This window comes from Schistosoma haematobium, chromosome ZW, assembly GCF_000699445.3.
Source record: "Schistosoma haematobium chromosome ZW, whole genome shotgun sequence".
Taxonomy (NCBI): domain Eukaryota; kingdom Metazoa; phylum Platyhelminthes; class Trematoda; order Strigeidida; family Schistosomatidae; genus Schistosoma; species Schistosoma haematobium.
This window is the reverse complement of record NC_067195.1, coordinates 39,393,165-39,458,359: the sequence shown is the minus strand read 5'-3', so window position 1 is coordinate 39,458,359 and position 65,195 is coordinate 39,393,165. Positions and strand designations below refer to the sequence as shown.

General features: G+C 31.6%; 1 protein-coding gene across 1 annotated transcript; it reads left to right on the top strand.

Annotated features, from left to right (window-relative positions):
* Positions 1-38,535: 38,535 nt before the first annotated feature.
* Positions 38,536-56,977, top strand: SIM1 (putative secreted beta-glucosidase sim1; the record flags this gene model as incomplete). The annotated part of the gene is made up of 11 exons (XM_012938289.1): positions 38,536-38,592; positions 39,627-39,897; positions 40,096-40,539; positions 45,087-45,166; positions 45,788-45,877; positions 46,819-46,933; positions 50,132-50,217; positions 51,314-51,510; positions 53,104-53,210; positions 53,525-53,672; positions 55,867-56,977. 11 exons carry the CDS (start codon positions 38,536-38,538, stop codon positions 56,975-56,977), a joined length of 2,706 nt encoding a protein of 901 aa, XP_012793743.1.
* Positions 56,978-65,195: the final 8,218 nt, after the last annotated feature.

The window sequence follows — 65,195 nt, the reverse complement described above, 5'->3', positions numbered from 1 at the left end:
ACTTCGACCTAACCAGTAGAATCTACATTTTTTTAATCCTAGCCCTCGACGTGTTAGCGCATCATACACTCGAACTCATCAGATTGAGCCCAGATACTTTAAAACTCTGAAAACGCGTCTTTGGTGTGAATTGTACATCACGGACTCTTATTCGCAACTTCTTGAAATACTCCCAATTCACTCTCCAGATCTTGATCCATAAATTACATTCCATTAGCACTTACCTGTAGACCATAAATTATCAGTTTGGAACTAAGCGCCGAAACGCTACTAATCTACCGGGTTTTTATAACAGTTGTTCATATGCTTCTAGACTGGAAGGTTCAACTAATGTAAAAAATATCTGTGATGATGAACAATATTTATTTGTTACCTTTACCTAATTTGTAACTCATATCACCCGGGATATAGTCACAGATGAGTTCTACCACTAAATGAATGAATTCAGACAAGCCCTTTCATCGTAAAGCTAGTTGATAACTTAGATCTTCAGGTTAGCAGTTAGGATACAAGAAAATCATTCGAATGTCCAGTGTTGACTGGTAGATCACAAATAGCAATGGCTGTATTCTGTATAATTTTGGAGTTCCAAATCTATTTTTACTCGATGTCATCTTACTCTTTTGTCATCCCCAATATGCCGCACAAAGTTTTCCTTCTTTAACTTAGGCCTGGACGTAACTAATATGGTCAATAACTGGTAGTATAATTAAATAACGAACTCCTTTCTGTCAATCCTCTTGTATATCACAAATTAATCTTCGTTTCGATGGTTAACAGATTCTCTGCCCTAAATGGTTGATTTATACAAATCGTCTATTGTTACCTCTGCAGTCGAATATCAAATAGAGATAGGTTTAGGATTATCTAATAAACCATCAAAAACTTATAGATGAAGGGAAAATTGGCTTTCTAATTTACTAAACATTAAACTTACAAACACTAATTTTTATGAGCTAGAAACATAATTGACAATCTTCAGGATCATCTAGAACACTGGGTAGAGCACTTCAATAGTCAATCTACGTGGGGTATCACCGTACAATTGTCCCGTTCTCTTTCATTACCTATCCGCCTAAAGCATAGGGGTTTCTGATGGAAATCCGAATGCTCAATCACTGCAAATCAACCTACTCAAGACACCTGAATCAGGATTTTTCGTTAATGGAAGTGGTTATTGTACCAATGCTCTTAAAACCCTAATTTATGCAACGATCGTCAGTTACCACATAAAAACTGGCCTGCAAAAATCAGCCCAGTTTTTATTTAAATCTTCAATGTATTACTCACATCTCCACCGTCTGCCAAATTACTTGGCCACCATCACATGTACCAATAGTTGTGTTTCTTGACATGAGTGCTACTTTCATTTCACTGGAGTGAATACTGTGGAATCGTAGATTTGAGATTGATGCATATGATATGCTTACAGACATCTTGAAAACCTAAACAATTAGTGGAATTTTATATATCCAGATTATAGACTTCTGTGGGCTACTTTCGCGGATGCTTCGATACTATCTTATAGGAAATGCTCGAGCGAGGCAAATAATAAAACCAGATTTTCATAACTAGATTTCCACCTCTATACAACTAATACATTGCTCCGTGATGTATTATAATCCCTCTATAAATTCAGTAGGATTATTTCATCTTATCTAGCGCAATCTTAATCTCATCATAAGGAAATATTTTTTTAATTTCTATAGCAATACGTTCTATTTTCTTTGGGCTGAGACTAATAAATTCATCTTTAGAGTTGAGCTACTTAAATAAATTGTTAGTAGCATGATATGACAGGCAATACGTTTTTGCTGTGTATAAAATGTGATTAGATTTTAAGTATTAAGATTCCATTGTAATTATCTCACATGATTTTGTTGAAAGAAAAGTAAAGTCTGGAGGTGAGCTTTGGGCTAACCTCTCGAGTTTTTGTGAAATTATATGGCTACAAATGTATGCATGATGCCTTGCTTCATGTAATTCATGATGCTTTCTTAATCTATTGAAGCTGATGGTCTTGTTGAGACTCCAGTTTGTTCCATAGATTTTTTCTTAAGAAAATGTTAAAATTTCCCTCTATATTCTTATTTACTTACTTAACCCTGGATTAACCCGTTATATAATCGGATTTATCTACTGAGCTCACAAACCTCAATTGTGTCTCTAACATAAATCCAAATATTTTTTTATGATAGTCAATACAGAAATTAGAGACAACATTTTGTCTTACAATATTTCTATAAATTGTTTCATACTTGTTGAGCAGTCACAAAGTTCTCTTCAAGTTTCCTGTAAAACAACAATCAACTTGACAGTATTACTCACATTTACTAATATTAAATAGTACGATGTTCACATATAGATTTAGTATATACATAAGCCTACCACCTTTATTGGAACACAGGCTGCCGACTAAGGATCTCCAACTAATTCTTTCCTGATTTATCCTTAGCACTTGTTGTCAAGTGGTCTTCACTTGGAATTTATTTGTGAGCTGTCCTCCATGTTACACTGCAATTCAGTCCCTCGTAACATTTCCATATAATGAAGATATTTCCATATGCTCCATAGTATATCAGAAGTCTCTATAAGGTTCTGTATCCACCCCGTTGAATGCCTTTTCATCATCAACGAAGTTGATGTATAACGATGACTTCCATCTAGTTGAATGTGCAAATGATTTGCAGTGTCACAGTTTGGTTATTTCATGATTAGTCCTTATGAAAATCAGTATCTTGGTATCGAAGTGGTGTCTACTGAATTTTCCATTCACTCGAGCAACACTCTGTTGAAAACGTTTTCTGATACTGACAGTGTTGAGAAGCCTAGATAGTTCAAACACTTACTCGAATCTCCTTGCTTCGGTATGTTATTGAGGTATCCTTCCTTCCGGTCTGTCGGTATTTATTCTTCCACCAAAATCCTTCTCATGAGGAGAACATGGACACATGATTGTGACTGTCTGTATGTCTGAATTGAGTGCTTTAGTTGGTATTCAGTCTGGTACTACTGTCTCGCCATTCATGATCCATTTGATGTCTAATCTGATCTCTTCGATTATCAGTGCAGCAACATGTATATTCAGGTCCGTGTGTTTTGCTGATCTGATATGTGGTAGTTTTAGTGAAGCTAGTCTATTGAAGAGCTCTTGGAAGTGTTCTACCCACCAGTTGCACTGTCCGTGATCCTCACTGATTGGATTCCCTTGTTCGTCCCTATCTACACCCTTTGATTTACCATACTTTCATGTTTGCCTCTTATCCTCGTACACAATTCTCTCATATCTCGTTCTCCTGCAGCTTGTTGCACTGTCTCTGTCAGATATTCTGCATATTTCAGCTTGTCAGCCCTAATTTTCTCCTCCACTAGCTCGTTTGCTTCCATAAATTCATTCATCCTGTGGCTTAAACTACTGGGTTCTTGTTTGCCTGTTGTTGACTACTGTCTTCTTGCTTTCCTCTCTTCAATCGTGTCCGAGTTACCCATACAGGTCCATTCGTTATGGTGGTGGTGGTGGTGATTGTGGGGGCTCAAAACCTACTCACATGTCGAAGTTGTTTGTTTCATGACTCTTCGGTTGCTCTCCGTAGTGTTTTCGTCTTCCTCACAATGGTTCTTGTGTGACTTGGAACACGTTGCCATCAGCTATCTTGAATTCTCAGAGGTTGTTACCATCTCGAAGAAGGACTTTATTAGTCTTTTGTAGTTCTGTTTGTTCAACTACCAAATGCTTGTTTAGCTTCAGTTATCGGTCGGTCAACATCAGGTGCTGATCTGAAGCTCCATCAAATCGTACGGGTCATCTGAAATTTTCACTTGTCAACATGTAGTCAGTTTAACTTTCCGTAGTGTGGAAACCCATAGGTGGAACCGATGTAGTTTTATCTATACATTGTGGGATAAAGTTCTACAGCCTGTGACCATGTTGTGGGAATCACACCAATCAACCAGTCTCTCACTATTCTCTTTTCTTTCTCCCAGTTCACGTCACTATAGAATGTGTTCATACCCGATGTTATCTATCCTGATTTTTATGTTGGTGTATCCTATCGGGATGGTCATGTATTTTGCATGACTTTTGTCTAGGATGTACTTGTAGCCTCTCATGGAGTTGTTGTATATCATCTTCTCTGCCATCACTGGTAGGCGTGTAGAACTGGATGACATAGTGATCCCAACTATTCTACTTTACTTTTGCTTGGGGTCGACAGTAACTCGAGAAGAGCCACAAATGTTGTCCATTTGCTCCTTATCACTTTACTATTAACTGTTTGATAATGTATTCTAGTATGACAGTTTATATACTCCGCGTTGGAATTCTACCAAGATTTTTCCTTAAGCAATAAATGAATATTTTACTGATAGTTTATCAATTTTCATCTCGTTACAATTTTGATAGCATATCATTTGTCACCAATTTAAATCATATACAGAATGAATTTCATTTAGAATTCTTAAGTTCCATTACTTTGGGTTAATAGATCAAATTCATTTTGAATATAATAATTTAACCATTTAATGTCTAATTTAAACTAGTCAATACAAACACATTAAAGTATACCTAGAAAGTCGGTAATAATGTTAAAAGAGATAAAAAGAATTAATCTAAATTTTAACATGGCATAAAAATAATTCGTCGCTGCTATCATGCACCTACAGCAAATCCACTTGTACATGTTATGGTCATTTAATAATATTTTCAATCTTAATAAGTAACTACGTGATTTTCCAACTGTTTTAAATTGACTCATTAAAGGACATGTTTAAATTGTATATGAACAAGTTTTCTGTTTCACTCTTCAAAAAAAAAAATTCCCAATTTTTGCAACTGCTATGTTTTACAGTAAGAAGCGGGCTAGAACGAAGGGTGGAGTTCAATGATCTAAATCATATATTTTCTAATGAGTGTGAATAGATTTAAAATCCGTCAAAACAACCAAAACTTAAATTTAACAATATTAAAAGTCAAAACAGTGATAAACACAGGCATCTCGAATGGATCTTCACCTGTGAATCTAGGTAGAATTAAATTTATCTGTTACTAACAGTTAGTCAATTATCAGAAGGGGTTTGTAGAGATTTTAGAAATTTCACAGATTGAAATCATGAGTCAATTGAAGCTAGACCACCATGGAAAACCTGGAAGCACTGAGAATTTAGTTAATTGTTGAAGATATCATTACAGACTTATTCTATTCTTTGTTGAATGATAATATCAAGGCTGTGTAGTGCTGAAACAGAAGTATTTATTCTTTGTAAAATCACTAAAAATCAAGAGTTAGCTTATTATCGAGATTACGGTAGCTCCACCGGCTAACTAATTTATATCACATTAAACTGAAAAGACTACTGGCGCTATAATATAGTGAAGTCCAGTGAAAAACAAATTTTTCTTAAAAAAAAACAAAAGAGTATAAACGTAGAAAAACACCGATCAATTTATACATTATTACCCATTCACTATTTAGAAAATGATAAATGGATGAATTTTCAATACATTGATAGAAATTAGTCATTTTTAAAATTCCGCCTAGATTAAATTAATCAAAATCAGGAGACCTCATAGCATATGCTTGTGGAAATCTAAAATTTCTTTTATGAAACTAATATAGTACAACTAGAATCACAAAATCATAATAACGTGTTTTGCATTCATTCAAAATTTTTAAAAACAGCGTCTTATGGAAACATTTGAAATATTACTTTCAGATCTCGTACTAGGAAGAATACAATAATTCCTTTGTGTCAGTATTGCTGAAATTCATGCAGTTTAGTTTAGAACAAAATGCTATATGTGTTACACTCCACACATGTCAATTTCCCATTGATCAAACCCATGATTTTAAAAAATCTTCATGATAACCCAGGTTAAAGAGTCTAAAAAATAATAGTCAGTTGCAGTAATGGATAGATAGATAGATAGCAAGCTCATTGTTTAATAAATTATAGGTTACAAATTAGTAAATATTTCTATTAGAATAAAGAGATCTATTTAGCTAACACAAATGTTTAAAGATCAAGTGCTGTTTAACTGAATACTCCTGTCTGTTATTCGTAAATTGATTGTAAGTTATATATGAATGCATTCTATACTCCTATTTTTAATAGACATTCAAACAAATTAATTTACAATTCAGGAGCTTTGTTCGAACTAATAATTTCTGCTGTCTAAAGTTTGTCTAAAAAATTTCCCGTTATAGAAAGAAAGAAGAACATCAGCTTTTGATACATATTTTACTCATTTCTTTTCTATGAAATAATACGGAAAAAGATGATCCAATTAAGTCACTTCAATTTTCTCGTTATTCACACTTTAATCATTGTTCATTATAGACTTACTTACCGTTGAAGTTATAGATAGTTGTGTCATTATTTCTTACAAATATATAAACACACACAAACGTGTTTCATTAAAAGTGGACAATACCGTTTAACATGACAGGAAATTTTGTCTATAATGATAGAAAGAGGTTCAAAATGTCACGTGAAGTATCATTTTTTTAAAAAAAAAAGAAGGAAGGTGAGACAAAAATAAGTGCCATTTGTGACCACATTGTCCCACGTGGTCACAGCAGGTAAAAACTGTATGAACAAAAATACTTTTACACCTTAATTGACAGAAGTGTTAAAAGTTTTGAACGTGATTTCACTACTACCCTTTTAGTGAATAAATTAATAAACTGTATATCTAGTTTACAGACAGGTCGACTTAGTACAAGATAGTTTTTTCTTTAAACATCGTATACTGCATAATGAGTACTTGTTATGTTTTAATTTCTGTGTATATGATTTCAGACAAATTACTCTCTTGAACCATCTGCCCTTTTCTAAAAAACGTTGGGTATCATCATTATATTAAATGAGAGTGAACATGTTAATAACCGCATACATAACTGATTTTAATGATGCTGGCAAATAGTGTAATTCATGGCTCAAATTTCATAATACTTAAGACTCGTCGATTGGATTTTGTATGCTGTGTCAATTATCTAGTCGATTTCTGAATCCAGTAGTTAACTACTAAACTATAAAAACGTTATTTACGATATTATTTCCACTAGTTCTTTTTAATAACTCAACGACCACAGAGAATCATATAGATTCTTCGAAGTATTTTATTTTCTGACTTGTAGAAATGTATAGCATATAATAGTCTAGATGATAATCCAAACTAATTCATAGCGTCATTTTGAAAAATGTGATCAATTCAAGTAACGCAACTCTATCAAAATGTTTTTCTAAATTAATCTACAAGGTAAAATTACATGATACTATAATAAAGGCGTATTCTCTATTTAGAAAGGATTTTTTGACTATATAAGTCATAGTAAAACAATATATCCAAGTTTACCAAGGAATTACGAATACAAACGGAAGATATGGCTATTCAAATCTTCAATAGACTTAACTGTCTTATGGTATACTGATAGGCTCTTCTTTATATCAGGTGTGTTTTATTCAACCATGAAAGTGAGCCTTAAATGTTTATGTTATAATAAAGAAGCATATAGTAAACAGAAAATTACACTTGAGCAATGAATCGCTTAGAAATAGTTTAAACAAGCATGAACTCTGAAGGATATTTTTTAAAAGATAACAGTTCATTATAAACATCCTCTATTGTCCTGATCTATTGTTTTGTGTGTGTGTGTGGAATTTTAATCATCCATTTGTTTTTAGTTTAAAAACAAGTAAAAAGTGTAAATTCTGTCTGTATAAAGTTTATTAATGCACAAATTAGCCAAGGACTACTCGTCACTTGATTACTGGAAATATTAAAAGGTGGATAATTTGAACTATATACTGTGGCGACAGAAATTACTCTGAAAAGAAAGTGATTAAAGGATATAAATTCATATTAATATGTCATCTTTCATCGGCGATAAAGTGTTTTGTTATTAAATAAGCGATTACGAAGAACCATGGGATTACTCTGTCTATGAGTTTCAGAATATTGGTGGACAAGATGTAGACCAAATGGTTATTTGAATTAGATTTAACTAATAAAATATATTCTGGATGATTTCATGATATTTTCTGTCTTTACAAGCTCGATACAATTCACTTTACAAAGTAAAATCTTCGAGTGTCACTCTTCGTATTTAAAAGTTTTAACCCCTAAACATATCGAATGTTTACAGTTTACATCTAGCAGATCCTATTAATTTACTCCCAAAGAGACTTGGAATGAAAATTAGAAAAGAAATTTCTTTGGGTCTGCACGCTTTTTTGAGTAAGTTGAATTTTTAGTTTAGTGCTAACGTTAATTAATACTACACAAAATCTCCGTGTATATAATCATAATCTAAACATTATTACAGTGCTGAGAAATTGTAAGATAGATCAACAGTTTATGTTAGATCCATACATACAACACATTGATAAATGCTCGCATTAGCGAACACAGGAATTTCACTCCCTGATAACTACGTCTGACATTTATAAACTCATAATATTGTCAAAAATGTTAATGAAATGCATAAGCTCTAACTATCACTTCCATATTCTTCTCTTTTCTTTATTACAGTTGACTTATACACTTGATGTGTACTTTTAATATAAGTTTATTATTGAAAGATAAGATTCTCCAGTAGATTTATGGATACATTCAACTGTACTCTAGTGTTAATACAAATCACTTGTGTACACAAAACATGTTTCTGGAATAAATAAAAATATTTATTCTAGATGAATTTTTTTAAAAAAAAAAGGAAAAGAAAAAATAAAAGCACAAAGACTCGAAGAATAGCCAATAGAAAGTGGAGAAATAATTATTCTAACACAGTAAATAACTCTACATTACTTCGTCTTGTAGATAAATACGTGGTATTATCTTTAAGATAAATGTTCCTCTTTGATTTCTGTGTGCAAAACAAACTTACTGATACTTTGGCAGTTGGTAAACAAAGTTGTGACTCACTTTTTCGCATTTACATTTCACATTTATTTTTATTAAAAAAAACTTGTTTAAATTTATTCTAACTATTTCACTCTGAGGGTCTGGATAGTAGTATATTAAGCCGTCAGAGAAAATAAATTCAGATTACAGACGAGTACATGAATCTCAACTAATATGATGTTAGTAAATTGCTCTTAACCAAAGTGAAGATGTATGCAAAATCAAAAACGCAGCCACCAGACAGACTAGTTTTAATCTCAATTTCGGATAATATAGTCTTATTGTTCACTTAAGAGAGAATAAATGTATTAAGAACTAATTGCACTTTCATTGAAGTTTTCCATGTTTTCTACCATAAAATTTAAATTTCTCAAGTCTAATAGTGTTAAAACAGAGAATGAAATGTGTATGGGAAGTTTTTGTGTTCGCTAGCTCAGTCATAAAATGTTACTACACTCTAAATAAAAGCATTCAACAATAATCCTTCAGAATATTCCTATATCGTTTCATTTATGATGAATAAATGAAGTGATCACTGTGTCTCATGAATGTCCAGAATATGACCTTATGACGAGCCAAATGTATCTAATGTGAATATTGAGATCTTTAATAACTAAATAACTCAATTGTTTGAGCTGTCTTGTCAGACAAATTCAAACTAGGTAAGTTCCTTGACACATGGCATAGCTAATCCATTTCTAAATCGAACAACTTTTGGTAATATTGCCGTGATTTTGAAGTACCATAACCCCATCGATAACCACAACTTCTTTTTTATGAATCCCCCGCTATACTTGATCATAATATGAATATTATGTTGAGCAATGAATGTTTGAAAATTATTTCCAACCTTGTTTACCTTGGTAACTACTTCGGATTTACTTATTTTCAGTCTCATACTTTGGAGCTAGCGAAATTATTATCAATATAAACCAGTTCGTCTAGCACTAACTGGTAACTTTCATTGTTTAAATCCTTAATCTCTCCTAGTAATATGACATGGAAACAGCTTTGAATCGAATCCTTAAATCTTATGACGCTAAGATAATGAATATCATTTTCAATGAATTACAAGTTTATGCTGAAAACCAGTAACAGTTAGGCATTGATGTTAGTATACATTTGATTTTAAAGACCATGTTTTCTCTCCTAAAAGTGTATTCAAACCGATAGCATTAATAGAACAAGGCAAAAAACTATTTGTACAATTATCCCTGAAACTTGGCAAATCTATGTGACTGTATAAATAATATATATCACACAAAATTAACGATAAAGCTATGCGTTAAGAAAACTGTTTTCTCAACACTGTTGTCTGACAATAAAGCCTTTAAAAAGATAACCATATAAGTAGTATACTAGTGTATTATGTAAACACACTATTCCTTTTTTCGCAGTAAGTAAATTAATTAATCCAGTCAAATCCTTAGTAAGAACTAGTGACATAAATAGCAGATCAACATCCAATCGGCTAATTAACTTTCAAAAAAACTTAGAATGGATGATAAGTTAATCCAGCTGTCAAGTTACTACACAATAAAAATGTTTACATGATATCTCCACAACTTGAAAGATTATGTATGCATTCTGGAAATGATTACGGAATGCACAAAGATTTACACACATGATTGGGTTGATACGAAGGGAGAGGCAACATCTTAGAAAATAAGGGTATATTATTTGGAAATTGACAAATTGTTTTAATTAAGCATTTGTGACAGGCTTGTTAATATTAGGAAACATTCGATCCATGCAAAACGCTTAATTATTAGTGTCGCCATTTTAAAGTACAGTATCATCGAGTGTGTACATACGGTAATGATCATAAATCTTGTAATTGTTGGTTTTTCATTAATGAACAGTGTATGAAAAACATAAATACGTTAAAAAGGTGATATAACTACAACATTATATACGTTTTAAAATAGTAAATATCATATCTTTGTAATAGAAAGCATGGTAAATAGTTCGACCACTGGAATCCAGATTGGTGTTTTATATCACTTTTTATTCAGTATTAAATGGGTGTTATTGTTATTGTTTGGGATTGTAATGTGATGAAAAGTTGTATAATACGGCCAATTTCTAAAATAGAAAGAAATCTGATGAATTCACTTGGTGATGTTTGCTTGTATCTTCCCAATGTTGTTTAGGACTACAACTGACCAGTCTCTTGTTGGCATATGTGCATCTTGTGCTGATTGCCCAGATAATGCCTTAAGTCACAAGCTTTTATAAGCAAAGATGAGTGGTGACTAGCAGTGAAATCCAGGACGCGCGTTTTGTCCTACTCGGGACTCGTCAGGTGGATGTACCTGCTTATGAAGTAGCAATAATAAGAATGAAATGATTCAACCAGTCTATCCCATCATACTCAGTTAAGTAATGGATAATATCCAAAACAGTAAATAACTTTTAGGGGGTCAATATTATCAAATTTTTTATGCCTCAATCTATTTCATTCAGCTGACTGTTCAACAATAAGAGTATTTTACCACCCAACAATATCACAGTAACTCACTTCAAAGTGCTCAACTATAATGTCTACTTAGGATATTTCATTTACTAATTAAAAAGCGGACTAAATGCATCTAAGAAAGTTAGCAAAAATTGCTGTGTTAAAAGTTTCATCCATGTAGCTTCTTCAGAACTTAAAAGATAAAAAGTAATACAAAAGCAGTAAAACAGTATGACTTAATGTGTCTTTTAAGAATAGGTATAAATATATATTATCAATATAAATTGAAATTTAAGATTGATATTTATCCTCCGGTAGTCTACTTATCATTTCATCGACTAAACCTTACAGTTTTATTTCAATGGTAAGTGTGTTTCAGGTATTTTATTGTTTTGTTTCATTTATCAGTTGAAAAGACTTTAGACCACCGAGCCGGCATTCAACGGTGTTAGTGTTTGCGCGTGAGAGTGAAGGTCCTCGGTTCGAATCTCGCGAGGTGGGATAGTGGGCGCGCACTGCTGAAGAGTCCCATACTAGGATGAAACGGCCCTCCAGTGCTTTCAGGTTTTCTATGGTGGTCTAGCTTCAATTGACTCATGATCTGAACTATTAAAATTACTACAATCTCCACAAAACCCTCTCTCATTATAAAAAGACTTTGTTCAGTTGATTCTTAAGTATCCTAATTCGATACTTCAAGAAAAAAGAACCAGTATGAAACAGAAACTTCAATATCAACTGTATTCCGTAAACTACTTATAGTTTAGTCCATTGTCTACCAGAAAGCGGAAGCAAATAGTTCCATTCATCAATTAAGAGATAAACGTATTCCTTTCAAATGTAATAGACGGTTCACGTTAACTTTATTGATAATTATTTGATAAATGTATACTGGTACTGAAATGGTTATTTACATCTCAGTAACCTCATATCAGTCATTTGATAATATATAATTTATAGTGCTTGTATTACTGACAAGAATGGTTATACATCTGGCATAAGCAAGAAATGACACGAAAACTTAATTTAGTCGACACATTATTTAGTTATCATTATCGTCATCATCGTCAGTAACAACACTGTTGCTGAAATGATTTTTCCCTGACTAATTTTAATAGATGGCAGGAACTCATTGAAACAAATTGACCAAAATACGAAGAGTGAAATTTATTATGCTAATGGGAATAGGAATGAAAATAAGATTTATACTTTTTCTAATATTCTAGCAACCGTGTCAATCGATACTTTTATATACAACAATTATCGTACCATATTTAAATTTAAATCCAAAGGTAAGTATTTTGAAAGATATAGCATCTGAATATAAACTGATCTAGGTATAATATCATCAGTATAGAGAGTGACAGGTCACACTGTATAACATGGTGAATGAGTTTTTAAATAATAGGTAATAAAATATTAAGTGCTAGTTTAAAATATAACACACTTAGAACGTGGCCTCAAATATCTATGTTCTAATGCTAAAGAGGTAACTGGTATATTTAGCTTAAGTGTCTTTGTCCAGTACTCCTTAGTAATTCAGTAAACAAGGTATTGCAATGCCGTAAACAACTAGTAGTTTTTGGCATGGATAAAACAAAGAGTTAGTTTACTTAAAAGAAACAAGAATATAATTTTTAAATGCATCAAGTATCAGACTGTTGAGTGAAAAGATGTTGTACATTGATTGTCAGTTAAATAGTGTACATTATTACGTCACTTATTTCAACCCTTAAATTACTACTAGCACTGGATATAATGAAATAAGATTCTCCTTCTATCTTTCGATAATTCTGTCTATTTTATATCTCGTATTCTTAATCAATAGTCGGGTTACTCATGTTAGGTATTCTATTATAATTTTCTAATTAGATGGACACAAAAACAACTATCCTGAATATCTGATCTTCTAGGAACCTGTACCTCCTGAAAAAGTCTAATAATTATTGATAGAATCTTAACCTTTGAAACTAAGACTATAAGAATTAGAGCAGTTTTCTTTTTTTGGAAATCTAACCTGTCTTTTTCTATCTCATCACCTTGGTAAGTACTGTATTATTGTCTTTATTCACAGGTGAATTTCGATTTTCAGTATTCATTGTGACTAAAAAATAATTTTTATCAACTTTGTACATATATCCCATGAATTTTAACTGAAAATAAAAACAGCAGGATTACCGTCTTTGAAAATGAATTGTTTAGGAGAGGGTTTTTAATGAGTCAGTTGTCAATATTCACTGCAAACATACACGTGACTAAATATATATACATACATATATCAGTTGCCAAAGCGATTACTCTGGGATGAATTCAATGGATCATTATTAGACAGGACGATAATATCCAATAAAAACTCAACAAAGTGTTATGGAGACAAAAAGATATTAAAATAATAATAATAAATGAGCACCAAAAAAGTATATTTATTCGACCTAAACATAATTCTCTTTTAAATATAAGTTAATTCCATGCTGAGTGCGCATTGGCTCAAAGGTATTAATTATTTGAGTGAAAACATAATAATTTATTCAACATTATTCATCTCATTATCACAGTGGGTAGGCGATTAATTAATCTTATGAACATCCTTACGATATTATAAAAGGACATTAAAAGTCTAGATATAAAGTGGTCATTATGATTGTGGCTTAAGGATAAAATTAATAATATAGGAATAGCCACCTATTAGTTTGTTCTCAGTTGACCAGTCAAAATAGTAGTATAAAGTAGATGGATACTGCTGGACAAAAAAACGGATAAATAAATACAACCCGGTAACTAAGTTTACAGGTTAATTATTAGATAACGATTTTGGAATTATTTACTTCGTGTGCAGGATTTAAAAGTAACTCTAACTGTGTATCCATCCCACTGTAAATTATTAGGCGTATTATGCTGAGACTGGAAGTAAAACATTAAGATGGTTATGTAACAACACCGGAATAAGAATTATACTGCTCAAATAATCTATAAAATACAAGTTCTATTTTTCGTTTTGTGTCCAATGTTAGGATTTCTGAACAGTTGATATATTTCCAAAATTTCTCAATTAGTCAACAGAAATCCATGTGTCTCAATTTTACAACTTATAATAGTCCCCATCGTAAAGTATCTGGAATTTTGTGAAACATAAGTTTGAACCAGGATTTCTAATCTGAGTTTGAGGTATTTAGGACAAGATTGATACCTGGATCAGACTATATAGATACGAAATTTTGATGGTTTGGTACTATTTCAGTGCCTAAAGTCCAAGAACTTATCGTTATACTTCAACTAACAGTTAAGATGTTACGTTAAGATCCATCACCATACGAAAACATTTTATGGAAAATGTTACAGAAGTTAAAAATGCTGTTAACATAGTCATCACAAAACTGGTTGATACTTTAATTTATTTGCTCTGGCTGCTTGACTCAGTAGTTAAATGGAAAACATGATGGTATTGGAAGCATACGGTAGTGTGCTTGAGTCCACGGAGGTACATTCAGTTGACGAGCCTCAAATAGGACGAAACGCGTGTCCTGGACTCAACTTCCAGCTACTTTCCATCTCTGCTTATAATGACTGGCATTTTATTTAAAATCAATTGGATTCTGACATTAATTGAATTAGTAATTGGTTCTTGTAGAAAACAAATAGATGTGCATGAAAGTAGTAGCAGTACCAGATAACTTAAGTTTATCTTTTAGCATGTAATATCTTTGGAATATAGTTTTCTAGTACGTTTCACTCCACTAAACACCATAACTAGCCCCATCTCTTTCACTACTTACTAGTTCTACTAAAGATTACGTGGAACTTTGATTTTTCGCATAATACTTTGTTACTTTAGTCTATTATTGCCTTTACAAGTATTCTTTACACGAAAAATGAACACTAATTCCTTTTTTGAACGTTCCATTTCTTCACAGTTGTTTTAGAAACTTTCAACACAGTTTATTGAAAAATAGTATCCGGATATAGTAGAAACACATATATTATATTATTTCTCATGTATACCAACACATGTGATTCAATCTTCAAACTTATTACTCTTTGATTCACGTAATTTAGAGCTTTAAGGACAAGTACTCACGTAATTCGAAGCATTTGTTTTTACTGTATACATTTTATGTTCTGATACTTTAATTATCGTTTAAATAAACATAAATTTTGAGATAGTTTTAGCCACGGATTGATATCAGTTACAAAACCAACAAAATCTAGGGAACACTAGGCAGATGTTCCATCATACTTAGAACTTTCTGGCAATAGACACATATGACTTTGTCACAAAAGGATGGAGTACTTACAGATCTCTCAGTAAATGTGTTACCTTAAAACCACCACGCTGGAGTCCATTGATTCTCATTTCTAATTACAGTCAGTTTGTCATGTAATAAACGATCATCTGACCTAGCGATCTAAGGGCATAAAAGCCCACAGAAGGTTCTAGATTCGACCCTTAGTGAAGCTGTAAGAGGAGCAAAGTAAGGTTAGAGAGCTGTCTAATAATATACTGTTATCATCGGTTCTCCAACTGATGACAATCCATGACAAAGGTCGTCTTAAAACTTTTGAATTTAAAGTGACTTATTATTACTAATACATGAAACACTTAGTAATACATAAACACAATATTTTTTAGTTTTAACATAAGTTATTATGTTTCGTCTTAAAGTTCTCTGCTCCCCTCTGATAGGTCTTTTTGATAATCAACACGTAGTGATATCCTTCAAAATTTTAAACGCTCTAATCAATATACACTTTTCTGAAATAAGTATCCAATGAGTAAACATTGGAAATATCTAACTAAAATTATCATATCATGAAGCAGATAATAGAGGTCAAATTATTTTTTTTGCTTTTAATCGCCAACTGGTTATAAAACTCATTAATTTAACTCTATACTTAATCAAAAACGATTACATAATAACTAAGAGAGATTACATTTTTTTGCATAATAATAAACAAAATATAAGTGTATCTAGGACAGATAAGCGCCTTTGATAATATCAACCTGTATAGAATAATTTCGTTGAATTTTTGTTATGTAACCACTGAAATAATGAATCTATGCTCTTGGTTAAATTAATGAGAACATTTACTATCAAGACAGAAATTGTAAAGATAATTTTCTTATTATTAAAATGTTCTCATTTTCCCTGTTGAATGTATCAAGATAAAATTGTTTGGTTCCAAGTGTTTACAAACAGTTTTTGGGTAGGTTCAATTTATCACTTGGGTCTGTAGGTGTGTGTGTGTACACTCATAAATAAGTTGATCCATAATAATTCTACGCATACCTTTCAGTCTATTTACTCCAAATGAGCTTTTTTGATATATAAATAAATAATCCAAGTTGTACTACCGTCAGCATACATTATTTTAAAGGTAGATTAGGAATATTCCTAGAGGATATTTTTAAGTGATGTCGTGCCGCATAAAGTGTCTTCCTTTTACGACTAAACTGATACATTGTCAATTGAAATACAAGTTACACTGTGCATCTGATATTCTATGGCTTTATTTAAAACACTGATTAAATATTAACTGATCTGTCCAATATTATTGGAACCTGATCGTTAAAAAGCATCTACCTCGTATGGATGAGTTTATTTCCAACAGGATTAACAAGCGAATACTCAACAATAAATGCATGTGAGTGAGAAGTAACAAATTTAAATAACATGTATGTACATCATCAGAGTTATGATGTTAACCATCAACAGTTGGAAGCTTAATTATGGCTACATTTCTCAACATAAATATAGTCAGGTGGTACTCCAGAAGAGCTAGTCTATTACTAGAGAAATTTGAGTCGTGTAAAGTCTATAAAAGTTCAACAGCTTGATAATACATAAATCATCTACATCTAATAAGTTTGATATGTTAGATTATATGGGTTAACACTGTTCAGTGGGTTCTGTAAATTTTTCAGTATGGGATTGTTTAGAATGTTGAATTCGATTGATATCATAAACCAGTCAATGTTATAACACCTACGAAAACCTGGAAGCACTGAACGACAGTTTGTTCTTAGTGTGGGACTCCTCAGCGGTGCTCATGCACGATCCAGAACGCTGGACTCGAGTCCAAAACCTTCGGTCTCGAGTGAACGCTTAAAATTTAGACAACTGAGCCGGTCTTCAGCGGGGTTGATGTCTAGCTTAAGTCAGTCCATGAGCTTATGCGATCATCTTCCATTGTCTTCGGTAGATAAGTTCCCCACACCTGACTTGGTTGAATTTCACTGGTCAGAGGTTCTCATGAGAACTGTGAAAATTACCTGCCGAAGCTTCTCACTAGTTTTACTTGATAGTTTTCGGTACAGGTTTGTGGATACAGGGTTCTGTATATGCCCCAAAGTAGTGAATGAAGTTAGGACTAATCTTATCCGACAAAAACGGAGGCTTTTAAATTATCGGTTTAGTGTTTCAACAGTTGACTCGTTAACCGTGAATATAATGTTTGTTCTTAATAGCTGTCCCACAAATATTACTCAGTAATCGATCAAGTTACGTATTTCTCATTATATGTTTATTATTTTACATGTAAGTACATTGTAAAGTATAAATAATTGGTACATAAAACCATCTCTAAATGATTATATTTACTTGAAACCTCATATAGTTCAGTTTAAGAAAAGAATTCTGTCTTTAATGCTAGGTAATAATTAGTGGATTTTATTGTAATTGGATAGTGACTAGCTTTGGAAAATACGATGTGTATTTGGTTTTATCTTGGACTGGTCAGTTAGATACACCACCTCAGTGCTGATATTCACATTAACTTTTACTACAAACACCATATTATTCAATGAGCTATTCAATCCAGATAGCCACTAGCTCGTTAGCAAGGTGTACAGATGTCCTTCGAGATTAGTCAAATTCAACTCTTAACATACTCAGTAAGAAACTATAAACCATTATAAGTGAAGTAATGATAAGTGGCTTCTAAAAAAACAATGGTCACTTAATGACACGAGAGCAATTTCCTATAATAAATGGTTTGGCCATATAATTTATCATTTTTCATTAAAACTTACAACTATAAGTCAAGACATTCATCAATGAATGGAGTTGAGTAAATCAACAGTTATTTTGTCACAAAGAAATACAAGGAACATTATTAAAAACCGAAGTAAACTGACCATATTTTTTTCATAAAATACCTTAGTCTCTGAATTAGTAACTAGCATATCTAATAAGTATGCGCCTCTTTTATATACATATTCAAAAGATCGAGAGAGTGTATGAATCTGCATAACTGAAATGGTAAAATTAATTATAATAAACGAATAAGTTTGCCAATAAAAAATTCATTCGTTGGTTTCACTTCAAACTTAAACTTCTTATCAAACACAGTTACATCAGTGAACACCTGAATAATTAACACTTTGAATTTGACTTTTACATCCCCTAAATGACACTGGCTTAAAACAGAAGACAAAATTAAATTTACAAATATGTTGCCAAAAAATAACTGACTAACATGAATAACCTTCTAAGGAAAAAACAGACTACCTGAGGGCATTTACATATATATATATATATATATATATATATATAAAGTGATAGTTCCTTGTGTCTCTAATATTTCCCACTAGTTCAAGTTAGGCATATCTCAGCATTTTTATTGTAATAAAACACTGCAATTAAATTAAGGACAAAAAGATATTTGAAGTGAATGTGTGGTGATATACACATATTTTCATTAACTGTTAAACAAGATAAGATAGATTTTGACCGAATATTTCGAAGGAAATTCATCTTAATTGAACAATTTAACGAAGTAATCTTATGTTTTAATGAAATCAAAATCTCACAAGTACCTCCATGACTCTTAGAGAAATATATATTATGTAATCGGCAATATATGTTCAAATATCTATTACATTTTGTGAATATCTCACTTCTCAGTATTCAGCTTTTCTAATATTTAAAATGAACACCTGGATAAATTGTTCCGTATGAGCAAAGATAAATTTAAAGTTGCGCAGTTTTCACAGCTTGATCCCTAGCTATATTCTTTACAAGTATATATTTAGTAAAAATATTTTGTAGATTCTAATTTCCATTAAACTATTTGACACTTTTTAAAAAGAAGTGTCACTCATCAACAATGATTATATTACTTACTTATTCACATACTTACGCATATTACCCCTCGTAGAGGAGTGCAGGCCGCCCACTAGCATTCTGCAGCCAACTCTGTCATGGACAATGCTTTCCAGTTATCCACAGTTGTTATTCATTCTTCTTATATCTGCCTCCGATTCCCAATGCAATGTGTTTTTTTTGCTTTTCCTATTTTTTTCCTTTTGCTTTCAGGATTCCAAGTTAGTGCATACATCGTAATGCATTTTGTTTATAAATTCATGTTCTTTTCTGATTATGGTTGCAGTAGTTGGCCAAGTTTCAGCTCCGTACAGTAGAATTGTTTTGACATTTGTATTGAAGATTGTGACTTTGGTGTTGGCTGAGAGTTGCTTTGAGTTCCATATATTCTTCTACTGTAGGAATGCTGGTCTTGCTTTGCCAATCCGAAGCTTCAGATCTGCATCGGATCTTCCTTATTTATCGACGATGCTGTGAAAGTTTCAACTTATTCCACAGCTTCGCCATCAAGTTTGATTGGGTTAGTATTCTCTATCTTGCATATTATGACCTTTCTTTTTCCATTGTGTATGTTGAGGCCTACTGTTATAAAAGATGCTCCTACACTGGTTGTCATCACCTGCATTTGTTGGTGTGAATGGGATAGAAGAGCTGGGTGATCTGAGAAGTTCAAATCGTCTAGTTGCATCTAAGCTGTCCACTGTACTCCATGGTTCCCTGAAGTATATAAATGTTTATAATCAATTGACCATCAAACGAAAGAACAAAGGCGAGAGTAAGTAGCATTGTCTGACACCGCGTGCGTCTGTCAGCTGACCTCCATGTACTACTTTGCAGTGTAGTCCGTCGTGTGAGCTCAGGATGATATTGACGATCTTCTCAGATACACGATAGTATCAAACAGGGTCCCATAATGTCCTCCTATCCACATTGTCAAACACCTCATAGTCAAGGAAGTTGATATGTAGTGGCAAACTCCATACAATTGATTGTTCAACGATTATTCGTAGTGTCGCAATTTAGTCTGTGCATGACCGATCCTTACGAAATCCAGCCTGCTGGTTTCAAAATTGGGCGTCTACTGAATTTTTCATGTGGTTCAACAACACTCTGTTGAAAACTGTTCCTGATGCTGATAGTAGTATGATGCCTCTGAGGTTTTCACATTTGCTCAGATCTTCTTTTTTTGGTATCTTGATGAGGTGTCCTTCTTTCCAGTCTGTCGGTAGCACTTGTTCTTCCTCCTAAATCTTCAGCTGGTATATTGTCAGGTCCCGCTGTTTCCCACTCTTAATTTGTCTGACGGCCATCCTGATTTCTTCCTTCTTTGGTGGATTGACGTCTATGGGAAGATCTGTGTGTGCTGCTTCGATGTCCGGTGGATTCATTGGAGCCGGCCTATTCAAGAGTTCCTCGAAGTATTCCACCCATCTGTTCCTCTGTTGAATCTCAGTGACTGGCTTGCGTTCTTTGTCCTTGACTGGTCTCTCTGGTTTACTATATTTCCCTGTCAGTTCCTTCGTTATGCCATATAGTCGTTACATATTTTCTTCTCTTGCAGCATTTTCCGCTGTCATTGGTAAGTGTCCCACATATTTCTGCTTGTCGGCTCTAATGCCCCTCTTTACTTGTTTGTTTGCTTCTGTGTATTCAGCATATGCTTTGACTTTCTTTGTTCCTGTTCGACTCTCGTTAATTGCTGTCTTGTTCTTCCTTTCTTGAATCTTGCCCAGAGTTTCCATAAAAATCCATTCCTTACGCTGATGCTTCTCGCGGCCCAGCACCTCTTGACAAGTTGGAGTTAATGCTTCCTTGATCCCTTTCAAGTTGTTCTCCATAGTAGTTTCTTCTTCTTTGAGTCCATCTTGTAATTCTTGGAACCTGTTGTTGAGAATTATCTTGAATTCGTTGAGTTCGTTAGTGTCTCGTAGAAAGGCTGTGTTTCTTTAGCTTCAGTTTCATCTTGGCCAAAACCACGTGGTGAGCTAAAGCTACGTCAGCTCCTCTCCTTGTTCTCACATCTTCCATTGTCTTTCTGAATTTTTTTTGCTGGTGCAAATATGATCTATCTGGTTCTCTGTAGTGTGATCCGGTGAGACTCATGTAGCTTTGCGTACACCTTTATGGAATCTCATTACTTAATCGTGCAAATTGTTCAGATTAGTCCATTGTAAAGAAAGTTTTCATTAAGGACTAGCTAATCAGTCGTTAAAAACAAAGGTTCAGTCAATCAGCTGTCTCCTATCTGTGTATGTACCCACAGCGTCTCTAAGTGTAACACAGTATGCCATCTTAAAACCGTCAAGTTGAAATTCGGCTAACTACGGTTCTGAATTCAGCTATTTCATGATAAGAAACTATCATCGTCCAATTTCATATGTGGTGAAAGTGAAACCTGATGGTCGTGGGTTCGATACCTTTAAAAAAAGGAAACCTCATTTTCTTTATGGCCAGCTTGCTCTGAATTAATTCTCCATTGGATTGGCTTAAGAATGAAGTCGAACTTGTCGTTTCTTTTTTATAACTAACTTATAACCTTAAAACAGAATATTGAAGTGCTTAACTACAACTATTCTTCTCTTCCAAATGTTGATTTGTTGTCTATATATTCACATTTTCCAGTAAAATGTAAATCTCAATGGACTTAATTTTCCGCATACAATTCATATAATTAACCAATCTTATTGTTCTGTTTGGAAGTTTCCGACGAAGTATTCTCTGAGTAGTGTTGGTATCCTTATTTCGCTCCATGACCAAACAACTATTACTACAGACATCTGAAAATTAGCCACTATGATAATCAATTACATGACAACATTTTGTACAAAATGTTTCAGTCATTCACTGAACTTCATACTAACAAAGGTGGATTTCATGCATAAAAATATCAGAAAGATCAACGTATGAAACCCCAGGCCTAAATAACATCAGATTCCTTAAGTATAAGAAATATCTATCGATAACTGGACACATATTAGTTTCAACTTGTCATTCAGAATATTATAATTTGTATGATAGTAGTATACAATCAAGTTGATGTTTTTAAAAAGTGACAAAACGTGTGTACTGAATTTCATTCATTAACAATATCATCAACACAACTTTACAATATGATCGACTATGTAAAAATAAAATTCAAATGAAATGTTAATATTATTTTTTAATCTCTACCACTAAACCACTAATTCTGATTAATTAAATCTTAATTTTGGATTAAACTAATATGTTATAAGATGATATAATTAAATTTCAAGTCATTGTCTCTCTCTCTCTCTCTCTCTCTGTCTCTTTACGTGTGTATATAAATGAAGATGTAGCCATCGATAAATAGCATTACATTGAATTTTTTTTTTGATCGAATCTGTTTTTTTACGTGACATTTTGAAAGGTTAACATTCAATTTTTACAGTGTGATAACTAATATAAGAGGTCAATTTGATGAGAGTTGACATGTGAAAAGAAGAACTTTTGAGTAGTTAATAATATTATTGATTGATTCAGGTGTCCTTTATTATGTTAAAATTGCAAGTCAAGTAAAGTGTAATTTATGTCAGGAGTGATTTACAATAATAGTCGATAGCATGGTGATGCAATGTTCAATACTACGACCGATTTTCGAGTCATGATAATCCGATATATATATATATATATATATATATATATATATATATATATATATATATATATATATATATATATATATATATGTTCAACGTCTATCGAACAACCAAGAACATACTAAACACTAAACTATTTACCAATTAATTAGGTTCCTTTATTTGATCATTCAATTTTAAACTGTTATACTCCTTCAGTATTCAAACAAACACAAATGAATTTTATATAACCCACAGTGAATAACAATAAATCATTAACTGGTTTTGTTGTAAAAATAAAGAACACATAACTCTTTAGAATATTTTATAGAATATAGAGTGTTTAAAATAAATACTCAAGTTGCAAGAAGTGGGCTATCGATAATTAGTTCATTAAGAATTTTTTCTTGTTACACGTTTCGGTGTTTTTACTGTCCAGAAATTCAATTCAAAATTTGAGTGCCATATATTTTGAAGTAAAAAGTAATAACCTAAAGTAATAATCTGAAATGCACGCATAATAAAGTGAAGGTCTCTATCACACCTTGTCTCCCACTGTCTCTTCCACACTCTCGGTTATGCATGCACACATACACACATACAAGCAGGTGTCTAAATATATAGTTTGTCATAATAAATACTTTTCCCTTCTAGTTTAAGATTTTAAAACATTAATGAATAACCTAAGTAACTCAACTAAACCTTGTTATGTTACGTTTTTCCAAGACCACATTTAAAATCTGATCAATACTGCATCATTTCGATCTGATAAATAATTGTGTTACATAAGTTGGGTTAAGGTATTCGGAACTAGTTAGATCGCTGTAATAATAATAACAAATTTACAAATTTACTATTTACACCCAAGCCAAAGACTAGTGTGATGTGTGTCTATTTACAAAGATAAATATATGAACAATGTGAACTATGTAATTAATACATATAAACGTTTATGAGCTGGGTACTAAGCCATACTTTAGGTGTAATGACTAGTGATAGTATATGACTTCATTAAAAAAATGACGTCTTCATTTCATTTACTGTAACATGCTAGTGTCTCGTCGTGTGTATATCGGTAAATCGTCAAAGGTAATTAAAAAAACTAAGTCAGGAGAACCGAGGGAAAATCTGTCGCGTTCACTCCAAAGTACTATAGAAACCCAATAAATAAACCGAAATTTAAGGTGATTTGATGTAAGTCAAAAGACTGGTTGCCTGAATTCATTGCTTTTACGCGGACTAACGATGTTTGATCAGACGTGTACAGGACATAGTAGAAACAGATGACAGTTAAGTATGTTCACTCATGAAACCATGTATCACACATAAGTATAATAACATTGTTATTAGTGTAAAAGCGTATCAACTGATATATTTACACTTGTAAGTGGTTCAAACTGCATATTGATTCTAATTGAGAGCATTTTTTTTAAAAATACTAATGAGGTCCTGTGTGAATTACTAGACCGAGAGAAATATTACATATGCATAATTCGAATTCGGTCAGCTGATCACAATGTGGTGTTTCAATTATCAGTGTTGACCTTCATTTTCATCTCTTGTCACTGATGTTATAGGCTTTTATCAGTAGTTAAAAGATAAGCATGTCTTATGAAATCCAGAGACAAGTTACTCAACTGCGGATAAAGTAATGAGCAAAAGTAAAACAAATTGAAGGTTCTCATTGTCTAACCGAAACAGTTTGTTACACCTTGATTGATGAGATAAGTCTGAAAACATAGTCCACGGGATATATTTGCTTCAAACGTGTAAAGTTAGCAGCGAAAGTAGATAATTAAACCAAATTATTTATATTCTTCCGTTTTTATTAGTTTGTATGCTATGAATCCAGTGTTTACAAATCACTGCTGACAAACACTATCCCATTTTTGTCTTCAGCAATATTGATCACTAAAACTAAACCTCTGATTTACAAGTAATGAAAATAAATCAACATGAAAATAGTCGGAGGATAATATGACCACTTAGTGTTTCACAGAAATACACTTTAAATCTCATTATCATGTAAGTATTTTAGACAGACTTATTTTAAGTATACGATGATCATTAAATCGAATTCTTTTCAAAATACGTTATTAGTTGAGAGTCTGTGTATCTGATCCCTTAGTGATATTTCAGTAAAGATACAGTTCATGGTGTATACTCACGAGTACAATTGTAATTTGAACTAATATTATAACAATTATTTTCACAGAAGTTCAAAATCTATTTATTCTCACCCTTTAAACTACTAAATATCAAAGAACTCTAACAAACCTTCTGCTTGATTTGTGATATGCGAGAATCGGAAAACCCTCCTTATTATACCTAACGCAAAATTTTCTAGTTTCATATAAACCATTTCAAAATTGAATTAACTAAAATTTGAAATAGAACGGTAATGATCATTCAGATTAAGATTATTCATCTGTTTAGAACTCCTGGAAACATTCAGATTTAGGACTAAAGATAAAGAGTATCTAATCAACTTAATCCCATTAAAATGTTTATCAGTATACAAGGTAACCTCGATAAAACGCAGAATGCCTATCAGATTCTCCAGATCATATGTATAACATGTCACAGCTGGACGGATTCAATTGTTTGTTACATTTTTTTATTACAACAACGAAATAATTATTTAGTTGTAAACCATCAAAAGTGTAGATTCCCAAAAAAAGTTTTAGTTTGATAAGAATTTAAGAGATCAACATACAGTAACACAAAATAGCTGCTCATTGTCCGACTAAAGCAGGTAACTAATTTGGTGGAGATTGTTCTCTGAGCTGGACGGTTTGATAGTGGAGCTTTTATCGTTCTTCTGAACGACATCATCAGGTAACTATGTGAATGATTTTCTCACCCAATATCAGAGTATTCTTTTTGAAACTATGTTAAAAAATAATAGGTTTTTCTTATGTGTGTAAAAGAGAAGTGAGCGCCTAATTAATGGCATATTTTTATGTGTGTTTGCATATAGATTTATGGAAAAGAGAGAGACAAGTTAACCTAACTGATAAACAATTAGCGTATATTCACATCATATTTCACTTACCAAGTTATGTACTGCAATAAGTTTACTGATAAAACAAATCACTACAATTTGTTTATTATTACGTAACTTTCTGTTTTTTTTATATACATAATAAAGTTTTGATAATAAACAATTAAGTCAAAGAAACTGAACTAGAAATAGATAACAATGCTATTTAATAGATTGTCATATACATATATTGAGCATAGTAACAGAGTGATAACAGCCGCCGAAAAAAACAATTGTACAGAAAAATTACTAAACGAATAAATTTATCAACATCATTAACTACACCCCTCGTAACTACATTGATAATGGAATATCAGTCACAGGTTGTGATTCATTCACTGTTTGAATTGTAATGTATGCATGTGTGCATGTATGTCTTCCACCTCTAAACTTGGCGCACTACACTATGAAGTATTGAAGATTATTCCAGCTTCATATTTCATATCAATAAAGTCATGGAGACAGTAGTGTATTAGATTACATCACCTGTGAGTGATTTCAAGTTTTTTAATCAATAGTGAAGTCTAAAGAATAAAGAAAATATTGGACACAATATTTTTCTTGCAATTAAATCTCATATGTTGATGATCTCATAGAAGCATGTTTGTTTATAAAATAGTTAGTATGTGATTGTCATAATTGGTGTTTTAACTTTTCAGTTACATGCTAAAATAAGCGTTTGACAACAGTAATTAAAACTATTTGTAGAAGGTTTGATCTTAAACCATCTTTGTAGATGTTACGATTGAATAAAATGGAACAAGATACACCAAAAGCGACTTGGATACTAAGCTGAACTATCCATGTGATGGGCATCGATAGCTTACCAGATGATACAGTAATAATAACAGTAATTATTATTATTATTATTATTATTATTATTATTATCATGACCATCATTCATTCAATATGGACGTGTTTTATTCATTACTACTTATGGAAAATTGTCATAACAATCTTTTCTGATCAGAAAAACCCTGTGATAATATTATATATGTTTTACAGTTATTAAGTTGTGATACCAATACTAAATGTATGAATGAATAGGCTTCGGTAGCTGTAGTTTAATGGTTGAAATGCTCAATTTTCAGTCAAGAGACCACAGGTTGCAATCCTACTTTACCTGCTTCGGTGTATGCAGTTACAAAAATACGGATCCACAAATGTTATTCTTGATAAAATCATCATCATGTTGCATTACAAAATCTATACAATAATTACCCCTGTATAGATAAAATTGCTAAGAATTAATCAATTGTGTTGTTTTATACCTAGAAGTTCGGTTTAGTTATTTTAATCGGGATTTCTTGATATATGTTAGAACAATTAATATTGAATTTCTCTTGTTTCGGGATAACATTTGACTTTTCTATTCAAAATCATTCAACCAATATATTTATAGAATGTTGTAGTTCCTATAATACTATAATTTATAATTACATGACTACGGTGTATTTTGAATTATTTTTAGTGCAATATATGGTGGTACAGTCGAAATCATTGTTTGAGGCTACCGTCTGTATCTTATACATTCACGTAAATAACCATGATAAACAAATTAGCGCTTCAATAAATGTTTGAATCTTTAAAAATGATGAGTGCCATAAAACTATTCCAACAACAATCTGATAAAATTGAAATAGTGTAATATGAAGTCCATATCTGTAAAAATTCACTGATGTCATTTAGTTTTATCACTTACTTAGCAAACTGCAGTTAGTCATACAAGCACTGTAAACTAAGAGGCAACAGATAGCCATTTTTTCTTAATATGGGACTCCCCAGCAATGCGCGTCCACTAACGACAAAATCCAGCATCTTCATGTCGTTATGTAAGCGCCTAACTTTGAGATCACTGAGTCAGTATCTAGTGTATTACACCTCTAAATTCAGTCAAACCGGGATAGATAGATATAATGGGCAGTGGTTGCTCACTGCTGAAACATTTCTCATTAAGATGAAATAAACAAGAAATATGTGCTCATCTTCAGCGGTTGTTCAGTTAGGGATATTCCATGATGTAAGACATAAAATTAGACTACCTCCACAAACTTATCATCCTACTGATATCGTAATAATTCATTTGATTTAGAATAAGCCTAATATTTTTTCATCTCATTCACTCTTTTGTATTTCTTTTTTTTGTGAATCGATTTAGTAATGGAACACCAACATTAAACTGAACGACTTCTTATCTTCGTCTCAATCCTTTATCAACAGAGCTCCATAAATAGACGAATAAATAAATATTTATAAACTCAGGAACATTGATTCTCAGCTTGTCTATATCACTTATTACTACGATAAATAAATTTCACCATTATTTATTTAAGAAAAAGAAAACATCCAGTTCAACAACATAAACAAACAAATAAACAAATCTAAATAACATTTAGTAAAAAAAATGTATATACACATCTCTTTCTTGCTCCTGTCATATTGTCCAGCATTGTTTATGATTTATATATTTAGTTAATTGTCTGAACAATTGTAAACTATTAGTACAGATCAGAAGTAATTCTGTCTCATCACTCTTATTAATATTACTGATGTTTAAAATTGAAATTAGAAGTAGATTAAAATGGGTTGGATTGATCTATTGTGCTTGTTCAATAGATCACTTTTTATGTAAAGAAGAAGAAACAAGGAAAAAGGATAGGACAAAGTATAACTAGTCAATTCCCACGGCAAAATAATGACAATTAAAAATTATAATTATTATATCTAGCGATAATAACGCTACAGAAAATTTAAGCCAACTTCATCAAAGTTATGTTACAAGACAAAATGAGAATATAAGTGAGAAAAGAGTCATTATTATTAACTGGACAGTTTCTCCCACAAGATTTTGATGCTTTTATAAATAGAAATAACTGACAGTGATTTGTAGAAGTAGATGTACACAACAATCGTGTGAACTCACATCATTTCAATCAGTAGAATTATAGCAATAGACGTTAAATTGTGTGCACTTATGTCTGCATATGTGATTATACTAAATAAAAAATGTCCATAACAGATATTTTTTTCTTTAAAAAAAATTAAGAACAATAGTGCTGTGGTAAAATAACATTTATCATTGACAAAACAGTTTGTCGAATCTATACATATATATATATATATATATATATATATATATATATATATAAGCATATATATGATTTCAATAGGTGATAAAATCCTCCATCAATATGACAGATATAAGAGATCGGAAACTACGTTCAATTTCCCTTCATTTTTGCTTCCCATCATTTCATCTACAACTACTATTTTTCATTTAATCCCTGAAATGACAAACGATAAAGAAGAAAAGTGTATGTATTCATGTGTATGTATATGCATAAAAAGATAATGTGCAACTGTTAGATATGAAATGAAGAATAGATTTTAATAACAATGAACAATTAAAATATGAGAGAAAAAGATTGAAAGTGAAATTTCCTAAAATGAGGCCAAACTTAAGTGAATATGACAAGCAACAGGATATTGAAACCCGTTGAAAAATCATGATAATTCTCAAAACACAGTATACGAGTAAGTGAACGATCGTGTAAGAACACGAAGAAATAAAAAAATATACGAACTTTTCGAGAACTACTATAAAATTTAAAACAAAAAAGTCAGGGTAATTTGATAAATCTGGATAATTCAATTTGAAGACAGTGCAATATATTTTGAACAGTTTCATCATATATTAACTTGTTAAAATATTTATCTGAAGAAAGCATAAAATTAGATAAATGATAACAATAAGAACAACAGGATACTTGGCAAAACATGGATCATACCATTGCGGATATTAAACTTAAAATTAATATTACCAAGATATTTATCTCCATATTTAGCTTGAACTTACCTTAGTAGTATTGATTTGAAATTTTATGTTCATATGAATATTCTAACAAGTTGACGTTTGATCGAATTGTTCGAAAGATATTGCCTTAACTCATCACAATTCTGATAAACTTTGTATAAATTAATCAAAGGGACTAACAGTTCTAAATATTATGACAAATTTACTCTTAAAAAAACTGGCGATAATCTGAAGCTTTGAACGAAGTTTCAATGTGTTAATTTCTCTAAACTGAATAGTTGATTACCCAGCTTTTACTATATTTTTAAACAAAATTAGTATATACTGAAAAAAACAAAACAGTTTTTTACGCAAGATACTCAACATCCGTTGGCCGGATACCATCAGCAACAGCTTATTGTGGGAGATAATAAACCAGCTTCCAGCTGAGGAGGAAATTAAGAAAGGACGTTGGAAGTGGATAGGACATACATTACGGAAATCACCAAACTTCATCATGAGGCAACTGGTAACTTGGAATCCTGAAGGGAAACGGAAAAGAGGAAGTCTGAAGTACACATTACGTTGGGAATTGGAAGCAGACCTGAAAAGGATGAATGGCAACTGTAAACAAATAGAAAGGGTTGCCCAGATCAGGGGTGGGTGGAGAGCGCTGATGGGTGGCTTATGCTCCTTCACGAGGAGTAACAGGCATAATTATAGCACACTATAAATTTTTCAGTCATCTCGTCTAGATTAATTAAAAATGACTGAAAAAGTATATGATCGAATGATGATGGTGGTAGCAATGATGAAGAACAGGATTATTTATAGAATTGATTGAATAATAATCTTTCACGGATTTACTCTGAGGTGTTAATTAAGTTGTGTTGAACCAATTACTGGAATTTTACTTCATTTCAATAATTTAATAGAAGAAACAAGTCAATTAATAAACCAATTTTAGTCGACCTAGTTAATTTATTGTTTAATATTGAACATTTGAACGTGTCTAGACCTTTATGCATGTGCAATGATCACTTTATTTTCTCCCGATTCACATTCACACCTTTATGCTACAAAACTCTACAATTCAGTATAAGGTGGATTCGATTGATTTTCAGATTGACAGCACCAGCTTCTTCCAGTATTACGTAATTTATGGTTTTGTGAGCCAATTTTCATACACTTCAGTTCAGAATAATAATAATAATAATAATAGTTTTGATGTGTATTATCGCACTTTAATTTATGTAATCGGATTTTTTGTGACAAGTAGATAATAGCACTTACAAATATAACGGTATTTTATCGATAGAATAAAAATTGTCAGTTCATAGAATAGGGGTTGAATATTTTTCATGTTCATCACGCATAATATTCACTTTTTAATCAATTTCAACATGGGTTTGCTAATTATCTACATTGATCTAGATACATTTCATTACTGCAAAATAAAAAATTAACTATACTATTTAAGGTGACTAAAGGTAGTCGACAAGAATGTTTAGGAGTAAGTATCATATCAGTTGACACACCACAGCAAGCCTTAATTGTAATCTTGTGGAGACTGATGTTAAAACTCGACAAACATGAAATTAGTCACTACTCAGTGATCAACCAAATGTAAATATCCCAATCCTGAAGGACGTTAGTCTCTCATTGAATAACACAATGATAACGTCTTCAATTATGAAGTTGGGTGATATGAGATGGAATTCCTCAGGGATCATAAGTTGCGTCACTAATACAGGAATGCCGCTTAACTGTTTCCAACCACCTAACATTTCAATATAGTGCACGCTATGTCAAGTAATTTAGATTAGTAACCACACGACCAATTAATCGAAAGAATTCGACCATTACAAATGAACTAGACAAAAATGACTCGCGTCACGACTCAGAAATCAATCAATAGTTGATATATCATATCTATAAAGTTGATTAAATAAATACAAAAAGCTACTTAGGATATACCTCGGTGACATGGAAAATTCATATTGATTATCGTCTGTTAGGCTTGTAATTATACTGTAGGCAGTGGCAACCTCATATCATTATGAACTCTTGTAGTTATAACATTTAATTGAGTTAACAAGGTTAACGTAATTATCTAATTAGATGTTAACAATTCTCCATGATCCAGAAGACACATTAATTTAACTAAGTGTATTTCGCATGATCACGATTTCACAGTTTTAAGGATCTCATCGTGCAAAGCAAGCAGGAAAGGGAGGGAGAAATTCATATACAATTTTCACATATTAAAATCTCAAAAGCTAAACTAGTGTGAAATGAAATAACTACTGAATTGAATACTTTATAAAAGTTTTTTTGACTGAGTAGTTTATTATTAACGACTACATGATCAATATGTCATCCAGTTCTACACGCCTACCAGTGATGGCAGAGAAGATGATATACAACAACTCCATGAGAGGCTACAAGTACATCCTAGACAAAAGTCATGCAAAATACATGACCATCCCGATAGGATACACCAACATAAAAATCAGGATAGATAACATCGGGTATGAACACATTCTATAGTGACGTGAACTGGGAGAAAGAAAAGAGAATAGTGAGAGACTGGTTGATTGGTGTGATTCCCACAACATGGTCACAGGCTGTAGAACTTTATCCCACAATGTATAGATAAAACTACATCGGTTCCATCTATGGGTTTCCACACTACGGAAAGTTAAACTGACTACATGTTGACAAGTGAAAATTTCAGATGACCCGTACGATTTGATGGAGCTTCAGATCAGCACCTGATGTTGACCGACCGATAACTGAAGCTAAACAAGCATTTGGTAGTTGAACAAACAGAACTACAAAAGACTAATAAAGTCCTTCTTCGAGATGGTAACAACCTCTGAGAATTCAAGATAGCTGATGGCAACGTGTTCCAAGTCACACAAGAACCATTGTGAGGAAGACGAAAACACTACGGAGAGCAACCGAAGAGTCATAAAACAAACAACTTCGACATGTGAGTAGGTTTTGAGCCCCCACAATCACCACCACCACCACCACCACCATAACGAATGGACCTGTATGGGTAACTCGGACACGATTGAAGAGAGGAAAGCAAGAAGACAGTAGTCAACAACAGGCAAACAAGAACCCAGTAGTTTAAGCCACAGGATGAATGAATTTATGGAAGCAAACGAGCTAGTGGAGGAGAAAATTAGGGCTGACAAGCTGAAATATGCAGAATATCTGACAGAGACAGTGCAACAAGCTGCAGGAGAACGAGATATGAGAGAATTGTGTACGAGGATAAGAGGCAAACATGAAAGTATGGTAAATCAAAGGGTGTAGATAGGGACGAACAAGGGAATCCAATCAGTGAGGATCACGGACAGTGCAACTGGTGGGTAGAACACTTCCAAGAGCTCTTCAATAGACTAGCTTCACTAAAACTACCACATATCAGATCAGCAAAACACACGGACCTGAATATACATGTTGCTGCACTGATAATCGAAGAGATCAGATTAGACATCAAATGGATCATGAATGGCGAGACAGTAGTACCAGACTGAATACCAACTAAAGCACTCAATTCAGACATACAGACAGTCACAATCATGTGTCCATGTTCTCCTCATGAGAAGGATTTTGGTGGAAGAATAAATACCGACAGACCGGAAGGAAGGATACCTCAATAACATACCGAAGCAAGGAGATTCGAGTAAGTGTTTGAACTATCTAGGCTTCTCAATACTGTCAGTATCAGAAAACGTTTTCAACAGAGTGTTGCTCGAGTGAATGGAAAATTCAGTAGACACCACTTCGATACCAAGATACTGATTTTCATAAGGACTAATCATGAAATAACCAAACTGTGACACTGCAAATCAGTCGCACCATCAATTGGATGGAATTCACCACCATACATCACACTTAATTGTAACCTTTCCATAACTGGAGAGCTTTACTGATAAACGAGGACGATCTGACTTAGAAATAAAGGCGCAAATGAAGAATCAAGGTAAGGTTTTCTGCATGTGAAAAACATCTGGAACACAAAAGAACCTCTTACACGATGCCGAAGTCAGTAATGTTAAAACAGTTCTGTTGTGTGAAGCTGGAACTTATGGGGTTACCTCAACCATCATCAACAAAATACATATACTTAGGATCTATCAGCAACAATCTGCTCTGACAGAACAGAGGAGGTGTCAGGTGATAAAGAAATTAGGATAAGACTCTTGAGTTGAATGGGATGTTCTATATAGAAACCATTAAATTATATCGAAAGGCAAATTCTAACTTGGAATTTTCAAGGTGAATGGGAAAGTTGCAGACCAAAGAACACATGGTTTCGGATATCGGAGTTAGACATTAAAACCATGAATAGCAATTGGTTACATTACTTTTTTTACTTATTACAAATGCTAATTTTCGATTAGTACATTTTCAATATGCATGTGTACATCATCTATTTGCAGTCGAGTCATCAGCCTGAAAAAGTTGCACCATACGCCCTCAATGATAAACTGAAAACCTCTGACAAATTCAAATATTATTTAATCAACATAATTCACTTATTACGAGATCTTGTTAAGAAAAAGAATCTATTAAAACAAAAAATACGACTTCCAAGTGAATTGTACAGCTTATATGATCTTTGCATTTGGAATGGCATGAAATGAACACTACATCACTGTATGTACTATCCAAGACAAAATTTATTAAACCGATAAGTAAAATATCACTTATATTATGCTATATATCATGAACATGTTTACATCTTTGATTTCACAGTTCACTTCAAGCCATGATGAATACCAATTATGACTTAAAATAACGTTTTCTAAACTCCTGAAAATAAATATTGATTTTCTGTCCTCAAGAGACCGGCATCGAAATGAGTTTCTGATTACCTGATGAAAGTGACTGGTGAAGTTCAATTGTATCAGAATAAAAATAGATAATAACACTTGTATTGAATAATCATCACTTTATACAGTGATTGAATCGAATTTTGGATTATGAACCGCTAAGTGTCAGTTCATTGATTTAGATTTAACATACCCACTGACTGTGCCATGGTTGTATAATGCTGTGACATCTTAAACTATCAATGAGAAAATTGTTATGTGATCCGTTATTTTTCAATAATTCTTCAACTAATTTCGTGTGAAAAATATTCTTCATAAACCCCGTAACTTTATATTTACAGAATTATAGAAGGGAATATAATCTATGTATCGAAATTCCTCAAACTAAGATCTGATCGGTAGATGTAGACAACTTCAACTACTCATGCTGTCTTTTAACAGTGACAATAATATAACATTATAATAGTCAGTGTAGTAAACAACCGCTTCCATTTTACAATATTAAAATTAAGGTGAATTTTCGATAATCCTCAAACCTGTGATTAGGTATGGTGTGAGAGAAAGTAAATACACATCTGGAAAAATATTTGAGAACCTATTTCTGTTGATAAATTAATGCCAAGTTATGCCGCTTTTTCTAGCCAATGTAGATCTCTAGTTAACATAAAAATATGTGAATTTGATTGGTTTAAGAAATAAAACTTAAAATTAACCAATTAGAAACCAGCATATCTGTTACAAAGTTCGGTAGAGCGAAATGAACGGGGTAGAAGATAAAAGATTATTACACTCGTAAAATAAAGTCGGGTGGGGGTGGGTGTTGTTAAATTTTTATCGAAAATTAAGTGAATTATAGATAATGTTCAGTTATATAAAAAGGTCGAGTCAAACATTCAAAGTAGAAAGTCATTATCACTTATATTATCATTGCTACTAATTGCGGACTGTGTGCACAGAATTATAACGGAATTTACAGAATCAATCATTTAGCACATTCTTACTCAAAATATTTAGTAAAATAAACCTTATCGCTCAGGCTTTTACTGGAATCAAATATTAGTATTGAATTCTTAATTATCTTCAATACCGACATTATTGTTATAACAAGCTTATTTAATATTAACAGACAGACGAACCTGAATTAAATGTAAGTAAAACTTCATAGAATTGAAAGTGGATTTATATTATTATTATTATTATTATTATTATCCACGTACTGATTTTTGGTTTATTTAACTGTTTAATTTACGCGCTTAATTAGGATTTAGATTAGGGTTGTAAACTAATTCAAAAGTTTATGAAGTTACTGTATAGAAACCATAAGTTTATTGTAATTGCTTTCCTTAATTTTTTGAGTCAAGTCTGTGAAGAAGCATCATTATTACAAGATTCAAGTTAGTTAGTTTGTCATAAAGGGAATGATAGCTTGTGCACTTAAGCATACATGACCAATAACTAGTCGAGACTTATAAATGATAAACTTTGAGTTACCGTTATAGTGTTTTGCTAACTAAGCCACAAAACTAAACTACTAAGGAGGTTTCATTCGGTTAGTTGTCTGAGACTTCCACTTCACCTCCGCTTTCAATCCAAGTTTATTCACTATTTCACTTATATTCCGATCACAAATAGATTATCTAGTGACTAGAGTTATCTAATTACAAATGAAATCGTCATCAGAGTTATTATGCCATCAACAATAATGAAATATTCCCAGCATTTTTCCATGCTACTCTTTTTCCAAAGTGTGAACGGCATTGAGATAAAGTCGCTTTGTTTTATCAATGACATTTGTCTCTTTCTTGACAGGATCCAATATAACACCAGTCACAACTTCTCCGGAGAACTTAGCCAATTTCGAATTACCAGTCTTCACTACTTTACAGCATATTTCTCAGTATCGAAAATGTCATATAATCTTCAATGCATAATAATGTTTTGACTTTTATAAGAAAAAAAGGCACTTATATTCATTATAAATACAAAAAATCACATAGTCCAGTAACCCGATATAAATACAGGCAGTAGCATAGGGACATACATATACTTAAGCAATAGTGAACGCTTACCTACTCTTCTGCTCATAAGAATGAATGCAGACATGTGCACAACCAGTAGCGCATGTTCGTTACATATTGTATATTTCACATTTAACTAAATCCCCACCCACATAAAGCTACAGGATTTAAAGTTAAATATCAGGGTGGGAATTGAATAAAAAGAATAACTTGGAATATTTCCACACTTGTAAAGCAAATGCTTGTTTTTTGTGTATATGAAATCAATGTATATTAGATATCCAATATCATTAATAGTTACTCTTTATATTTCACTGTGAAATTCACTAATAACTAATGAGAATAGCAATTATTTAATTTCCCAAATAATTAAAGTAACGAACACCGATGTAAAATTGAAATTAGGTTTCAGTCACTTAATAAATTTATACACAAGTGTTCTGTTAGGAAATTTGATTCGAATAAACTTTTTTCAATTCGGTACTCTATCAATACCCATTTATAACATACAAGGATGGTTATCTATGATGTTTCAGTCTTTTAAATATAGATAACTTTTAAATTGCTCTGATGTTTCGTTATTTTAATAGGCGGTGTATAGTGTTTATTCACAAAAGTATAATAACAGTTTTACAGGTGGTTGATATACACCAATCTAGAATATTGGAACAGTGTAACTTGTTTTCATCCACTGGATAATTTTTGAGACTATTGTTTGTATAATATCACCAGGCTCATGAAGAAACTGTATTTGAGGAATAATACGAGAAGTATGTTGAAAATCGCAACCACATATAGTTATCATCACTTCAAACTGTATATTTAAGATCTGAAATCATCTTGCGAAAATGTTATTTATCAGAATGTCTCAAACTTTAAAGTTTACGCTAAATCCAGGAATTATTGTTAAAAAATTATTCGTTCGTTGATACACAAAATATTTATCAGACCAAGTTATTGTACATGGTAAAAATAAGAATATGTAACAGAAAAAAGGTGAGACCATTGATTTCTGGAACGGTTTTGTTAAGGTAAAATAATACTTCAAAAAACATTTTGAAAGATTAAGTTGAAATCCATCGACTAAATAAAGTTCCCGAAGTGACTTTTTCAAAAGTTCTTTTTTCTTAAATAGAAAAGGACTCCACGAAAAGTACCAAAGGTGGGGACAAACCACATTAAAGTAAATAATCTTGATATAAATGTTCGGCTTTTGGATTGTAGATAGTAATATTATATATTTCACAGTTTTAAAATTAGCTGTAATGCCAATAATAATAATAATAAAAATAATAAGAATAAGAAGAAGAAGAGGGGGAAGAAGAAGAACACAAACCTGGCCAGATTAATTAGACTGTTTGTTTATTTAGAAAATAACAGGGTAAATGTTAGTCTAGTTTATGTTATGAAAACAACACAAGTTATGGTTACTACGATCCTAAAAGCATTCGTAAGATTTTCTCAACAGTTTTCTTTATTCACAATATTGAAAGTTCACTTTATTTTTAAGCAGTATATATCCTCATGAAAAACTTTATGTCGATTTCCTTACCTGTAAAACAGAGAAGTTGTTTCAACCCATCCTAGTTACTAATGCCTGGCCATTAAGTTTCCCTATTTATTCTTCATCGTACAAATCGTTCTACAGTGAGATTATAATTTCCATCTCACCCCCAACTTAGTTTAAATTTTCAAATCCTAGTCTTTATTCACAATCCTAAAGTTCACAGCATTCAAGTGAGAATTTATCTGCATTTTATTGATATAAACATTATGGAATTAAATGGTTTTATTCCGGATGCATGTACAATTACCAAATCAATATTATGGGTAAATATCTAATAATCAGTAGAACAGTGCAGTATAGATTTGTCATATAACTAACTCTGATAATTTAATGCTTTTTCTTTTAGCAGTAATGGTATGTTACTGTAGATACCATTAATAGTTGAACCATGAGTACGCGAAGAACTAAAACGGTTACACTTTAATGTAAAAAAATTTCCAGTCAGTTTTATTTAAACATCGAAAATTCAAGGTCTTTCCCGATGAGTAATTTACTAGTGACTGGCTAGGAAAGAAGATTTCACCTGGTTAGTTTAGTTTGAGATGAAATAAGTAAAAAAATTAAACATATTGATTATGACCAGAAGTTTTTGAGTGTATTCTCAAATCTGACAGTATTAAAGTTTTATTAATTGAATGTTCCATAAGGTCCAATTTACTTAGATTTTAGTCTTAGCAAGATTAATCAACGAAGCACACCTATAACAGATAATATAAACACAGTGTTTTCAAGACTTTAATTGGTTTTATTAACTAATGAAATTGAATATGTTTTCTCTGATCTATTCTTGCCACCACTGACCTTCTAAACGAATCGATTGTTTAGAAGAATTCGTAATTAAAATGTTTTTGTGCTGAGTTGAATTTGCACATAAATTAGCGTAACATAATTTAACCGAAATAATTGACTGACTTCTCTCTATGACTGAAGATAATAACTTTCAATACCCACAATAATCTTACTTCATTTAATTACTCACTGAGAGTTTTCGTATATTGAACTACAGATATTTTGTACCATAATCATCTCAATACAGTAAATAATTCATATTCAATTAGAGTACTTGGCAACGAATTTCTTTCCTATTACATGAAAACAATCAGGTTCTTATTCAAATGGACGGTAAGACATAAATTCAAATAGGTAATTGAAAAATCCACTATTTTGACAACGTTTTTGTCAATACAGTATAACAATGATGCAGTAATTTCGCACTCATCTCCCTTATTATTATGAACTACAGCCTATTGTCAAGTTTCGTTATTTACCTTTCAGTTATTCTAATATTTAAATGCAGACGGAATATATGACTCCACAGCATTATTCATCTAATAAATGTGATCAATTTAATGATTCAACCGAAAATTGTCCGATTCCCGATAAAACACTAAACTACGCAGATTCAATAAATTTCACTAAATCATTTAATTTTTATCCAATGGATTCAATGAATATGTACCCATTAAATGAACATAATCATTATGCTTTCGGCTCTCGATCGGACTTAATTAAACCTTCAGAGAATTTAATTACTAATATTCATAATTTTAGCCATACTACTGAGGCAGGTCAGTACTTTCACACAAATTACCCATCAAGATTAGTAAATACTACTAATATTACTACTAGTATTTCTACTGCTGTCGCGACCGATACCACTGTTAATGTTACTGCTACTACGACAAACAGTCATAGTGATAATGTTAGCCTTAATCATAACGGTATTTTACCAGTTTATTCCAATCAGTTTAATAATAAATATGTAGATGATCAAACAATTACAAATTATCATACAAATCAAATAAATCGAGAACACTGTGAAAATGAATTTTTTATGTCATTACAATTTCATCATACACACCCTGTATCACAATATTATTCACATACTTCCACTGTCCCCACCGCCCCGGGACCTCAACAACATCAACACCAACAGCAGAAACAACAGCAACTTCTTCATTCACAACTCCATCCAGCTCAACAATCACAGAACACCAACAATTATACACATACTGCAGCGACTACATCTCCAAGAATGAAAGAGAAATCAAAAAATGCTGCTCGTACACGACGTGAAAAAGAAAATACAGAGTTTTACGAATTAGCTAGACTTTTACCGCTCCCCAGTGCAATTACATCACAACTGGATAAAGCATCTATTATACGTTTAACAACAAGTTATTTAAAAATCAGAACTATATTTCCAAACGGTAGGTATTTCATTGGAGTTATTATTGTCTCATTGAATAACACTTATATAACTGACAGTTATTAATGTCAATAATAATAAAGATTCTAACAGCGATAATGATAAAGCATTTTTATGTCTAAATAATGAGTAATATATAATGCGAATTAGTCGAAAGTTTATCAACGATCATAGAGATACAGTCATACTTTAATTCAAGACTTTTAATTCTAGGATAGAACCCAACACTTTCTAGCCTTCTAAGCGACATGTCATTATTTGGATAGCAGATAACATTATTGCTATAAAAAAAATGAAACTGGAAAACAAAATCCAACAGATCATATTTTTTGAAAACATTATTTTTTCATCACATGTACTCGTGTTATTATTGAGAGAGCAAATTATGAAGAATCGACAAGTACGGCCATCCTCTAGGGTGTTGCCTCAATATTTAACAACACAAACTTTAACACATTGGAGGTTATTCTATATGTACTCTTAAATCTGATAATTCAATTATGTGAACTGTGGTTACATACATCTTTTATATGAGTACTCCATTTTTCAATAAATGTCAGCATAACGAAACACGAAATATTCAGTTAAAAGTCATAATTAAGAAGTATGATAATTGTAGAGAAAAGATTTGTTCGTGTTATTGTTAAGTGGTCTAAAATTTTTATTACTAATCAATTCACCAACTGTTGTGGATTTCGTTTATAACCATATATTTAACTAATTTGATCATAGAGTTTAACCAAACTCGGTGTATCTATGGTACAACAAATAGTTATTGGTTATGGTTTCACTGTTGAGCAATTCAACTACATGAATTGAGATAAAGCATGTTTTTCTATTCTTTCTAGCTGTTTGAGCACGTTTGCTTATGTGCATATATATATATAAAGTTGAGATCTCACAGCAACAAGTGTAAATTATTGAAGTTTATAAGCCCAAGTTAAAATTTATCAAAAACTCAACGTTATCATGTTATATTTTCAACTAATTATGACATCATTTGTTTGAATTTATTTTTATTATGGTTAAGACGAGTTAATGAGTAGCATTGATAAGCAAAACAGAAGGGGAGAGGGTGGAAACTGATATACATAGACCGGGCGACAAAATATATAGCATATTTCGATTAAATAGAATTATCTACTTTTGTTGATTATGTTCTCTCGCCTATCTTTTCTACTCAATAAGACGTGAGTATATTACTCGAATTGGTTACTAGCTACGCATACAAACAACGTACATATATGTATACAATATAAATGACACAGTTGAATCATTTTAACTCTTAGTCAAAGTGAATAAATTTACTTCGTCCTCTTTTCAGTCCACATCGGAGTTTTCATGCAATAACAATAAGAATAATCACTGTAGTTATAATGATGATAAAATTATTATTACTTTTTATTAGTGCGTTTATGTTTACAATGGCTAGTTAAGTGGACTGACTACAGCACTTTTCTGTGTGTGTGTGTGCGTCATGCATGCATACGAGAGAGAGAGACAGACAGACAGAAACCGATAGGAGAAAAATGAGAAAATAAGCACGTTCTTAGGATTATTTATACACGTAGTATGTATTTAGAGAATATTAAGAAAATATTTGCGTTTTGCCTAAACAGTTTATTGTTCATAACAAAAACGCATCTATAAATGAAAAGCTTACTATGAATTAATTAATTCATATATTGTGATATGTAAATAAATAATATTTATAACTAAACAGTGAAATTGAATAAGGAATGAAATAAACACTTAAATGAATACGGTTTGTATCAAATACAATGGTATTTGTAATCCTGAGAAGTTATAGTATAAGATAAATATAGACCCAACAGTCATGGAATGAACTAGAAACCAATATGTGATAAGTTCATCATTTTGCACTGCAGTAACACCATAATTGATTTGTTCTATTACGATGGTTTAATTTTTTATTAAAACACAGAATAATATGATGAGAATTATCTGAATATTGGAACTGGAACAGCAAAGTTCACACAGACTGGATTATTAAATAAAACTAATTGAATGAGGAGATATGTAAGAAATGTTTAATGTTGGAGATAGTTTTTATTGTTATTATTATAATCATGGATTAATATCAACTGGAAAAAAAAGTGATTATGATGTCGGCTTTGTTTGAATTTAAGACACAATGTCGTTCACCCAACACCTCAGTAGGAATCAAACCCATGATGTTTAAGGTATGTAAAGAGCAACTGTAAAATGTAGACCACTGAAATTCTTTGTAACGGTTGCATGGGATTATACTGTCCGAGATACTTGGAGGTCCCTGGTTTAATTCAATATTACGGTTGTGAGTATATAATTTTGAGGCGTTCAAAACTAGAATAAAGCAGTTGTCTAATGTTCTTTGGTTTATAATAGTTATCTACTTAAATTTATTGCACAGTGTAAACTACATTGGTACAAAACTCAATTAAGCATCCTATTAGTCATTTAGTCCTGCACCGAAGTAGGTTTTAACACATTTTTAAATTTCAAGTTATTTATGACTCAAGTTTACTTTCATTATAAATTAATACTAATTACTCAGGTCACTTGAAAAAGTTGATCCAAATCATATCTGAATATTAAATGAGAAAATAATTGTAGTTAGAGGATTCATTGAAACTGATATCTTACATTTACAAACTGGCGAATTGAGACGCTCAGAGATGCAGCTATATTGTTAGCGCATCGTGTTGATTATTTAAAAGTTGCGTCTTACAATCCAATAGATAACTATGTTTCAATTCAGTATTATGAAGTGAATTTATGTATACAGGACAAAAGGGAATATATATTGAGTGACAACTAGGTCTGATCTACCTCGATTACAATAGGATTAATATTTTAAACAAACGGGCAATAAATCAAAGTAATGGACAATAATAATTTCGTTTGTTTTTTAATGAAATGTATGGGGAGAACAAAATTGTACACTATAATCTCGTTTAGAACCATGCATTGTTCTATTGTATAATCACAAGATACTGCACAAGGAATTAATGAGGTTTTATTTTATTTTTCACTTAAAGGAAATAACAGTTTCATTTTATATGTACAAAGAGATCCATTGAATTCTTTTCATCTGATGAAAGGGTGTAATTTCGTTGTTAACTAACTGAGAAACTAAAAATTTATGACTTTATACATGGGTGCATTGTTTATATTGTGTGAAATATGACCAGCTGACTGACAAAAGATTTCATAATGTAGACTGAATATTTAAAGAGACTTGATCCAATGGGTCATAATCTCAAAACGAATGTGTAATAAATTGGATATAAACGTATATATCGATGACATACCATAAATGCAATCAAATGCTTTAGGGTTACATTATTCATCTTACTATTATTATTCCTATTATTATTAGTGGTAGTGGTATCATCTGCAGTACACCTTATACTCATTAAAGTGATATTTTTCTGGTAACCTTTTCAAAAAGAATGGCACATTTGATTAATGACAACTGAAGTAGCAATAAAATAATAATTTAGTTAATGGGAATTCCAGATAGTAAAATGTGTTTATTACCGAAGTCAGAGTGTAATTGATTTGGTGGTATATGTGTTCACCTCATTGTTAACCTGTTGGAAGTAATAAGCATAAATGAATCGCTTACAATATAATGACTTAATTACTGCGTAAAAATGCATTTTTTTCGTCTTCCTTTCACGTCAATAAAATTCTGTGAACGATGCTTTATTGAACTATCATGAGAGTAATGAATAAGACTGAAGACAACGATTAAAAAAACGTAATAAAACTGCAAACCACTAGCTATTTGAACCTGCTTCCACACTATCCTGATGATAGTGTATTGGACATTATCCTAACGTAAGCTCAAGATTTTGAAATCCTCGTACATGCATCCTGGAACTGAATAATTGTATCAAAAGCACTAGAGTTTGTATTGATCAACAACCAACAGAATCAAGCTGCCACGGAGAAATATACAGAGGAAAATCCAGAAGAATATAGATCTGGATGAGCGATTTGAAATTAAATAATTAGGCTCTTAAGTGGATTTATTCTTGTTTCGGAAATCATACCGAAACCCTCGTCATTAAAATCTGCAGTATTTTTTTAATTTGTCGTAAACTACCAACTGCACAGTGAAATAAATCATAACTATCTTAGCAATTCATCAAAAAAAGTTCACTATTACTTATAGACTAAAAAGATTATTCAGTAGTCTCTTCAAAAAGTTGATACTTGGTTATTTCTAGTTTCGAAGGTTATTTAAGTAATTTCATGCGATTGGTGGAAACAGTATCCATATATATTTGTACTATGATAGATGCAATCGACTCAGTCGATTTACTATTAGATGATGATGCTTGACCCTGTAAAAGATAGGTGAATTTTTATTCAAGTAAATTAAAAATCCCTACAATTAACGAAATGATGTCGGTAACGAAATCTATTCACGCATTAAAGTAATATGTAAGCAATTTTCAACTTGTAGAATCCAACTAATTACTGTTTTGCTTCATTGTTTCAATACATTCATGTAGTTTATTGTATTTCGAATTGTAGGTTTTGGCGATAACTGGAACTATTCTCATGCACTATCAAACCACGTAATAGAAAGAGAGTTGGCTCCAAACATATTTAAAGTGAGAACAATTTAAAATTACCATTAAAAAAAAAGAATTGTTACTGTTAAAAGGAGAATATACTTTTATGGTTTGTTATTAGATAAAAGGTTATTGCTGTAATTCATTTTTGAAGTTGGTCAATTAAAAACAACCATAATTTTACTATCCATTTGAGTGCTTTTCTTTTCTTTTCTGCCTGGTTTCTTATAAATGTTTAGCAAAATATTCTACCATATTCTCTTGGATACAATCTGTATACTCTCTGTTTAACTGGAACGATAGATCGAGAAATAGATGAGTATTGATAAATCCTTTAATCTGCAAGTCTATGTAATTTTCAGCTATGTATATAAAATAATAACTGAACTCAAACTGGAAACATCTAGTATGTGGGATGCATATTTATACTATTAGACAGTTTGTGTAAATATCAGCCATACTGATTCAAAATATCTTTTTATATTTGAACTAATCACATCTGGGTGTTAAAAGCTAAGAATTAGCAGCAAGAAATTAAGATGTTGAAGAGTGTAGTCAGAGATGTTTTTAAACTGTTTGAATCCTAATAGTTTTACCATGTCTATTTCTAGTCTGCTCACTTAGAAACATTTGTTTTTTTTAAAAAAAATTTTTCTCTAGTCAATGGATGGTTTCATTTTCATTGTTTCGCTAGAAGGGAGAATTCTGTACATATCGGAAACAGCTTCTGTTCTACTGGGTTTGTCTCAGGTAATTTTAAGTCAATATTAATTGTAACTTAAATCCGATATCTCCTGCCCCCGAAAACACTAGACACTTGAGACAATAAAATCCACTGATTTCTTACATACTCTTAATCTGTCAAAGGAAACATCTATACTATACTCTAGAAAGATTTCCTGATAATTGAAGTGTCTTTTTTTTCTAGTTAATATTGTTGACGAATAAAAAAGGACGTAATGATTCTCTTTGAAAATACTGGTATCCTTTTTCGAGTAAACATGGACTTTCACTAGTATTTATTCGGTAATAATTAAGATATTGTTACATTTTTCCCATTCGCTTAATATCTAAATTAAAACTAAGTGTAGTAACCTAATTTGTTTATCAACTATTTAAAATTGATCTAATCAGTTTATTACACTTGATCAAAGACTGGTTATGATGTCTAATTAAACACACATAGCTGATTGAAAAGTTCTTTACGATGAGTTAACTGAAGCAGGCCCAGTTCAATCTACATAATATTCAACAATTATTCATAAAGTGTACGGAATTAGAACCAAAAGGAAGTTTAGTACTTCTTGGATTCAACTAGTCATTGAAGTGATACCTATCAGGTATCAAAATATGGATCATGAGTGTATTTCCATATTCATTCTTTACTCATTGAATATTAGATGATCCTATTTCATTTTTTCTTATTGTATAAATAAAACTATTTAAAAATGATTCGTTCTGGGTTCAAATAGATGATTTGTTTAACTGATTAAATATGTACACATTGAAAATATTAATTTGGAAAGTCTTCATAATTCTTTTGGTAACCCACATGTAGACTGAGTTAATCTAAGCTATTGACTTGTACTCAGTTAGTATTTACTGAAAATCTATCTCACAATTTACTTACATATTTTTGCAACCTTTTAATACACAATAACGGACATTTTCATTTATTAATGTATTCAAAGGTTGAAATGACTGGAAATGAAATGACTGAATATTTGCATCCATTGGATCATGATGAACTGAAACAGATACTTACTGTTCATCCATCAGAAATAGCTGCTAATTCTGGTCAGTCAGGTAAGTGCGCAGTACTCAGGTGTTTATTACAAATACAATGAATGTATGCAGTTTCGGTTAGTAACAACAATGACTGGATTCAGTAATTTGGTAATGGACTTTATTATTCATACAGTGTAGTAAGAAATGTAGTAAAGGTGCATCGAGTGTAATTTTAGCCAAATTAGTATTGAAGAAAAGTTACCATAATCAAATCAACCACATTAATATGTTTACTATTGACATTGTTATCAGTAATGTTAAAAAGTACTCTCGATACTATCATGGCTGACTAATTTCAAAGCAATCTTGGGATAATGTTAAACAGATAATTAATTAATTCCTTACAAGCAAAACTGAACATGATAAAGAACGTTTCTTTCAATGGTTTTAAGTATGGTTTAGAGTGAGCTTCTCCAAAAGAATGAACGATTTTAATACGTGTTGGATATTGTAACATCATTCCATTTAGCCTCTGATAAATTTCGTATGCTTCAGATAAAACGTTTAGCCCATCATAAACTGTTTCCTAGAGTTATGTATTTAAACGAAGTTTCTGATGGCGGCGGAAATACAGTTTGAGATTGATGCTTCGCAAAATTGTGTTGAATATGTTCCCACTGTGACAATGATGTGAGTAAAGCTTTTGAGACGTAAAAAGAATATTCATCCCCATAAAGATAGTTATACTTGAATCGTCCACCGATTCAGTTTTGGGACAGATATGAACAATAAATACAAGACAAGACTGAAAGGAGGTAGGGGAAGCCTGAACACCAATTAGAAAGTCACTTAACAATAAGTTGATAGTATGTTTTTAAACTGCGTACATTTATTTCATTCAGCCGAAAATGACATTGGAACATACTCATTTCAATTTATTTCAGTAGTTTGAAATCTCATATTTTATTAATGTTTTAACTAAGTTATAAAAATACCTATGGACTGGTTGATCAGTGAATGCAAACCTCCTCAACTGATACAGAGTTGAGCTTAAAGTTTAAAGCAACTAGTCCCTACATGATAGCAACTTTATTGCAGTATGACTTATCCCACTGTTCCCACGAATATTTAAACATGTTTGTACATCATGTTGAACATTGAAACATTTGTTTGTTTTCCCACACATCATTGTGAATGAGAAAAATTAATTTAATGACTTGATCTATTCTTTTTTAAAATTAATTTCCTGTAAATTTAATAATAATAACCTCAATGATGACTTAATGATGTTCAATGGTAGTCTCATTATGGTTATGTTTTGACAAGTGAAGATAAACCTCACATGAATCAGTTACGCTAATGTTCATTGATACTTCGGCAAAAATTTTTGTTTATCTGAATCTATTTGTGTGTAATTTTCTTCTACGGTTTGTTCATTTTAATACATACATTTACACAGAGAAACAAATGTACAGTCATACACACGAACACATGTAAGCAGATAGGTGAATATTGATGAATTGTTGCACGGAGAAATTTCCCTTCTGTAAATGGCTTCTGTTTTTGTCTTGAAATAAGCGAGAACAAGAGGACATTTACTATCTTTTTTTCTCGACCACCTCCTCTCTTCTTCACTCATTGTTTTCTTCTTTTATTATGTTATCTTTACAACCACTCCCCTCTATGTATCTTTAACGTTGTGTCCCCTCAGTTTATCATTATTATTGCAGGTTATTACATCTTTATATAAACACATAATAAGTTGAACAAATGGTATAATATATTTACACAGCTGGATTCACAGTATCTAAATTATTTGATGTAGACACAATTCTTAATCTTTCCTTAATATGTTCACTTTCATGTTGTAAGTTAATCATGAACTTCAGATAATTTACGCCACTACCACCACTCTTATTATGGTCACCGCCATGATAAGTGCTGCTATTCTCAAATGCTTTTCAAAAGTGTAATATCTACTTTTTTGTTGTTTTCTTGCCCTTTTTTATCTCTTCATTTTTATCTGATACGAATAATTAATCAGCAATGTTTTCTTTTTTCTTTTTCGGTAGAAAAATAAACGGTTAAAAATCATTTTGAAAAATAGATTTATTCGTTGAAATCGAGTGAGGAAAGCGGAGAATATAGATAGGTAGATAGGTAGAATTTAAGAGTATGAATGGACGTTGTTATTATTCCTTCGATCAAAGGAAGAATATATATATATATAAGTGTAAAGAAATAGGTAAACATAAAAACAAGAAAATCTCTTGAATATATTTCCTCACTCTTCCTATTTAGCTAATCTTATTTTTTATTATTCTCTCTCTTCATTCTTTCAAGTGTAATCCTACGTGACTTTCAGTGTGAAATGTTGTTTTGTTATTTATTTCTTGTTATTACGGTTTTCAGTATGACAATTGACTTGTGAAGTGAATATTATCACCAGTTAAGCTAATATCTATTGATAAATAACTAACCATATGTGATTAAACTAAATACTAACTTGAATTGACATAGATCTTTTGCTTTGAATCAGGTTATCATTTAACAGAGGTTAATTTGTATACAGTTAAAAGTCTACTTAAATGAGAGAAAAAAATAAGAGAAGTCTTGAAATTAACCGATAAGATTAAGAAGTTGTTGATGGTTGCTTACAATATTAAGGATACTAAATTTCGTATCTGTATTCCTGGAGAAAATTAATGTTACTTTGTGATTATCAGTTAACCTTCGACTGGAACTGGGATGCTTCAGTTGAATTTAAATATCTACGTATGATTAATTACCGAACATTTTTGTCATGGAAAGATGATAAGTAAAAAAGACACATGAACCTTCTATTGATGTTTTTCCCTCTCTTCATACCAGTATTGCACACTTAACTGACTGAATAACATCATATAAACTCACTGTCGAATTAAAGTCAACACTTGCTTTCTTACTTACTTCATCAAGTTCTTCATGTGACCTTTAGGTTAGGGGATTCGATATTATATGTCTCTATATTTCTGTACAAAATTGTTGCAGATAGTTTATGAGGAAACCTACATTGCGATTTTATGAGGTTGGTACTAATCAAAAAAGGGTATCTACAATTTACAAGGGTATGGTGCTCTATACTGTAAGGATTCAAACCCATATAACCCAATGTCGTAACCAAAGGCGATATCGTATTATTATCATTATTACTAAAAAAAATTCCCGTTTATTTAAAGTCCTCATTGGTTTGATAACTAAATTGTTATTCGTATTTATTTATTTCATCACATCCAGAGTTCACACTTGAACGCAGCTTTTTCTTACGTGTAAAGTGTGTCTTAGCCAAAAGGAATGCTGGATTAACTACAGCTGGTTTCAAAGTAAGTTTTTGTACAAAAGATTCATTTGGTTTTGTAGTTCAATTATTTTTGAGGAAGTGGATAGTTTTAGTAAGTCCAGATTAGTCATTTGTATAGAAACAAAATAATAATAAAGTATTCATGTGCAAACAGATAATAGTGGAAATAGGTTAAGCTGTGTGTAGACTAACGAGAATTCATAAACAACTAGTGGATTTACAAAAAAAACTTTTCGAATGTGGCCTCTTTTTTGTAAAATGATGTATACACACAATGATTTGGGTATAACAGCACACTGAGTTCTTAAAAAAAGAAAAAAAAACAGTTATTCAATATTCACTTGAAAGTAGCTGTGAAACGAATAAATTTAAACGCAAACAGAAAAAAGGGATACATTTTAAACAATTAACCGAAAGTAATTATAATTTTTGTTTCTAACATTTCTCAGTTAAATAGGTTTGGCTGATGAGTGAAAGTTTTAAGGGTACAAAGTGAACCGATTTCTTTAACAACGATAAAATTTTATATTAATTATGATACATATGCAACAACAGTGTTTATAAGTAGTATCCATGAATCTTAGATCCCCTGAAAATTTCTAGAAATTGTATCATGAAAATAATTCATTCTCTTTTGCTTCGAAATATAAATAATGTACTTCTACTGCTGATTCACTGGTGTCAATTTAATTATTTTGTACTTTCCTTTCGGTTTATTAATCAGTAATTTAATTTTATGCTGGTAAATATTTGAGCTTAGTTAAGACTAGTTTTATTCATGAATCGATGTCAACTAGAGAGTATTGAAAACCAAGGAACATTGGATAGGTGTTTTATTTCTAACTTCAGATTTATCAGTAATATGGGAAACGGATTCCAACTGGAGTATCTAAAATCGTCTAACCGGCAGTAAAACCTGTTGATCCTTGGTAAAATCTCTGACGCTGTCGTTGATGAATACTTATGAAAAGTCCCAAATAAGAACGAAATAACTAACCACTGCCCTCTGGATTTTAATGGTATCACCAGAGAATAATTTAAAGACTTTAATCTCATTTACTTTTTTTTAGATTTCAATATTAGTATTATCATTTTGCGTTCTTTTTATTAATTATTAGGTAATACACTGTAATGGACATTTACGTGTTCGTGTTATTCACCTAGATGGATATCAGTATTACCAAAATTTAGGCTTAATATCATTCGCCTATGCAATTCCTTCACCGAATACAAATAATACAGAAATACGCTTAAGTATGGATATGTTCATGTTCCGTGCCAGTTTAGATTTAAAATTAATCTTTTTGGAAGGCAGGTAGGTAAAAAACAAATGTAAAATTAGCAACTATTTTTAACTTTTTATCCTGTTTCTTCACACTTTAAAATGACTAATAATTGGTAAGTACTTAATGAACGGTATTAGGTTATATTACAGTTTGATTATCAAAGCCTACAGATTATTCAATTGAAAATATGGTCAACAATTAAAGTGACTTATTAGTAGGACAAAATTAACTGGGCGAAAGTTGCTTGGCTGTGTAGTCTTTGTTGGACAAAGACATTAAAAGAAAATCATGTCCGCGGATCACTTCATTAAACCAACTAAAAAAAGCCTTTGAAACTATATGGACAGCTAATACTTGCAGTGATGTGAATGATACTGAAACATAAATCGTCCCCAAAACAACCTAATTTATAGTAAATAAGTTTGGTAGTGACGCTTTTATCATCATCGTCATCTGCTGTTGTTGTTTTAACAGCCAGTTTAAATCACTCAATTTGTATACAGTCACTTTCCATATGCATGTTGCAAACAAAACGAAATATTCCATTAAATGCATATTACTTAGTAATACTACGTAAATGACAGTTCTGCGTAAACTGAATATCGATCACTGTGTAGTCAAAAATATAATTTACCATTAGTTACAATAGTTCGTACGGAAAAAAGACATCACTAAGTAGAAAATGTAAATGTAGATAATGAATTGTAAAGTGAATACTGTGTGTGTGCTTGATATGAATTTGCGACTATCATAATTCTGGGCATTATGGGCAATTCATCCATTTGATGAATAAAGATATGAGATGTATGATGTATCAAACTATATATATATACATATATATATATATATATATATATATATATATATATATATTACAAAACACATTTATTCATTATAATTTATACACACACAAAAGCAATATCAAAAGACGTGGTCATTGTGAAATACCACGATCTCCACAAATCCCCACACTAATACCAGCCATGTGTTCATTGGTGACTGGCTTTAAGATGTAACTCCTGGAGTTCTAGTGAGAAAACGTGACCACTGGGGCCCAACCGTGTCGGGCGTGAGACAGCTATTTACACAAGACAATGGATGAAGGGTTGGGCAAGATCATCGGTTGACTGAAATTCGGCATTAACAACGTCGGAACCTAACTAAGTAGTCTAGAGGTTGGGTGCTCGCGCTTCTAGGTTCTCAATGGTGGCCCAGCTTAGGTAGTGAGAATATTCAACTGATATGCACAATTCATAGTTAATTACTGTTTTGCCAATGAAATGGCCTTTGTCGATATTCTAAGTGTGTTAAGCCTTAAGATACATCAAAAAGATTATTTGGACTTTTTTCAGCAATATTTGCGCAAAAGCGACAAAACTATTCACACCACAACTCTTCCTACTTATACTATAGTTAATTTATACTTGACTTGAGTTTTGAGCCTCATCCTTCACTAGTTATTAATAGTCATGTATGCATACTTTTGTGTACAAAAGTACATTGCCTTAACAACATAAAAAATATATATTTTATCTATTTAAACTGATCTAAATTACACATTTTCCATTGTCACAGGTTACTATTATTATTCTTTACCATCTTTTCTCTTTTGTCGGATGAAGAATTTCTCAAATAACCGGTTTTCAACCACAAGAACTGGTGGATAAAACACTTTATCAGTTGGTACACACAGCAGATGTTGGATCCTTAAGACATTCTCATGAAATACGTAAGTTAGAATTGTTGGTTAATTTTTTTATGACCGCAGTGTAAAGAATAAAAACTTCGGTTACATACAGTATTTCCAGTTTTGAAAAAAGTCACACAATATTCACAATCGGTATTCAGTATTTAAAAGGAACAAGTTTTGTCTTACAAGTTGATTGGAAATTGAACTACTTTTTAGTTAAAGTTTCCATTCAGACATGTAATAAGAAAGTGAATAAGTCGAAGAAATTTATTTTTCGATTTGAAACTCTCATATCAATAATTCTTAGTTGGGGCGCTGATCTTTCATATGAATACTTTTGTATTTAATTATAGTTTTAAATAAGGGTCAAGTTACAACACCATATTATCGTCTGCTGAATAAATCTGGAGGTTGGGTGTGGATACAATCGTATGCAACCATAATTCACAACAGTAGATCCTCAAGACCAAACTGTATTGTCAGCGTGAATTATCTTCTATCGTAAGTATTCCTTTTTGTTTGTATTGAGATAATTTCAGTTGTCTGTCTGTTTTAGCTCAATTTGTTGATTTCCTAATGACTATGTCAGTGACTAGTTTGAATCTATAGGGTTTAGTAAGAACAACCTTGATCTCCAGAAAAAATAGAATAAGATATACTAAACGGAGATAAACTGTAATCAACAAATGTACTCATAATGTTCTTGTTAGTAGATGTGGAAAGGAAACAGATGAATGCTTAGATTAGAATCCCATTTGATATTTCCATGATATACTTATTAGTAGGCTCTGAAATAAGGTAAGAAATTACAATTTTAGATAACTTGGGATTTTAATTTTTTGAATACATAGTATCCATAAGCATTTTGACGCTGATTGATTTAAATTCAAATTATAAGTGATGTGGTGGATTCTTACGATATGTGAACTATTATATGCTCCGGAGAAATTGGAACAGGCCGCAGACCAACTCTCATGCCGACTAGTACGTTTAGCTGTAAGGTAGACTTAAAATTTAAAAAAAGTCATTTACTGTGGTTTCAAATCATATGGTTCACTGACAAAGCAAATGTACCATCGAATTATTGAAATGACCAAGTGCGATCAGAGGAAATGAAAAACAGAGACCTATGTTATCCTGTTGTCTCTAGTGGTAATTGAAATCTATAAAATGATCAAGAAGCCAGCTAACATTCGATGGTTATCTTTAGATGGTAACGAATACGATAACTGTAATAATGGTTCCCCAGGGTTTGGAAATTGATTATCAGCAATTTTTTGACTGGTTAAATTTAAGACATCTTGTGTAAATCGTCACTAGTGTTATTCAAAAGTGAAATGGGCTGTTTAATAAATGGTAGTTAATACTTAACTATATCTTGAACTACTGAAATGTATTGAATCATACTAGATAGAATGGACGCATTTCAGCATTTGATTTATGAATCGGTTATTGACAAACTGGTAAGATAATGATTTCAGGAATAAATCAGATTTGTAATTTAAAAACGACCCAGTACCCAAACTCAGTGGTTCGATAAACAGATAGGTCAAGAATATGAACCGGCGATATATTCCAATATATGGTGTAAGATATCGAATCCTCTTTACGTCCTGTGACTGGACGACTAATTCTGCTTATCAACGAAGACTAACACTTTATTTTGAGATGGTGGATTAGATTTGTAGCTCAGGTAGATGATTTTGGTGAAATTTCATTGTTATTCTGCATAACATCACTAGCAAAAATCCATATGCATGTGAGCTATTCAAATTTCTTTACACATGACTGACAGCCTGTTCTATCAAACAAGCAGATAAGCAAACTATGACAAGACAAGCATTACCAAAAACCAATCAAGACCAATGTCCACAGAGCAGGCTATCAGTCATATGTGAAGAAAGTTGAGTGGTTCACTTCTATCTAAAGTTTGTGCTAATGATGTTATTCAGAAGGAAAATGAAGGCTTCAAGATCAAACCACCAAGCTGAGAAAATAAATTCCAACAACAATTTTCGATACATCTGCGGTAGCGCAACGATTAACAGGAGTTTCTAATGTCATGTTTCCCATGAATTTACTAAAACAATGATTAATTTTTGACAGAGTAACTGAAAAACTCGGATTATTGTTTATGTTGGAATAGGAAATAATGTTTTTTGCATCAGATTTTCACTGCCATCTTAACAGAAACAAATAGTGACCGGTAAAAATGTCATTTCACAAGTCAGTTGCAAAATTCAGATAAAAAGGCGTTTAATTTTCATCAGAACTAAAATGTATAGTCAGAAGTAAATTTATTTTTGCCAAAATCATAGTTTTATGTTCTACATACGAAACATAATTATTAATATTTGCGATAAACAAATAAATTTATCAGAAGGGGTTTTATGGATACTATAATAATTTCAATAGTTGAGATCATGAGTCGATTGAAGCCAGACCACCATGGAAAACCTGGAAGCACTGGAAGGCCGTTTCGTCTTATTACAGGTCTCCTCAGCAATGCACACCCACGATTCCGCCTCGCCTGATTTGAACCCAGAAGTTATCGGTCTCGTGCACGAACGCTTAACCTCTAGACCACTGAGCTGGTATCCAATGGTATTAATGTCTAACTTCAACTAAATATATAATAATTCATTATGTTTACACTAATAAATTCATCCAAACTTTCCTTTTTTCTAACTATTAGTGAAATTGAATGTCGCGAATATTGTCTATTAAATGATCCCCTAGTATATGAAGATATCATTAATCAGCACCAACAAACAAAAACGAATCATTTGCTGACTACTACACCACCACCACCTCCATCGTCAAAATTATCAAACAAAACTAACGTTAATTATGTCAACGATTCAAAACATAAAATGAGTGAATACTTTCACAATGAGTATGCAGTGAGAATTCCCTACAGAGAACATGATGATCTTGCACATAAACGTATACGCCGATGTAATACTGACAGCAATCAACATCAAGAGGTTATTGGTATTAGTGTAGTTACTAATGATGGTAATATTCATGATACTAAACAAAATTCCTTGTTGAAATCTGATATTGTGTCAACTCATTCAACAAATGTCATAGAACGTTATTTTGATAGTCAGAATCAACAGAGTTTGAAGTCTACGCTTTCTACAGATGCGTCTCAACCTTCGTACGACTTATGGGCAACTGAACTGCACAAACAACAAGAATATTCAGACCAGAAACATGCTACAGTTTATCCGGAGAAAATAAGTAAACTATTAAATTGTACAAGTTCCAACTATTCAATGTACAGTGAGTGCTCCAAGGAGAATGACAATCATCAGTCACTTCTACAATGGTCTCATGTGAATTTTGATTCAGACAATCGCTCACATTATCAAAATCGTCATGACCGCCAAAATGAATCACACTTGTTATTTAATAATTTTGCAATTACTCCCGGAGATAGACGAGAAGCAGGGATAGTACCATTGCCCACACACTCGGAAATGACAACGAAGTTAGATGATGTAAATTTTCCCCGTGAAAAGTTAAATATGACTCAACAAAATAATCATGACATAAAAACAGAGTCTATGAAAAACTTCAGCGAAACAAGTGAGACAGTGTTTCGGAATGACAAAGTTCCAATGGTAAATGATTTAGGGCAATCGGATTATCAAAAAGATGTAATGGTTGTAGTAGAGGAGGAAGAAGACGTTGATGGAGAAGAAGAAGAAGAAGAAGAAGAAGAAGAGGAAGAAGAAGAAGAAGAATACAATGATGATGAAGATGATGAAAATGAGGGTGAACAAGATGACAACGACTGAGAATTTATCTATCACACTTTTTTTTCAGTTAACTGTAGCAGACTAGTTATTTGTGTAGCATCTTTTATCCCATATCCACAGTTTATATCAAAGTTAAAGTAGTCCTATTATGATAACTGTCACAAACAGTTCATGTTTCAGAAAATAACAATTGATTTCCTGGCATCTATAAACAAATACTGACTTCGAAATGATACACTAATTTTATCCTTTCAAAAGAAAACCGCTACTGCGCCAAATATTCTACCATATCCTAACACTGAATTAGTCCGTTTCATTATTTAAAAAAAAAAAACTCTGTGATCTTGGATGTTCCATGGATGAGAACATAATTTTTATAGGAAAATATATCCCCCATTCAGTATATAAACAAAATATTTATTGTTATTATTAAGTATGATCAGTTTATGGCTCTCTGACAAAAGTAAACAAGATTAATAATTATAATTTAACATAATAGTTGGTTAACTTTCAGCTATATTCTTGTTATTCTGTAATTTATTTCCATGGTTCATTGATTTTCATAAGTGAATGTAAATGCATGTTATTACACAGACACTTTCAATGATTAATTTATATGATAAAACAAATGAACAAACAATACGATATTACTTTTATCGATTTTATTATTATTCGCCAACATAATGCGTTTTGTTTTTCCTTCGAATTCATTTTATTTAGTTAGTCATAGAAACAATTAGTATTTTACAGAATATCACAAAAATCTTTTTCTTTTTTTTTGTTGCATTCTTAATAGTCCCTCGACTGGTTTGAATTGGATTCTTTTTTATTAATACGATGTATCCCAACTTCATGATAAACCATAATTAATTAGGGGTGAACATAATCATTAGTCACTGAATATTTGAATAGGGAAAATGATTTTCATTCAAAACTTATTCTGTCGATAATTGGTAGTGTGATTGTTTAGAGTTTTGTATGAGTGTTGTTCGAAGTGTCCCAAGATAACAGAAAACTGTTGTGTAATAGTTTGGTCGGAAATCTTATAAATGAGCTTACTTTCCTACTAATAAATATATGCGAATAATAGGTCTTATTACTTGCTGACAATAAAATATAAACTTCATGAAGAAAAATACCCAATTCATAAGACACAACTTAACCAGGATAAAATACAACTAACTAACTGGAAATAATGAAAAAAATGGGAGTATTATTAAGATCAATGAATGGATGAATTTTTACTAATTCTTTAATAAGTAATAGAATATAACCGGACTTTATATCTGTGATATGATGAACTGGTCCATAATTAAGTCACAAAGAAATTTATACACATTTTGTAGTATTACTGGAAGATTATCAGTAATTAGGAGAAATAACCATAGCTACTACTTAAAATAAATGCAATCAATGTGAAGTGAAAGTTCCGATTAGATGATAAAAAGGTGTTATATTTTTAAACACAGTCTTCTAACAGTAAATCCCAAGTAGTATGCTTATCCATAAAGTAAATATAGTACGTAGAGCAGTGGTAGACAAATTACAACCTGCAGTCAAATTCTATGTGTCTCACAAGGTTACTAAGTTAGAACGGGAAATGGAAGCTTATTTGGAATTATTTTACAGAAACAACACTTTTTTATTAAAATCTTAGAAAATAGCGTTTGAAATCAAACTCGTTCTGATGTTTCAATAACTCAGGAACTTGAGTTTGCTCATTTGTCAATATTACGCGGGAAAAAAGTCTGAACGGAATCGGCCCAATACTACAATAACAATAATTCAGTGTTTACAAATGAATTTTAACTGAATTTTCAGGATTTTAAAGTATTCCGACAACAAATTTAAGTTGTTGATTGCTTTATTTTCTTTAGACATCAAAATAACACTGTTAGCACCGACAACATTCTAGACAGATTAGTGTTTCATTAACGAGTGATACATATTAGTATTTAAATTAAAAACAATTCGGTCTTTTGTTTATGCTCTTCAACAATATTCATCTGCATTCATGTGGTCTTTTCATGAAGGTATCTCAAATGATGACCTAGAGAGTAATTTGAACAATTGTCACTTTCCAAATATTGTTTGTAGATAAATTAACTTATTACATTTTTACATCATAGAACCTGTTTTAGACAACAGAACAACTAAACGAAAGATTATTAAGTTATTCACTTACGCTGAAATTTACTTCCAAATATTCATTTAATTGTTTTGATTTTGCTGATAACAAAAAACTAGCCAAATCTGTTTTATTTATGACATATAGCAGTTAATGACAATATCACTAGAGCTAGAAAATAAAGTAACATTCACTGCCGAAAAATAACATTTATTGACGGGTTTTATGTAGATTTTATGTGTTAAAAATAGTTTCTTGACGGATTAATATTAATTAGAGAAGTTATACATTAACTGTTGGGTGTCTGCTCAGTGGTAGAGAGCTTAGGCGTTCCCGTGCAAGACCAAAGGTCCTGGGTTCGAATCCCATGAGAATGGTCGTGGATGCACACTGCTGAGGAGTCCCGTACTGGTACGGGACGGCCGTACAGTGTTTCGGGTTTGCCATGGTAGTCTAACTTCAATCGACTCATGCATTTAACTATTAATTAGAGAGTCATTGAAAATCAGTGAAGTACTGGATGAATGTCATTTATTTATTGTACAGAAATCCCCACAGAGCTACCATAAGTGTGCAGATAATCACGAGGGGAATATTCCAATTCTTTTCGACTATGTATTATGCTAATAGAGAATACTCCATCATATGATTGGATAGAATTCTTCTTTGAGTTTCTGATTTTAGTTAGATAAGCATCTGCAAGGGATAATTGCTTATTTTTATCGCACAAAGTAGCTTCATACACTACAAGAAACAAAAGGCATTTATTTTTAATACCTCAACATATATGTAGAGGAAATTGAATGAAGCATGTATAATGGAGTTACTGCTGATTAATAGCAAAACAGTCTTCCGACGCACAAATCACACATGGACATATACTACTAAGAATAAAAAATAAAAGGACAGGTCACATAAAATGATGAAGTCGTTAATTATTGAAAACCTTCAGTTATTATCTTTATATAAATTATTTTACTTTTGGCTATTATATAATGACACTATAAATCCAAATATTGGATTCAAGGAAGAATAACCAATGTAGAAGAATCAGATATTCATTTCATTCCTCAGTTTCAATTGGGCTACTTACAACCTAAATATAAGAATACTAATCATTAAGAATAAAGTGAACTTTATATTGTAAAATATCAGAAAAACCTCCATCAGCGAAAATAAACAAAAAGTGCAATCAGTGTGGAAGAGTAATGAGAAATATGCATATAACTGAATATTTATAGTAGTTGAATTCATGAGTCAATTTAAGCTAGACAACCATGGAAAACCTGAAAGCATTGAACAGCCATTTCGTTCTAGTATGGGACTTTTCAGCAGTGAGCATCAGACTTAAATCGACTCCACAAACCTCCATTCTGAGAATATTTATGAGCTAAATACTTTGAATATTTACAAGTTGAATAAACAAATATTCTAGGAGACATTAGTTAGTTTGTTACTGCCTATGTAATCTGTACTCAGCTAGTTGATTTTATTTATGTTTTAAGTATTACCCACCTATACCATGAATATTTCACTACATTTCTAAACACTTATTTCTATACTGTTAGGATCTTCAACCATATGAAAATCTGTTATAATTCACCTTCCATACTTATTGCTCTTTTCATTAATCTCCTCTAAAGAGAACTTTTCTGATATTATAATCTAAACTATTCGTACTACATTTTTAATGATTGGCTCTATTATGTTTAAGTTATAAACAGCTGACGATCAATTGGATAACATAATGAATTCATCTAAGTCTGTTGTATTCATTATTTGTGCTTTAGTCAAATTTATCAATGGGTAGAATTGTATCTAAATATTTCATAAAAGAGAAAAGAAACAATCATTTACCATATCAGTGTAGGTTATCTTTAATTATTCTAGATTAGTCCATTTCACTAAATAATTAATCTTGAAATCAAGGATTAAGATATAGAGTAGACGACAATAAGTAACTAATATATCAACAATGTATCGGAAGGGGTTTTGTGGATATTATAGTAATTTTACTAGTTGAGATCATGGGTCAATTGAAGCTAGACCACCATGAAAAACCTGAAAGCACTGGACGACTGTTTCGTCCTACTGTGGTTAAAGAATTGTCTTGGAAATTTTACTGATTTGGATTGTGCAAAAGTGGGTGTTTATTAAAAGGCAAATAAATGATGCAATACAATAATTGTAAATTACACTTAACCATTTCAATTCATTAATCTTTAATTTAATAATGTTAATTGAGGTTAGATTAGCTTTGTTCATTAACTAAGTGTAAAGCCTAGTTCATTCTTAGATCTAAAAAATATGCAATGTAAAAGTGTGCAGTAACTAGTTAATACATAAAAAGTCATTTATGCAATACAGGAATATAATGAGTGAACTATTAGAAGAAATTAGCATTCATCATTAGTTTAATTAAAAGTTCTTGATGAGTACCCTAATGAATTATTCCTTTTGGCCTTTATTTCTCCTATTAAGTCATTTACTGTATCAGAGAGGTTAACGAAGAATTAAAAGACTTAGGTTCATAAGTGTCTAGGAAAAGCGAGAATAATTATGTTTGTTATTAGACTTAAATAGTTCCAATTATTATTTTCCCTACTAACCCTAACAACGGTGTTACTCTGTAGAAGGTATCTTCCAACTTATTTCAAATCAGTGCGGCTGACATCTCAATTTTCCGACAACTATCAGAAAATAAATTTGAAAACGAATCAATTTTGAAATTATGAACATTGAAGAATATTTTTACCTTGTATGTTTCCTAAAAAAAGAAAACTTTACATTCATTGACTAGACTTTCGGTTTCATTAATGAAAACGGATAATTACAACATTCCTGTCAAATTAAATTATATAATCTGACAGATTAATTTTACTTTTAACCAGGTAGCAAAATTTTATAACCTAGCGCTAAATGACAAGATTGAAACTTCTTATGTGTAAGTATTATGAATATTCAATTCTATGTAAGCTTGATTGTGTCAGCCTGTCTACTGAGACATTATTCCACGTGTTTTGACATTAATAAGGTTAATAAAAAATAAGGGAAGATTCATGTGTACTTAATTTATGTGTGTTTGTATGTATTTGGTGATGCTGATGTTTGTGGTGGTAAGGGGGGACGATATGAGAGTGATGAGTAAGTAGCATCATTAAAACTTTATGAAACAATGGAATAAAAAGATTTACGCTCTTTTATGTACAACTTGTCATATGTATTAATTAAGACCGAGTTGTACATATAGTCATAAAACATATTTTCCAACACTCACTACGATTATCACATTTAGCACAAACGGTGAAACAAGAGAGAGGGAGAGGGAGATAGAGAGAAAGAGAAGATCTGTCATTAGTTTACCTTGTAAGTACACTAAACAAAGGAAATGAGACGAGAAAATTTTATGGCGGACATGGTTTATTTGTTAGGGAACAAATTGACAAAAGATTATATTCAGTATGAAAATTTCACATCATCGTGATAAAATTTTGCAAAGAAATTTCATTAGAATAATGATTACAGGTCACCCATAATTTGTTTGGTTAATTTGTTGGCGAATTCTACTCGGAATATGTTAGAACAGTTGGAAAACAGGGAGAACTGAATAGCTGTTTCCTTCTAGTTAATAACCCTCTGAACAACTAAGCAGTGGTTAGGAATGTCCACTACCAAATATTGCATGAAAATTACGACTAAGTAATTTTTTTCCTATTGTTCTGGAATATAGGAGGCAGGGTTGTAGAGTTTACATTCAACCTTAAATAGATAGATAGATAGATAGATAGATAGATAGATAGATAGATAGATAGATAGATAGATAGATAGATAGATAGATAGATAGATAGATAGATAGATAGATAGATAGATAGATAGATAGATAGATAGATAGATAGATAGATAGATAGATAGATAGATAGATAGATAGATAGATAGATAGATAGATAGATAGATAGATAGATAGATAGATAGATAGATAGATAGATAGATAGATAGATAGATAGATAATCGATCCACCTTTCATTTTAAATTAAATATTTTCACATATCTTTTGAATTTATACCCTTTTGTGATCAAAGGAATTAAGTATCTCAACTTTCCTCTAACCAGACGAATAAAACATTGAAATGGTTTAATGTGGAAAATGACTTGCTCGCTTGAGTTGACGATAATAAAGAGATTAAATAGGTTAGACATATTTAAAAGCCTTTTAAATAGGTCCACTTAAAGTGAACTAAATGAGAAATATTCCAATGTTGTATAGGTTATTTATAGAATACTTGAAAAATATTCTTGTTTGAATAATCTCAAGCTTCTACAAATATTTCAATCGACTGAATAATCTAATGAATACCAAGTCTGTAGAGTTGATAACTTCGGCTTGTCTGTGAGCAGAATAATATCGTCCAATTATTATTGTTAAGGAATTCTCACTATATAAAGGTCAAAAAATGGTTTAATTAGTGTGTACACTGTCTGCCTATTAGAACACTGAATTATACAGTTATTTTTACTCTTCACCCTGTAACCCAAAAGGTTATGAATTTATTACTTGAGAAATTTGATTATGAATAATTTAAACAGTTATCAAAACTATTGAGTTTGAGTTTTATTTATTTCAATAGTATGAATGGTCAAGTAAACAACAGTTCACTGACTACTTTGATCTTCAGAATTAGCTGAAATGAAATAAGCATTGTATATAGATTCTACGAAATTCAATATCAGTAAATCAATAGAATATTATAGGTTCTATATTTAATCTGATAGGAGCTTACTAGGATAATAATAATAGGCACCTACATTGAGGTTCATCGTAACAATCCAAAACTTTACCAAGGAGTCCTAGAAATGGGACCGATGTATTTCATCTAAAACATGAGGTGTTTAATTAAATTTGAAACCTGACTAATTATAAATTTTAACAGAAAAGAAATTAAAATTATTTAAACACTAAATTTAGACACCGGATATTAGAATGTCAACGGATGACAGATTATATGTAAACAAGGATCTCAAATTCATTTATTAGTGCAATAATGACAATATCAAGAGAAGACACCCGTATACAAATAAATTATTTTGGCGCAAAAAAAGCAGTGGGAAAACTGTTCGATTTTAAATGTCTTCAAAAAACATTCTAGTTCCATTGGTTTCAAAGAGCGTAGATTTTATTCAAAGGTAGTGAAGATATTAGATGTCCCTTTTTAATGTTAATTTTACTCGATATTCTAAAAGATCTTGTAGCTAAATATTATAATCTCATTATAATTAACCACTCATCAATATGAGAAATTATGACCTACTGACTATTAAATGAGTAGTAAGAATGAATGACTAAAAAGGTTTTATCACTTATTGAATATGCCTTATTTTTTGTGATAAATCGGTTAGTTTCTTTTGTAACGATAGAATCAACCACTATATTTTTAGTTGTGTAGTACCAGAGTTGAGATACAGCTTTATGAGATTAAAATAACCAATTGAACTTATCATAATAAACAACCAAATTCAATGAAAATAATTTTGTAAATCAACTGATTTTGGATTCAGTAACGACTCGTTGAAGAGAAGTTTAAATAGTATAACATTATATGATAAGTGATTTCTTGCAACTAACTAGTCCAGCTATCTCAAAATAAGATAATTCTGTTATTATTTGTCTCTGTTCATGATGTATTCACTAATACATGTATGTACAATTCTGGGGATTTGAATGTTCTGAATTTTCTACAGCTTCATTTTATTTGTATGAATCTAATTATCTTTTAATTGTCATACAATTCAAGTTCATTATTTACAATATCATTGTCATGGATCCACTTAACTTTGGAAAATGTTCTAACATGGAATGACTTTGATAAGAAATGTAAGACTTGGAATGATTTTATACATTTATAAAGAGGAGTGTATACAATTAGTTACATTGCTCAATGAATCCCTTTTATTTTTTTCTTTTTGCGAAAAAATTCAACTCAATATTGATTGATTAACTCTACATTTTCTTTATTAAACTGTGAAAAAAGTATTTAATTTGATAAACTGATTCATCAAAAAAAAAAACAGATTTAATATTCATCATCAATCAATACAAATATCAACTACAGTTTAGCTAGTAAATCCCATCAT